Source organism: Camellia sinensis, chromosome 7 (assembly GCF_055761805.1).
Source record: "Camellia sinensis isolate YWXY chromosome 7, ASM5576180v1, whole genome shotgun sequence".
In the NCBI taxonomy this organism is placed as follows: domain Eukaryota; kingdom Viridiplantae; phylum Streptophyta; class Magnoliopsida; order Ericales; family Theaceae; genus Camellia; species Camellia sinensis.
Genome location: NC_138967.1, coordinates 167,038,522 through 167,110,610, shown reverse-complemented (window position 1 = coordinate 167,110,610; position 72,089 = coordinate 167,038,522). Strand labels below are relative to the sequence as shown.

Genomic DNA, 72,089 nt, shown 5'->3' with positions numbered 1-72,089 from the left:
TGTTTTAGTTTTCCACTATAACAATTTTAATCAATATGAGAGTTAGATTAACATACTTGTTCGATTTTCTTATTCAAAATCATGCAAGTCAAATCGTGAGCACTGAAAATTTTCCTTTTTTGGGTCCAATAAATGGTCCAGTTTTGGAAAAATGGAATAATTTTCGAGAAAATTAGACGACTTCATTAAAAATTCTCAAAAACTATTTTTGCAAACGGCCACTGCTCAACGAGCACGAAACCTACTCTTGAGATGCACAATCTCAGATCCAAAACAATGGAAAATTGCCCCTTGTGTAAATGGCACTGCACGGCAACGGAAAGTTGCCCCTAGTTTGAATAGCACCGCAGCACACCGTAATCAGTCCTCAAAGTGACGGTCACAACCGAGCTCCCGGATTCAGAGAAGACAAAGATGATCAAGACCATAACATGGACACAATCAATTTGGAAGTGTTTATGGCTGGACTTCGGAATGAAGTTGCCTATGTATCCCAAACATGGGAATCAAGCCTTACGTAGTTCGGGTAAGGTACACTCGGGTATTAACCTCTCCTTTTACGCTCTAACTTTTACCAAGGCCACCCTTCGGGGTTTTCAACCTTGCAAGCTTTGTTTTTCTTTTCTTTTCAATTCTTTTCATTCTTTTTCTTTTTTTATCTTTTCTTTTGTTTCCTTTGCATTTTTTTCTTTTTCTTTTTTTCTTTTTCTCTTGCTCTAACTTTTGCCTAGGTCGCCCTTCCGAGTTTTCGGCCCAGCGAGCCTCTCAAAGGTAAAAGTGTAGCTTTGTCCATGTCAAATGGTTTTGATATCTCGAAGCCATCTGAATCCAGGAGAGTGGCTGTTGTTCGCTGATGATGTAGAAGTCCATCCAATGGGGCCTAAATTTGCCCCTAGTGTTATGGATAGGAACTCAGTTGTCCTTCAGCGATAAACTTTCTTATTTCCTCCTTTCTTGGATTTGGCATTCTTGCCGATCTTCATTAGCTTGAGAAATGTTCCATCTTTGGCTCTTTGAGCACATTTGGCATTTTTGCCCCTAGTTTGAGGGGGGCTTCTGATCTAACTTCGCAAGCTTCCTTTTGACGACGTCTGACCTTCTTGATCTGACTTTTATTGCCCTTAGTTTGTGGGCTGCTTCGAATCTGGCCATACAAGCCTCACATTGTGGTTGACTGTTGAACAATCTGAATCCAAGTTCAAGGTTTGAAAGCAAAGGGGTTGAGTCTTGAGGCTGAGAGCGATCCTAAGCTGCACAATCTCAAGAGTGATTCCACACAGGTCTTCGCAGGACCGCGCAAAATATTTTTTGAAATCTTTTAAGAAAGCGACAAATCGCCCGCGCTGAAGACAGTGTAGAACCAATCTGGATCAAGCCAGGATCCTTCTCAATACTCACGTTAACAAACATGATTTCATTCATTAAGGGCTTAACACGCCTCTCTTTCTCTCAATTGATCAAATTTTTACAAATCCCAAGGAATTCCTTCCTCTTTGTTTTCATCACAATGTTCAAAAAGGTTTTGAAAAACTTAGGTCAATGCAATGATTTCAAGGCACAAAAGAGTAGGTGAAAAGAACTGTCGTTTCATTCAAACTTTTGGCACAACTGGCGCAAGGCAGAAGCAAACACAAGAGTGAAAATTTACTGTTGTTTTATTCAGATCTTCTGGTGTAACTGGCTCCAAGGCAGAAACAGACTCAAAAGAAAGTGAAAAGAAAAACACAAAACAAGCAAGTGATGTCCGAGGTAACACCCCCGAAATCACCCGACTATAACAAAACAGGACTGACTCGATACAACAAGACAGACACGACTGACTCCGTATGAAAAGACTGACTCAATACAAAAAAACAAGACTGACCCAATACAAAAAAACAAGACTGACCCAATACTCAAGTCAGAAAGCACAAAAGCTAGTATTCACAAAATGCTCAAAACAGTACGTGCCATACACCACATCTGGAGTAAACTAAGCATCGCCCGCAGGTGGTTCATCCCCCAATCACGTCACATTATCCCCCAAGTTCACTGATTTAGTGGCGATAGACTTTGCTGAGCTGGTACGGCGATGACCTTGTTGTCAAACAGATCTTGTACATCATGGCGAAGACGAAAGCAACTGTCAGTGTCATGACCGGTTTGTTGATGGTAGGCACAGTATTTAGTCTGGTCATGCTTTGAAGGGATAGGATCGGGTAGAGGCCGTTGTTCCAACGGTTTCAGATGTCCTTTCCGAAGTAAGACCTCTAGAGCCTTTGACAAAGGCATAAAAAGTGGGGTAAAAACCCTCTTGACTTGAGGTGGATATTTGGTTTTTTTTGTGACCCACTTTCGGACGCACCGGTGAATGGGGTAGTTATTTTTGATGTGGTGGTGGTGACCATGCCCACTTCAGAAGATCTTGCAGCTGTATCACCACTGGTGGTCGCATTCGAACTGCGGGAAAACGACCTCCTGGGCTGTTCTCTCTCATAATTAATGAGCCCCTGTTTCATGTCGTCCTCGATCTGCACCCCTATCTCATGTAGATCTGCAAAGGTGGGGAGGGGGAGAACGATCATCTTCTGCATTAGCTTGGGCTGGAGGTTGCATACAACCATCCAAATCCGATCTTTGTCAACAGGTCTGATGGTCATCATTGAGGCCTTGGCCCTCCATCGGGTCACAAAATCGGAGAAGCTCTCCTTTGGGTCTTGCCTTGTTGTCTCAAGATCACGAGTTGTGACCTCGATCTGTGTATTGTAGGAGTATTGAGCTATGAAGGCCTCAACTATCTCTTTCCAGTTCTGTTTCACAGAGTTCTCCAATTTTACATACCAGATTGCGGCTATCCTAGACATGGTTCTGCCGAATAGTGATAGCTTTTGGGCTGTGGTCAAGCCCATTGGCCTCAGGATATCAAAAAATAGGTGGAGGTGCACCATTGGGTCTCCAGAACCATCGAAGCGGTTGATATGTGGCATCTTGAACCAGTCCGGCAGAGGCACGGCCGAATCGGTGTATCCATCCTCTATGTCCAGAATGGATTTTACACCTTGAGCCTTCTTGAAAAGCTTTTCTAGCTTGCTCACTTTTAGTGCTGTTGGATCCACCTCGAACTCAAACGGTGAATCCACTAGATTGGTGGGTGCTTTGGATAGCTGGGGTAAGATTGGGGGCAAAGCTGGCGCCGTTGGAATGTCTGTATTTTCCTGGACATTTGCAGTCTCCCCGAGTATTGGAACTCTAGATGGGAGAGGAGGTGGTTGCGAAGCAGATGCTCTGGCTTGCTGTGGTTGTTGCTGTTGCTGAAGCCTAGCAATCATTTCTGCCTGTTCAGCCATAACCTCGGCCTGGCGTGCGGCAAACTCTGCTTGACGGGCAGCATCCTACTGCATGGCTAGCATACTCTCCTAGAGCTAATGCATCATATCCTCCATAGATGCCATATTGTGCTGATCTAGCTGAATAACAGATGTATCTCCCTGAGGTAAAAGTAGATATATCAACCCAACTGCGCACAGGTGAGATAGATAGTGACCGCTGATCTGAAGACTGTTGAACCGATGATCTGTGCCTAACTGGACTTTTTACCCTGCCTCTGGCGAAGGAACACTGATTTGCATTTGAACAAAATCTCTGACCTGACAAAGTCTATCAACACAAGTCTGATGTACCCGGGGGATGTTGGAGCCTTCTAAAACTGTAGTTCCCAAGACTACCTAGCAAAAAAAAAAACACGCAGCATCTCAGCCCAATTTCACCAAGATAGATGTAAGCATAGCTAAATAACTGTATTTGACCACCGATCACTATTCCCCAAATTACTACCCCAAAACTGAATCTGATACCCGCAGATATAACTGATTCTCAAAATACTGATGCCCGTAGGCCTGATACTCAGACTTGCAAACTGATACGTGCATTCCCTATAGAGGCCAACTTAAAAAGCACATAGCAAGCAAATGAGAGCCAAAACACCCCTATGTTAGGGTAAGGTTTTCCTGTCCTATTTTGTCAGGAGCTAGGGTTTCACTATGTACACAGCAGTTCCAAACAACCTATAATCGGGTAAGCAACCTGTCCTAGTTTGGAATAGTCACTATGGATTTCGATATGCACTAGGTCGAATGGTCAAAAAGGGTGCCCCGGCAAAATCAGGATTTATGTTCCCGTCGTGGCAGAGCCCGCAACCGGTCAGCCTTATGGCACGCTTCCCAAAGCAAGCCTCCGACAAACCGTTCAGGAATAGCATACGGCAAACACGGTGTCCTAGGCGCACCAATGCAAATGCAATACAAAGAGACACATAAGTGTAATCAAAACAAAATATCATGAGTTCGAGTCAAGTTCTCTAAATCCCCAACAAAGTCGCTAGAAACTGTAGACGCACTCCCGTGGGGGCCTCATGCCTACAGTTCAGACTCAAATTGTCACGGTTCTTAATCTGATCTCACAATGTGCAATGTGAGATTGATAAATCACGAAAGAGTCCAAATCCGGCAAATCGTTTTAGAAAACTAATTTTTGTAAAGAAGTGCCAAACATAGACTGCTTTGCCAGATACAGAGTCGCCACCTAAATATTTTATTTTGAGGGAATTTAGGAAACCCTGACTCATGCCTAAGGCCACGAGTCCCTCATCACCAAAGTTGCCTCGGCTCGGGAACATGGGTACGATTGGGGAAGGTCAGTTATGAGCACCTCCGCTCGCCCGATCAAAGATCTACCACTACTAAACATGATATCTAGTTTTTGAAAACACATGTGTTCTTATTCCGGTTAATTAGCTAATCTTACTATGTGATGTGCACAACACACAAGTATAGACTAGATGGCCTAATTTGAAACAAAGCATCGCATACCCGTTTGTTTGGAAATGGTTTGAAGTTTGCTACTCGTAAGTAGGCTAAAATGCGGATTTCAATGAATCGTTCCAATTCAAGTAATCCATCCTTCACCCACAGGAATTCAGGCAGTTAAACACATAAGCAGTTAGCCTCATGGCAAGCATGCTATCATGGCAATCAATGACACACACGTAGTATGCTAAAGCATAAACACTTACAGTGTACTCCGAGCCAAAACAAAAACTAGTTAGTAATCAATGCATGATCGTAGTTCATGTTTGAAATGCCTAATGCAACACATACAAGATGCAACTAGAAATAGGCTCAGCTATTCTAAGATGATATATGAGATGCGATAATTTGATACATGTATTCAACTTGGAATTGAAATACGATGCAGTTAGTATGATGCGCCGAGCCCGGTGCATGCAAGATAGATGAATGTATGCGAACATGCGAAGCATAAGTATGCTAGACAGATGAATGGATGCAAACACGCAAAGCATAAGTATGCTAACTGAAACATGTCCTAAAACTAACCAACAAAAGCAGGTAAGTAAAAGGGAGAAAGAAATGGAGGTTGGAAGACATGCACACACGCACGCACGCACGCTAATTACACAATTGGCCCTCTCGACGGAGGGTCCGAATGAATAATACATGCCAACCAATTAACTAACTAACAAGCTAATTAATTATTACACAACCAAATGAATAACTAGCTATAACTAATTATTACAAAACTTGATTAATTAACACATTAACTAATTAAATTGCAAATTAAAGCTAACTAACAAGTAAGCATTAAAATAAGATTGCTAGGCCGCCTCAGCTTTGCCTTGAAGAAGTTGAAGATGCATGCTTGGTTCCTATCCCGGTAAGCTCTCCGGTTGCTCCCTAGAGGCTCTGTCTGTTGGGTGTCCTTGTGAACTTGCTGCTGAACCTTACCAAAATCAGTTTGAGGGAATGCATCAGTGGCCTACCGGCCATTGGAAACTGCTGCCAACCACCTGCCGGCCAAAGATGGTACACTGCCGGCCAAGGATGAGGAGGTGCCGGTCATCTATAGGGCACTGTTGGCCACTGATGTATTGGGGCACCAAGTTGCAGCAGAGCACAAAATAGAGAAAATGGAGGGTCTCTCAAGGGTATGTATGTACTATGCCACTCCATATCACCTCAAAACATCAAGGGGGAGGCATAATCGGATCCACGACCATCAATCACGCATCCCAATGCATGATGGCCAAAGAACCAACTTGTGCAAATCAATATGAAATGAATGCACAAATAAACACATAAGTGCCTAGAACTATATCATGGATAATCAAGAGCGTCGGCGACCGAGAATTGAGACACGTTCCATCACTTGAAGTATGAAACGCCCCTCGTTCCTCGTGTTCGGATTAACACTTAACCCAAACAACAATGCGATGCAAGCATGCCAAATACAATACAATGTATGGAATCAAGGTAATACAACCTAAACACGTAAACGTCGTGGCATGCAACAAGTATGCAATCATGTATCAATACATGCGACAACATGTGATATAACAAGCATGCGACAACACACAAAATGGCTAAGCATGTAACAACATGCAAACATGAAAGTATGCAACAACATGCAAGGGGGATGGACTTAAACTAAAATGGAGAGCTCTCAAATAGGTCCAAATCAGTGTCCAAAAGTGTTGGAATGGTGGTATGAAAAACATGAAATGGCGAGACAAATATCCATGCCAATTGGCTCAAGGATTAAGACACCATGATGCAACTCTTAAGGACACTTAAAGAGTGATAAGCATGGATATGTGATAGCACCCTAAGTTCTGAAATCTCATGTAAATTAATGCCAAATCAACTCAACAATGCAAGTATGGCATGTTAGGATGCTCGAAGCTCAAAATAAGTAAAGGGACTTAAACCATGGCCATACAAAGCAAGCCCAAAAGGGCCAAGAGGACCTAAAATAGTCCCAAGGCAGGTCCAAACAAGGCCAAAAAGAAGCTCGAAGCTAGCCAACACAAGCTAGAACACAAGGCCAAAGACAAGGAGCATGCAAGGCTACAAAAGAGGCAATGCACTACACCTATTAAAACCAAACATGGCATGACTTGGACAGCATAAAACAGAGTTACATCATGGTATGACAAGACCAAAAATGCACTGATATGATGAGCCAAAGGCTTTGTGACATCCCTGTTCTGTATTATGCTAATTGGTCCTTAAGTTGTTATGGTCATGTGTTTAGCATGGTTTTGTATGCCATTATGTGAAAATATGTGGTTTTGAATTTCTATCTGTTCATCGTAGGAATATCTGTTTGATTTTACCACTTCGGAAATTAAATTGGAGGCCTTATCGGCTACAGAACCCGAAATTGATTACGCCATTGTGATTGGCATAATTTTTAGAGCCTATGGTGAAATTTAATTGAAAATTGATTCTGGTCAATTTAAACTGATTAAATTGATAAATTAAGTACCCCATTATTTTATATTAAAATAATTGTTAGTGGGGCTTGTTGTATATTTGCATTGCACTCTTCTTTAGCTCTCTTAAAAACTCAAAATCTGAGTTAGACAATTGAGAGTGAGAGAGAGGCCGGCTATAGAGAGAGAAAGGAAGAGACTTGAGCAATTTTTGGCTCTAGCTTGGGAATTTGAAGATTTAACTCAAGAATTGACTAGAATTTGGAAGATTAAAGCTCCTAGGTGAGTAACCAACCCCTAACTCATGAATTTGAGTTGTGATTTCGTGAATTGAAGATTAATTTGTGATCTAGAACATGAAAGGAGTTGGTTTTGAGGAATTTGAAGACTATATATGCATGCATGTATGTATTGTTTTGAATTTGCATATTTGAGCTTGAATTACATGACTCATGTTGCAATTTTGGTTGAAATCCATGTATTTGACCATCTTTTCATCATATGAGATGAGAATGAAGGTTATATGTCACATGCATGTACAATCCATGGAAGTAGAAGCTTTGAATGCATGAAATGGTTACATTGGTAATGAGTTGGTGGAAAATGAGCCATGCATGTAGATAAATTATGAAATTGAGCTTCAATATGTTGTAATTCTATGTTTGTACCATGTTAGTACATGATTATGTGAAGTTTGGACCGAAATCATGCATTTAGAACCTTTGAATGTCGAGATGAAGCTCAAGAACTCAATCTGGAAAACCCAGATTTTCGATGTCCGCTCGAGCGGGTGAAGTGCCGCTCGAGCGGAGAAAACGAGCTCCCAGCATTTTTTTGCAGACATGGTTCCCGCTCGAGCGGGGAATTTGACGCTCGAGCAGGGAGCTATGTAGACAGGCAGTACGCTCGAGCGGCCGAGTTCACGCTCGAGCTGGAATTGAAGGCAACCAGTACTTTTGCAGACCTAAGGGTCCGCTCGAGCCGGGAAGTCCACGCTCGAGCGGGGACCCTATTTTCTGAAATCCTGTTTTTGCATTTTGTGTTCTGTTTTCCATTCTCTTTCACTTGCAAGCACTCTTAGGCATATGTTAAGCATTGTAAATGAGTTAATGAGATAATAATAAAGCCTAAAGAGGAATATGTGAATTAAAGAACGGATTGAACTGTTAATGACCCTTTTGTGTTCATGAAACGTGTAGGGTCAAGCTCCAGGGCAAATCCACAAGCCGATCACTGTGAGTAATATCAATATTTGAATGCTTGCGAATGTCCAATTGTTTACTCCCTTTTAAGCTTTATGAATTGCTAATTGGGATTGTGGACGTAAGTCTGATATGAATGCATGAATGCATCAAAGGTCGTTTTGATGTGAATGAATGGACCAAAGGTCGTTTTGAAATGCATGAATGGACCAAAGGTCGTTTTGATGTGAATAAATGGACCAAAGGTCGTTTTGAAATGAATGAATGGACCAAAGATCGTTTTGATGTGAATGAATGGACCAAAGGTCGTTTTGATGTAAATGAATGGACCAAAGGTCGTCCTGATATAAATGAATGGACCAAAGGTCGTCCTGATATAAATGAATGGACCAAAGGTCGTTTTGACACATGTGAGTGGGCCGAAGGCCATTTTGACATGAACGAGTGGGCCAAAGGCCGTTTTGACATAAATGAATGGGCCAAAGGCCGTTTCGACATAAGTGAATGGGCCGAAGGCCGTTTTGCCATGAATGGAAACCCAAATGGGCCAAAGGCCAGAATGTTGGAACTACAGTTACTTGATTTGCATTTCGTATAGTCATATATATTTGCTAATTAGAAGTATGAATTGAGCCCAAGGCCGTTTGGAGCATGTTGTTCTACATATTGTGATGTAACTGTCAAATATGATATTATTCACTGGGCTATCGCTCACGCTCATTCATGTGTTTGTAGGTGAGCCAAGGGAAGTCCAAACCCAGCCCCAGTGCAGTCTGCTAGGAAAAATCCGAATTTTGAGGAAGTCTGCCTTGCGTCTCACTCTTGAGACCTACCCTTGCCTTTTGTGTTATGCAATTATATTTTGTCTTGCCGGCAAGGACTTTATGTATATCTGTAAATAGTCCGTCATAGGTTGACTCGCTTTGGATGATCCTGTCTGTAATGAATTTTGTGAAACTGTACTTTTGATGTGGGTTATTAACGTAACTGAATATGGTCTGTTGATGTGCATGTAAGCACGGCTCTATGGACAAAGTTTTAAATTTTTGCTTCCCTTTTGGCCCCCTTTACTCTGATGTGTTAAGTCTATTTTGGTTTGAGGCCGTAGGTAATCTTAGGATTACTGGCCGGTTACGTCCTTAACCCATGGGGGCGGGTTCGGGTCGTGACAGGCTTAGTCTTAATGGCATGCACAAAAGTTCATTTTTGAGGCATAAAGAGCCAAGGCTCCAAGGCATTAAAAGCATGTCAAATGCAAGTGTATGGCAAAATTTTATGGACTGAAATAACACTTAGAATGATGGCAAAGCATGCAAACATCACACGTATGGCATGGTAGGGGCTTCAAAACCCAAGACTAGCTTAAGCATTTGCACTATAGCTATACAAAGCATGAGTGATATGGCCATGGCAGCCTAAAACAGTCCAAGAACAACCCAAAACAAGGACAAAATCATGCTAGAGCAAAGCCAAAACATCCTAGGATGATGAGTCAAAACATCATGCACATGAAGCTAGTAAGCAAGATTTGTTCTACAAGTACATGGAGCATGCAAAGGATGACTAAACCCACTTTAGACAGAGTCATGACATGGAAAAAAAAAATCACCAAAAACATGTTGAAATGTCCTCAACATAAGCTAGAATGGCATGCTAAAGCAAGAAGCATACAAGGTTAGTTTATAGGATTTACACTACAAGTGTAAGATGCATGCGTGGAGTGACAAAACCAACCCAAAAAAGATCTAAGGCATGGTAAAACATCACCAAAAACCTACTGAAATGGAGCCAACACATGCAAGAAGAACATGCTACTTTGTAAGGCTATGAATGTGATTACACTACACATGTAAGATGCATGCAAAATATGACTAAACCAGCCATGGACAGACTTAAGGCAGGTCCTAAAAGTCACAGAAAAGGGCCTGAACCAAGCCTCAAAAATACATAGAGGCATGCTCCTTTGTAAGGCCAAAAATGCAAGCAAACAAGAACCAAAAGAGAGGGGGCCAGCCCCTCTGATTTGAGGCCTCAAAACCACAAGCTTACCACTGAAAATCCACTAGATTTCAGTGGTTAGAAGGCCAAACCAAGGCTAGCTCGAAGGCCTTAAGGCATGGCTCAAAACAAGGCCAACAAGAGGGTTGAAAACCCCCAACAGCCAAAAGACCTTAAGAAAACTTCAAAATCACTTAAATACAAGACTTTTTTTAGTTGAAAGCAAGGCCTAAAATAGCATGCAAGTATGGCCAAAAGGAGGTACAAGAAAGTGCTAAAAATGGGAAGAAAGTTACCCTTGAAGAACCATTTCGAGACCAGCAACTTCAGGGGCCAAAAACTTACTTTCAGAGCTCAAGAAGTCCTCCCAAGAACCTCAATCCAATGGTGGTGGTGTATCTCTATGTGTTGTAGTGTAGAAGTGCAAGGAAAATGGACTAAAACACAACAATATAGAGAGAGAGCAAGAAGTATAGAGAGAGAGAGAGAGAGAGAGCTATATCTCTTGTAAAAGTGTTGAACCTCCGCTAAGGAGAGAGACTCTCTCCTTATATAGAAAAAGAGCAATGCAAAGCTTCTTCAAGAAGCTTAGCAAGAGCTTCATCCCTCCATACATGTGTATGGAGGGCAGATAACAAGAATCCAGCAGGCTCAAATGATCTGGAGTGAAATCAGCTGAGACAGAGATGGTGGCTCATTGATGGCCGGCAGACATCATCAATGGCTGGCAAAAACAAATCCATGGCCGGCAGTGCCAGACCATGGCTGGCAGTGCACCAGGTGAAAGATGCTGAAAGGACCAAGTCATGGTCCAAGAATGGGGCAGAAAGGATACAGGGTCTGGAAAGCTCGAACCTGTGACATTCCGCCGCGAAAGTTGAATGCTCGACGAGGAATCGAACTTGTGTCCGGATGTACCTGCAAGCACAACCGAGTCTTGAGGACGGCCAAAAATGGGGTGTCTGCAGTTGTGTATATATATTGTTGCCTCGTTCTCAGGAGTAGACGAGTGCTTTGTTTTACGCACGTATGTATATGCTAACCATCTGGGAAATGTGGGTCAAACTCGGGACAATATCCCCATGCAAGTTTGGCTTCGGAGCGGTGTTAAGTATACGTGAGGCACATGAGATATATGTGTAGGCCGGAAGTGAAGGTCCGAAGTGATGGAGTTAAGGTACAAAGGATTAAATATGAACTTATTTGTATAGTTTGAATTCTATTGACTTGTACATCTTGAAAAATAGTAAACAACCTTAATAAATTACGAAATTTGGGCAGAGGCATGCATACGTAATTCTAGACAACTTTTGTATATTAACCTTTTACTAAAAAGATCGATTACAACTTGTAATCGAATAATCTTGGTTACAATAATTTGTATTCATTTTAGCAATGTAGATTTTAGATGTTGTTTTAACCGACGAAACGAGCTCATTTTTATTGATTTTGTGAAAATTGAAGTAAAACATTATTCTAAACAGTTTTCGTGTTTTGAACCTTTCCGAAAAAAATCATCTTAGAGAAGTTTCTTTTCTCTTTCAGCTTCAGATTTCTCGGTCGAATTCCGTCTAGATTCTTCTATCAAGTTTTTCTCTCAACCTGTTCAGTTTCTACTTAATTCATTAACATTTTTTCTTAGGAAATTTAATTTTGTACAACTTTTATTCTTTGAGTTTTGGTCAATTCGAATGATTTAAGCATGAAGCGGTGCATTTTTGTACTTCTACAGTAATTTACTTATGATTAAATTATACTAACTTTATTTTTTTGTAGAATAGTGGGATCTTGTACCTTTGTCTCCTGGGGAAAGCACAGTTGGTTGCAAATGGGTGATCACTATAAAGTACCTCGCTAATGGCTCAATTGACCGTTACAAAGCCCGCTTGGTGGCCAAAGGTTTCACACAGATTCCTGGAGGAAACATTTCTCCTTTTGGTGCCACTTTTGCCCTCTGTCGCCAAACTTACTTCTATACGTCTCCTTATCTCGTTTGCAGCATCTTATTCATGGCCTCTACATCAGCATGATGTCAAAAATGCATTTCTCCATAGAGATCTTTTTGAGACGATTTATATGGCTTCTTCACCTGGTTTTCGGGTTGAAGGGGAGTATTAGGGGAAAGTGTATCAGTTATGCAAGTCCTTGTATGGTCTGAAACAGTTTCCACGAGTATGGTTTGGTCGCTTCAGTTCTGTTATTGTATCAATGAGCTTTGTTTAGTGCCACTCCGATCACACTTGTTTCATTCGCCAGAATTCTGCAGGTCAGTGTATAGTCTTGTTAGTTTATATAGATGATATTATTCTCACAGGTAATGACTTTGTCGGCATTGGTCAAGTAAAGAAAGACTTGGGCCAAACTTTTGATATTAAGGATCTGGGATGTCTCAAATATTTTCTGGGAATTGAGGTGGCTCGCTCAAGGGAGGGGATCTCCTTATCTCAAAGAAAGTACACCCTTGACTTGCTTCAAGATACTAGTATGTTAGGGTGTAAACTTGCTTCTACTCCTATGGATCCTAATGTCAAACTCACATTAGAGTCTGGTGAGTTACTGGATGACTCAGGCATGTATCAGCGTCTTATTGGATGCCTCATTTATTTGACCAACACTAGACCTGATTTGACATTTGCAATTAGTATTGTGAGTCAATTCATGCATGCACCTTGTAAAGAGCACCTTAACGTGGTTCATCATATTTTGAGGTATTTAAAAACTTTTCCTCGCTTGGGATTGTTCTTTACTGTTGGTCTCCAATATAGGCTCTCCTATTTCACCGATGCGGACTATGTAGGATTTAGGACTGATCAGCGTTCCACTTCTGGTTTCTGTACTTTCTATGGTGATCATCTTATCTCATGGAAAAGTAAGAAGCAAACAGTGGTTTCTTGTTATTCTGCAAAGGTTGAGTATCAGGCTATGGCATATGGGGACATGTGAGATTCTTTAGATTCGCTCTATTCTGGCAGAGTTGGGTTTTGAGGAAACTGTCTATTCCTCTTTATTTTGTGATAACAAATCTGCCATTATGTTATCATCTGAGTCTATACTTCATGAGTGTACCAAGCATATCGAGATTGACATACATTTCATTTGAGAAAAGGTTCGGACTAGCATTGTGCGTCCATCCTTTGTCTATTCTTCTCTGCAGTTGGCAAATATGTTCACAACATCTGTGGGACCAACTTTGTTTCAATCTTCCATTGACAAGCTATGTTTGTTGAATATATTCACACCAACTTGAGGGAGAGTGTTGAATATAGAAATCAAAATATTATGTTTGAATATGGGAATTAGAATAGGAATTATTTTGATTATAGGAATCTTACCTTATGTATTGTTTCCTATATATAGGAATCTTACCTTATGTATTTTTTTCTAAATTGTATCATGAATATATTATATATACATGGCATCTACCTCATTAATTGGTAAGTCAAATCATTCTTCTCATCCTTTTGTGCATTGAGAAAAATGAAAGTGTTTCCAAGCCTCTTCCTCACCAACACAAGGTCTATGACTTTGTTCTGGATTTGAGCAAGAAGCTAAAAGGAAACACACGAATATCGGCTTAATAAGTGCTTGAACATATGTGTTTGAATATGAAAATTTTTTCCAAAGAGAGAAAATTCTTATTTTTGGCCAACTTTCGGAGTTCCAACGGCATGCAAAAAGAGATGGAACAAGACGTTTAAAAGGTGGAATGAAAACTAGGCTGAAACAAAGTTACGACGAGGGAGATACTAGTGCTTGAACATGTGTGTTTGAATCTAAGAATTTTGCCCAGATTCTGTTAGTTCAATCAAATGGATATGAACGGAGAGTTTACATTGAAGCATGGAAGAAACTCCAGGGTTTAATTTGTGAAAATTGAAACCCTGTGATTTAAATTGAAAACACGCGAAACCCTGGGTTTCATTTGTAATTTTCCCTAGGAAGTAATATAAAATGATAACCAAAAAAATCGTTGACATATAAAAAAAATTTATTAGATATTTTTTGTAGTATTTGTGATATTATTTATGGGAATTTCTATTTCTACACACCATTTTCTCTTTGTGCACACACTTAATAAATAAAAAATTTATTACAATTTTTATCACTAAACAAAATTACAAATATAGACATGTATTTTTATCACCCACATTAAAACTTGTGCTTTTTCAATACATAACCTACTTTTATCTTTTGCTATTGTTCATAAGTTTATTGAGAAAGTATCTCCCACAAAAAATTAACTACTTTTTTTTTTACTTTTCTGATTAATATTTTCATCAAGTTTTGTATATATGCATGTATTTGTATGTTATGTGTATGCCTTCGCATGGGTTTGGGGGTTATTGAGCTAATGATAATTGCTCTGGCAAAAGGATTTGTTCAACCAAAAATTGAAAGAATTACAAATTCACGTGTTTGATAGTTAGATGTGTGTACATTGAAGTCTTAAACGCCTTTGTAGACTCAACTTTCTTCGCGCGCCCCCCTTTCGGAGAGGCCATGAATTGGTCTCATACAATTCGGACTCCTGTCACGGTTCTGAATCTAATCTCACAAAGTGCAATGTGAGACTGATAAATACCAAAGAGTCCAATCCGGCAAATCATTTTGGAAAACCAGATTTTGAATCAAATAATGCTGAAACTGGACTGCTTTGCCAGATTATAGAGTCACCACCTAAATATTTTATTTTGGAAAATTTAGGAAACCCTGACTCGTGCCAAAGGCCACGTGTTCGTCATCACCAATGTTGTCTCGGCTCGGGAACTTGGGTATGAGAGGGAAAGGTCCTGAAATGAGCACCCCCGCTCCCTTGATCAAAGGATCGGCCTCTACTAAGCATGATATGTTGTTTTATAAACACATGTGTTCTTATTCTGGTTATTAGCTAACTTTACTATGTGGCGCACACACAATTAAGTATAGACTAAATCGCAAGAATTGGAACAAAACAATTCATATTTGTTTTTGAAAATGGTTTGAAGGTGCCACTCTCAAGTGGGCTAAAACGCGAATTTTCCACCCTTGGGTGGGCTTAAAACATGATGATTTTGCCACTTTGCTAAGTGGGCTTAAAACTCACATTTATTGAATTGTTCCAATTCAAGCAACAAAGCCTTCATCCACAGGCATTCATACAGTTTAGCATTTAAGCAAATAGCCTCATGGTAAACACGCTATCATGGCAACACTCACACTCATGCAAGTATGCTAAAGCGTAAAAACTTACAGTGTACTCCAAGCCAAAACAAAAACTAGTTAGAAATATACATGATCCTAACTATACAAAATGCCTAATGCAACACATGCAATATGCAACTAATAGGCTCGACTATCTAAGATAGCATATGAATGCAATGATAACATGCTTTGAAACACGTATTCAAATAAGTGTTGAAATACGATGCAGTTTGAATGATGTGCCAAGCCCGGTGCATGCATGACAAATGAATGATGCAAACATGCAAGCATAAGGTATGCTAATTGAAAATGACCCTAAACTAATCATTGAAAGCGATTAAGTAAAAGGGAGAAAGAAGTGGGGTTGGAAGACATGCACACACACATGCACACTTATTATAACATTGTGCCCTCGCGAAGGAGGGTCCGAATGAATAAGCTAACTAGCTACGCTAATTAAGATAATTATTACAAAATAACTAATTAACTAACTTAGCTAATTAATTATTACAAACTGAATTGAAACTAGCTATGCTAAGCTAATTAAAATATTACAACACAGATTAAACTAATTAAGTACAACACTTATATTAATTAGCTACAACTAACTATCAAAGCGATAAAGTGGCCTTGCGGGCGAGGGAGACATGCATGCTCGATTGGCTTCCTCCCGAAAATCCATCGCCTTGCCATCGACTGTCTCTGTTTGCATTTGTTATGATCTCTGAACATTGAACCAACTTCCAGATTGCCTCTGCTCCAACGCATGAACACATTGGACAATCTTTGCACTGGTGGTCGGTTGGTTACTACAAGTGGCCGGTCGGCTACCTCACCTGGCTGGTCGGCTAGTGCAAGTGGCCAGTTGGCTAATGCAAATGGCCGGTCGGCCAGCCATTTTTTCAAGCTTCTGTTTTTGCTGCAACAGAGAACAACAGAGGCAAAGCAATGTATTTGCAAGGAAATGCGTGTATTACCGCCCTCCTCATCATTTCTCAAGCTCAAAGGAGTGTGGCATTTGGCTCTCAAGCCACCAATCAAGCATTTTCATGCATGATGGCCAAAGGACCAAGCTTGCACAAGCTTAATGAATGCGCACATAAGATTCAAAGGGTTGCCATCCTATCATGCATGATCAAGGGTGACAACGACCAAGAAATGCGACACATTTCATCACTTTGAGTATGAAACGTCCCACATTTCTTGTGTTTGGTTTAACGTCCAATCCAAACATATGCAATGCAACACACATGTTTATCTTGTTCATGTTTTACTTTGCTCATTCTTGTTTACACATTTTAGCTTACCAATTAAGCCTTTAACCGATTAAGTCCAATGTGAAAGTCCTCTAATGAAAAAGGGGTCAACCAAAGGATGGCTTTAAGACATGAGAGAGATCATGCCTTTACTTAGGAGGAACCCTCATAAGAAGATTAAAGCCATTGAGCAGAAGCTCTATCTCAAGCTTAAACACAATCATGAGGTTAACCAACCCTCAAAACAAATGGAAAAATGAAGAAATGAGGGAGGTTGCAGAATTTCAATGCTGAAATGGCATGAAACACAAGACTATAACATGTAAACAACTCATGCACAACATGTTGAAAGCCAAAAACATCAAAGCTAGTGAAGAGCATTACACGAGAGGCATGCAATACTAAGCTTAAATGACCAAACCAACTCTGGATAGAGCTTAAACATGTCAAATCAGTAGCCAAAACATGCTGAAATTTAGACACGAAAGGCAAGAAAAACATGCTCACATGTTGGCTCACAAACAAGGCACAAAACACATCTCTCAAAAGCAACGCAATAGTGGAATATGTGAGAGTGTGACAAAGTTACATGCACTGAAATTACGTGTTAAATGATGCTACAACATGCAATCATCTCAAGCAAAGCATGTTAGAGGCCTTGACACACAAAGCTAGTAAAGGCCTTTGCACTACAACCATACAAGATGAATCTCATATGACCAAGATAGCTCAAAACAGAGCTAAAGCATGCTAAAATAGTGGCAAGAATATGCTGGAATCAAACTAACACAAGCTAGAATGATAGGCTATATCATCAAGTATGCTAGGCTAGTAAGCATGATTGTACTACAAGTACAAAAAGCAAGCAAGAAGTGTTCCAACCAACCAAAAATACAGTTGAAGCATGTCAAAACAAAGTCAAAAACATGTTTGAACTAAGCTACAAAAGGGTAGAAAAGCATACTCAAATATTAGGCCATCTACATATGAAAACAAGATACAAGGAGGGGAGGACACCCCCTCCTATTTTGGACCTCAAACAAAACTTTTTGTCACTGAAATTCCTCTGGAATTCAGTGGTTACAAGGCCAAGAAAAAGGGATTTCAAAAGCTTTGAAAGATGGCTCAAAAGGATTTTCAAGCCAAAGAGCAAAGGGAGGAAACCACCCCCTAACCAAACAAGGCTTAAACCTCCATTTTAAAACCTCAAAAATAGAGTTTTTTAGAGGTTAAAACCAGCTTCAAAGTAGCATATAAAGGTGGCCAAACAATGAATTGAAACAAGGCTTAAAAGAGTTAAGTTCTTACCCTTGAAGCACTGCAACAAAACAACAAAAATTTTGAGCTAAAACCTCTCTAAGAAGCTCAAACAAGGCCTCCAAGAACTTCAACTCCAAGGTGAAGGTGTTTGGTCAAGGGATTGTATGCAAAAATGTAGAGAATTCCCACTTTCAAGCCTAAAATAGGGAGAGAGAGAGAGGGGGGGGGAAATTTTGCTCTTAAATTTCTGAACCCTCAAAATAGGGGAGGGACCTCTCCTTATATAGAAAAACAAGCAAAAAGCTTGCTTTCATCCCTCCATACACGTGTATGGAGGATGTATTCAGTGATCAACAGCTGGCACAGTTGGCACATAAAATATCTGAAAAAAGAGAAAATTGGCCGTCGGCCACCTGCCCTAGCCGACCGACCACTTCAAATGGCTGACAAGAGGGAAAAGTGGCCGACAATAGCCAAAAGTGGCTGGCAAGGCCCTTTCCCCCTCTAGGCAAGAGGCACCAACGTTTGGCCCAAAAACAAGGCCAAAACAAAGAGAGTTTAGAGGCCCAGAGACAAGGCGCTCAGCCGAGAATTTCGGGCACTCGAAACGAGCCCAAACATGCACCATCATCGAGTGTGCAAACGATGATGTCTGAGTCTTAAGGTCGGTAAAAAATGGGGTGTCTACAGCCTTCAATAAAGAATAAGGTTGAAGCATTTAACACCTTGAATAAAACTCCTCTTAGTGTTTATAGTGTGTGCAATTTGGTGTGTATACTATACTATCTTGGATAAGGTATAATTGGAACAATTGTGTGTGAATTAAGAGAAGTAAAATATTTTAAATTTATAAAGTGTGTATTTTAAGAGATGAAGTACACAAGGAACAAATAGTATGGAAATAGAATTCCCATTATTTATGTGTATTCTAGGCTAATAAAAAACAACAATACAGACTAAGTGAGTCAATCTATATTTTCTAACTAAATTACAACGGTGAATCATTATATCTCACTTGTAATTTAGAACAATAGGCTAACAATAGGGAGTGTTTGGTGCAGCAGTTAAAACAAATTATAAATATTGCTAAACGAATTATAGATTATAGCTTTAATCAGAAGTTATTAATCTGTTTATGCAGCTGCTGTATTAGAGATTTAAGTTGCTGAGTGGTGTTTGGTAAATAAGCCGTGAAATACCTTTTTGATGTGTAAATGTCATTTTTATCCCTGTTAATTGTAAATTGAATTAACCTTTATTAATTGTAAATTGAATTAACTTTTATTTTTTGTTGTTTACTACTAGTCCACATTTCCCATTTAAAAAAAAAAAAAAATCCATAGTCCATTTGGGTCTTTTTTATTTTCAAAAAATAAAAAATCTAAGGTATAATCGTAAATTAATATGTCCATAGTAGAAGCTAATAATCAAAGCAGGGGTGGACAACTTCTCAAAATTAGCTTTTTTTAATTAAAATAAGTTTAACCAAAAGAAAAATTATTGAAAAATTCCATTTGGGAAAGTTTTAGTCTAAGGAGTCTTGCTTGTTTTCTAAAACACTTGTAAGTCTTATTTTTTGGTAATATGATCCACAAGATCCCATTTGCTAAGTGTCGAATGGATTTGGTAACTTTTTTACTTTTTCTTCGTGGTGTGTAATGTTTTAGACAGGAATATTTAAATTCCACTAATTACGTTTTGAGAAAGATCAATTATGGGCAGAATCTGATGAGTTTCTAGGGTTTCTAGATATTTGAATACTTGGGTGGTGGGTTAAGGTGATCACGGCTGGTGGGTGTTGTTTGTAGTCGTCGATTTGGGAAGGTGTGGAGCTAGGAGAGGAGTGCTTGGATCTATCGATAGTAATGTGCTTTGTATGTGTGTGTTATTTTTATTTTTTTTTATTTCGTTTGGTTGTGTGGGTTGGGTGTGAGCGTTGCTATGTGGGTCATGCAATTAGTCATTGTGTGTTGTTTTGTGGCACTATTATGCCGGTGAGTCACGTTTGAAATCTGTGGAACCAATTACATATTTCACATTGCAATATTAACACCTACGAACAACCACTGTGTTAATGCAGTTCAGCGGCAATCCTTGTGTTATTCTGTTGGATTTGTATTTATACCATGAATGATATGTTCGTACACTCACAACAAATGGCTGCCACATCGCACATACATATCGTTTAATAATGTACATGCAAGGTGGCCTCGGTGAACATATATGTCACATTTTCTTACATTTTGTTCTGTTTTAGTGTAGGAATGGGGACAACATCATATTATTGTGTTCATACGAGATTAACAACGTTGCCGTCATGGTTGATGTTGAGTTCACCTTCAGTAGGGTGGTAATGAGTTTTGGCGACGTTTATTTAACAGTGTTTTATTAAACGTCACATTTTATAATATTTAACAACGTTTCTTAAACGTCGCTGTTTTAAAAATCAAAACGGCACCGTTTCAAGCGTTTAAAAGCGCCTTCGAATGTCCTCTCTCTCTCCCTTAAATGGAAACCCTCTGAAGCCCTAATCTCTTTCAGTCTCTCGTTCGCTCTCTCTCTTTCTCTAAACCCTCTTAATGGATCGATTCATCTCTCGCTGATTCATCTCAGAATGATACAATCTCGGTGATTCATCTTGGCGATTTCGATTTTGATTTTGATTTCGAAGTTCTCTCTCGATTTCGATTTTGAAATTTAATGTTTCGGTGATTCTCTCTCTCAATTTCAAAGTCTATTTTGAATCTGAGAATAATTGTTAAAGCCCTTTGTAAACCCTTACCGAGTCTATGAGCTTTGTTTTCTGATTTTGATTGTTATTTTGATTGTTGTCTTTGCAGCTGGGATTTCAACCCCAACCCTGGCCTCTACAAAAGTGAGCATTAATTTTACAAGGAAGCTGCTTTTAGATTCGCAGTTCAAGATTTACAGGAATTCTCTTAAAATGCCAGCATTGATCTTGGACAAGAAGGAGAGTATATGTTCTAGGTTTATTTCAAGTAATGGATTAATTGAAGTTCTCTGTGCAATTGAGAAAGAAAGAGCTATGATCAACCCCTGGACAACAGAAGAGAAGGAAACTTTCTTGGATAAGCTTGCCACTTTAGGGAAGGACTTCAGAACAATTGTTTCTTTTCTTGATCACAAGACAACCGTAGATTGTGTTGAGTTCTACTACAAAAACCATAGGTCAGATTGCTTTGCAAACACAAAGAAGAAGCCAGAGTTTGCTAAGCTAGGAAAGTCCTGTTCCACTAGTAACTACCTGGTAACGTCAGGAAAGCGATGGAATCGCATGGAAAATGCGGCATCCCTTGATATGTCGAGTGTGGCTTCAGCAATTGCTGCTAATGCTGCTAATGGTATGCAAAATCAACAAAAAGCTACAGCAAGGTTCTTAATGGGGGTGACTGGTAATTTTGGAAACAGTTGAAGCTTGGTCCATCAAATCCAGATGATTTGGGGTATATTGATTCTGTGTCTGTGGAGGAAATTGGCGGTGTTAGGGTATGATCAAGCTGCTTTTGGTTTTATATTTTTGGGCTTTTTCCTTACGTTTCTTCATCTTCTTCTTCCCCAACATGATCTTTGTAACGCCCTCAAAATAATAACATTAAACCCATCAAATAAGACATTCATTGACATAAGAAATAACCACATTCTTCTATTCAACAGAGTTTCATTACAAAAGTATTACATGTTAACAACAAAAGCAAATGCCCTACGGGCTTACAACTTTCCAAGTTAACACTTGGTTACAACAAAAGAGTGCTAACTCATTTACACATTAAGCCCTTGGCTTGAATTTACATGTAATACATCAAAATAAACAAAACGACAAAAGTATGTCCGCCTCTAGCCTCCCAAGCTATGTCCTTGGAGGTGGCATGCTACCTGTACCTGAAAAGATATTCCCATATAGGGTGAGCCACAGCCCAGTAGAAATATACTAAACCAACCATGAACAATGACTAAAAGATTAGCAAATGATAGATGGCCAACACTGATACATTCACATAAATCACATATTTATGTCTTACGACTTATGAGTCTAAGTTACCTTTCATTTTCCCTTTTTCAACAGATAAGCATGTTAGCCCTATCATCATTTCAACAGATATGTATAACAACAATATCCCACATTCACAGATAAGCATATAAGCTATATCCACACTTCACAAAGATAAGCATATGAGCTCTATCTTTACTTCTCTAGACAAGCATAAGAGCTGTATCTACGGAGTTCATCTCCTATCTTATCCCAACACTATCCGGTTTAGAGGTACATCCCCTATCTTTCCCTAAACCGCGGAGTACATCCCCCATCTCCTCCTCTACACAAAACGTATACAAACACATTGGTTCTATATACAATCACTCAATACATTCAGCTAATGTATTCTATCAACAGTCAAATTCCATGACACATTCCATTGATTAGTTTCCGTTTGCCTAATCATCATGCATTGTCTACAACAATCACAACTATCCTCCACCGATAGCCCAAAGCAATTATTTCTAAACAGAAAATAAATGCACAAATGGATATTCAATCAACATTTCATTCCGGTGAGTGATAAATAATTCAACTACACCCTTTAACTCTTTGCATTTCCAATCTCAACAATCTCATTTCATTTCCTCATTTCTCACAATTAATTATCTCAATTACTCAAACAATGTAATTAGGTCATTTTCCATAATTAACATTTCAACCCTTCGGTCCCATTTTCATCAATGATTCAACATTTATTCCATTTCTCTATGCCAAACATGCATCTAGGTTTATTATGAATAAAACCCCAACTTTTGTAAAATAACATAAAAGCCCCAAACTTTCACCAAATTACCAAACCAACCCCAACATCTCAAAATACCAAAGTTTAAAGACAAAATCCATAGAGAGGAGTAGGATATCCCTACCTCAAATTCGGAGCTCCAAGGGAGAAGAAGACAAAACCCAACGTGCTCCAAATCTCAAAATTTTCAGATTAAAATGTAGCTCTCGACGATCAACAACTTTTTTGTAAAGGCCAAAGATGAGCAAATCACTCCTACTGGATCAAAACCTAGAGAGAAGGTAGAGTTCTAGAGTGAGAGGCTCAACAATGGTGTTTTTGGAAAAGTAGGAAAGAGAAGAGAAAGTGAAAAAGTGATTTGAAAAGTCAAAACACGGAACTTAAACCCAGTCGCCCCGCTCGAGCATCAAAAACCCCGCTCGAGCGTCACTCACAGACTCCCGCTCGAGCGTCAACAATCCCGCTCGAGCGGCGGATACACACTCCCAGAACTTTTACAGAACCAGGTCGTCGCTCGAGCTTCCAACTCCCCGCTCGAGCGGCACTCACACAACCACGCTCGAGCGGCCAATACCATGCTCGAGCGTCCAACACTGCACAGAAAATACTGGATGGGTGCAATTCCCGCTCGAGCGCCAAAACCCTCGCTCGAGCGGACAGGTCAAAATCTGGGCAACTAGTTTTGGTTTCTAAACTCAACCAACCTGTAACAAACCTGCCCAACACATCCTATAACTCAAATACGAAGTAAAAGGATGTAAACAAGATAATAATCAACTACCAGCATCCACAAACACATGTCCGGATCACTGTACAACAAGGGTAAACCCGGGATCGCTATAACTTTATATCTAATAAATAATAGGTCACCCATTGTGAGAAATGAAGAAAGTGGAAACTCTGTATGCACTGTGGTCCTATGAGGAAGTACCGATAGTATATTAGATGACCTTGAAAGAGCAGTTGATGATGGTGTGAATACATACAAGGTAATTCTGTCCAACACATCTACGATACTTATTTTAGGTAGGTCATTTTTTACCTGTCATTTTTATTTTTTATCTATTCTTCACTTCATAAAGAGTGTTGCATCAGTTTCTATTGGACCTTAAGAAGCTAATCTGAATGTGGCTTTATGCATCTTTGTGCCAGGCAATGTGCAGGGACAGTTGAATAGTACCTGGAGCTGCAGCTACTGAAATTGAGTTGGCTAGAAGACTGAAGGAGTTTTCTTTTAAGGAAACAGGATACGTAGTTTCCTCTCTCTCCATAAATAGATAGATATGATGCATGGGTATATTATGAGATATGCCATGTTGAGATATGTTATGCTATATATATTGTGATGTGATGCATGGGCAAGAATGCTTGTGATGCTTATGCCTAGCTAAGTTTGCGGTTATGTGTGGATCTACCTTAGGCATTGAGGGGCTGATGAGATGTGGGAGTGCCTAATTTAATGTTCTCTTGCACTTTGGGGTTGGGTGAAGTGTCTATATCCTTTTAGCATGTCCAACATGCTACATCACTTTTTTGAGATCTGTGTAACATTATGGCAGATGATTACAGTATCTTGGAGAGGTTCCAGAGAAGAAGCTTGAATTCTGTTTTGATCATGTTTGTCAAAAATGTGCTTCTTCTTAGTTGATACTCATCTTACAGGCTTATTCAACACATACTAGTGTCATGTCCACCTCCATTTATCATGTGAGACAACTATTTTACACATTCTAAGATCATAGTTGTTAAAATTAGGATCCTACGTAAGATTGGTTAGAGGGTCTCATGCATAAGATTCTGCTTTCTATTAAAATAAGATAAAGATGCAAACAATGGTGATGTGTATTAAAAGGTGAAAACTCAAAAACCCAACATCTTACTTACGATCCTACCTATGATCCTACACGATCCCACACTATCCTACTTGCGATCCTGCTATAAAACTGATTCTACAACGATTTGGATTGTTTTGGCAATTTAGGATCTTATGATCCTACGATCTGGATCACAATTTTGATAACCATGTCAAAGATGTCTGTGCAAAATAGATGTTATCTTTCTGATTTGTTGATTAGTGCTTATCTCTGCTAATGGCTATATTTCAAAACCGTACGTTTCATTATTACCTGTGCATTGGATATTTCTTCTACTAAACTAATGATTGTGAACATAGGGTTTTCCTTCTTTTGCATAAAGATTCATAGTGCGTACTGTTTCCACTTGCTTGGTGATAGGATTTGAGTATGCTATTGCAAAATTTGCTAAGAGCTTTGAGATGGTTCCTAAAACCTTGGCTGAAAATGCTGGCCTGAACGCGATGGAAATAATATCTTCTTTGTATGGTGAACACGCATCTGGAAACACCAAGGTAGGCATTGACTTGGAGAAAGGTGCATGCAATGATGTCTTTGCCATGAATATTTAGGACCTGCATGTCATGAAGTAAGCTACTTCTCACTGTCTTAAAGCCATTTATTCTTTCCCTATAAGGGCTTCTTCAATGGTATGGTCAAAAGGTTGCTGTTGTCGAAATATAGCATGGTATATATGGTATAAAAATCATTGTTTGCTTGTATATAGTGTGGGTGTTTGGAAAGTTACTATTTTAGTAGGCTATTTTAGTTTTTAGCTATTTTAGTATGCTAAAATTTTTGTGTTTGGAAAGATAGTTAGATATTTTTGTGGTTGGATGTGATGCTTGTGAGAGAAAAAAGTGAAATGATTATGGGTTTGATGTGACATTTTGTCTTATTAGCTATTTTAGCCTATTTTATCTTTTTGTAAATTTTAGTCCAAAAGCCAAAAAATAGCCTTTGCCAATGTATCAACTTTTTGGTGTATGGTCTATTGGCTATGAACTTGGTGGGGACTTTTAACTAGTATCTGTCAGCTTTTTGTGTTTAAATTTTCATACTAAAGTAATTTACATATATTAACTTGGTTATTGTGATCCAACCTTATCTTTTTTGATCATATTCTCTGTATGCCTGAAGTATTTGTCCAAAGTATTTTGAACTGAGGCAAGGTCTGACTTGTGCTAGACTTTAACACTAACATACCTCGCTCGAGTTGTTCTGAAAATACATGGCAGGAAATGCGGGTTCACTGTTACTTAGATGAGGGATCAGTATGCATGCCATGCTAAAACTTTGACTCATTTTATGTGATTCAAACTATTTTGCTCTTTATAGGTTTTTTGCTCTCAAATATGTTGCAAATGTTGCTTGCATTGTGCTACGGGTAGATCAGGTAAGCCAGTAACTACTGGTTTCATGGTTTACTTTTCCCTTCATTAATATTTCTCACTTTTGTGTTTCTTTTTCGAAGTTTTATCTTCTTCTTTTTTTCTTCCCTGTATTATAATCCAATTCATGTATTTGTAATATGTTCCAATTTCAATTTTTTACTGACTTATCATTTAATTTTCCATTTTCAAGTGATGTTTGTTTCACTTTTAATAGACTTACTGACATAATATTTAGCATCAGGTAAGTTCATCAAAATCAAAAAATTAATTGTAATTTGGTCATGCAAAGTATTATTTGAAAAAAAAATTAAAAAAGGAAACTTTTGTTGTCATACTAAAATTATATATATATGTATGTGTGTGTGTGTGTGTGTGTGTGTGTGTGTGTGTGTAAAAATAAAATACTATACCTGCATGAGCAAGTGTATATATTTGAAGACTGAGTTTAATTTTGCCTTGGTCCACTCTTTGTATTTTGTACACTGTTTACATATTGTGAACATGCTTATACTGGACATTTTTTTTCTTAGTAACTGTGATTTGTTTTGCTAGTATGCAATGCACACTTTCTGTGATAGGAGGTAACCTATTAAGTACTGTTATACTATCTCTTTGCCATTGGATACACCCTCTCTATATATAGTGTTGGTAAGAATAATTAGTTTATTGTCCTTTAACCTTGCGGTGATATATGACTAGCCAGTCATGATATATGTTCATGCTAGCCTTTTTTTTTACTATATTTTTTCCCTCTATTTCTCCTTCTACAATGACCACCATATTTTTTTACTATATTTTTTCCTTATATTGAATCATCAACAAATTTTAACTAGTAGATTGCTTGAATTCGTAACTCAGTTGCCTGATACAAGAATTCTGTCTAAATGCTTTGCAGAAACACTTCCTCAGTATCATCCGGACGTGATCTACTGTCTGCTAGAGGTTCAAATTGGGATGATGAATGGCATTCAGATTTGCTCGGCTGTTGTTCTGAACCTATTTTGTGTATGTTATATGATTATATCACAGCAAATTCAACTGCATGATGCCAGAACAACAACCTATTTTGAGTATATTCTAAATGAACACGTGTTGATTGGCTTATCAGATATAAATTTAAAGTCAGTTTCGTTTTCTATGTTCTACCTTTCTAGGGCAAAGGTAGTCTTGTGGAGTAACTTCTATTTGCGTTCCTCTTTCCTCTACATAGACTGATAATTAGGACATAGGATGGAAAGAGGAATTCTACTTATTTGTGTTTTCTTTTCCTTTTTGAGTTAATTCTTTATTGGTCTGGTACCCTTTGCAAATTACAAATTATAAGATGCAAAGATTCTTTATTGGTCGGATTCAATATGTGTGTAGAGGTAGTTAATTGTGTTAGATGTGTCTTTTCAGCTGAACTTCTTTAATTAGCTCATTGCTGAGGTCTTGAAAGTATATAACTCAATGAATTTTTCCTTGTGCTAATTACAGGACAACTTGCTCGGGAAGTTTATGAGAACATTAGGAGAGAAGCTTCTTGTCTAAGAATTCAGAGAGATTTTCGTATGCATCTTGCTAGGAAAGCTTATAAAGAATTGTGCTCCTCTGCTGTTTTTATTCAGGCTAGCATACGTGGAATGGTTGCACGTGATGAGCATCGCTTCAGAAGGAAGATTGCTTTTTATGGAAAGCTTTCATTGCTGTATTCTCTTAGACTACTTGACTACATGAATTGTGCATTTGGATGTATTAGTAGGAACTCCAACAATTTCTCTTTACATTAGCTTCTGTTCAACTGAGTTCTTTAAAATTACCATGCTATAAGCATTTATAATAATGTTTTTCTTTTGCAGAGCAGTTTGAAAACTGTCTCAGAATCTCTGAATACTTCTTGATGGGTTTAAAATTAGCACAATTTCAAAAAAAAAAATTGAAAAAGGATATCACGGTGTTTTTCAAAACGCCACTTAAACCCTAAATCTAGCGGTCATATGTTTTTAAAAAGGTATGATGGCATTTTAAAAACGTCGCTAAATATCACAGTGACGGCATGGTACCGTTATTTAGGACATTTGGCGGCGTTTTTAAAAACGCCGCCTATACTAATATCATGACGTTTTTAAAACACCACAAAGCTATAGCGACGGCCGCGTCCTCGATGTTTGGTGCTAAGCGTCGCAAAAGGAATTTGCGGCGTTTTTAACACTTATAGCGGCGTTTTTTAAACGCCACTAAAAGTCTGTTTTCCAGCAGTGTGCCCACATTTCTGATGGAGTTTTGAACGTGGAATCCCTAACCAAAATTGGTGAATTGATGATCCAAACAAGTATGGAACACCCAACTGAGAATGATGGAACGTTGCTACGATGAAACCCTAAACAATTGATGCACCAAATCTGGGATGTTGGTCTATTTCCTTATTTTGTGGTGGACACGTTTGGCTCAGACACCCAATGTGGGTTGCCTTTTTCTTTTTTCTTTTTTTGATGGAAGATACATTGGTCTCTGATCTAAATATGTGGCGATGTTTGGATCAAAACAGTAATTACAGAATTCAAATCATCTAGCATAAATAACATCCACAATGGGCAAAAGTGTCACTCCTCACATGATGGAACTTCCAAGTGTATTACTTAAAATATGGGATTGACTAGTTCACAATTCCTCCATTTGGAATTTGAGTCAATCCTTAACCAAATAGTCCAAAATAAATTTTCCAAAACAAAAATCTATAAATTGACAAAAATAAACCACACTAAACACTCCAAGACAACATAATATTAAAGGACTACCTAATATTACCCCCGATAAAGATCAAATTGGTTCAATTTTTAAACTTTCTTAATTCATGTTCATCCCTCATAACAGCCCACTTGAGACAATTTGTTGCACAACTACCTCACGACTTTTCTCTCAAATCTAGAACATATATAATTACTAGTTGCAAGGTGCTTCGCACGATAGCGTATGCCTATGGTTCAAGCAACCTCAAATTGTTTGATTTGAAATTTACATTCATTTAAAAGGATCCTTAATCTTTGATCACTAATTCTTGATGTTACTCTGTTGTACATTACTTGTAACTTGTTTTGTACGTTCAGCAATAACTGTGAGCACTATGGATGAAACTTTAGGATGCCTACACAACAAATAGAACAAAAATACATAAGCAAAAGAATAAAAATAACTCAACTACAAAGACAAGTTAAAAGAGAGAGAGAACAAGGTGTCGAAGTATTTTTGGGGTCTTAAATTAATATAAAATAATTGATTAGATGAACTATAGAACTGGTTCTGGAAAGTTCATCTCCAAATATTCAGCCATACTTGAACTTTAGTTTTTGCAAATTTCATCCAAAGCTGTAAGTAAAAACATAATTGTTAAAACTATTTTGTCATTCATCCCAAAATCTAAATGTTTTGAACCATCTAAATCATTTTATCTCATGGAACTATTATTAGAAATTTATCCACAATACCAAAGAAACAACAATGTTAATGTCCAACAAATAGAAGAACAATCAAATATATAATCAAAGTTTTGAAGGCTATTAATAGTGGTATGTATCTATCATGTGTTACCTACCATTCTACAAGCATTGAAAATGCAACCAACAGGTAATTCTTTTTTATTAAAAAAAAAAGAGGTAAATTTGTGTGATAGTTATCTTTTTATTAATTTCTTTGAAACACAACTAAGATGCTACCATATGATTGTAATTATTATTTCCTAGAATTCAGAAATACTACTTATATGGTTTGGTATTCAAATAGAAAACTACCAATCACTCAATAGAAAAAGGTTAGCCAATCCCAATATCGCACTCTAATCCAAACTAATCTCTTGATGCAATACCCAAAAAACTTGGGGACTCTTGGAGGCGCAATATTGCACCAAACTAATCTCAGTGGAGTTTGAGAGAAACCACTCGACATTTCGAACTCCCTGCACAAAGAATTAACAGACAATAAAAATAAGAGTTATCATACATTCAAACCATTTTATCTTCAATACAACTTATGAAAGAAATGGCTTTAAAGTTGTTTCACTGCCTTATTTTTCCAATGTTCCTCCCACACTAATAGATCTTTACAATAGTAAGTACTAGTTATATCATTTAGATTTTAAATTTCAAAGGTTTAACATCAACCAGGAATCCAGTAAGGAAATTGAGCTAATATTGAAATTTGAGATGTATAAGCTTTAAAAGACATTCAAAAAATAGTGTATAATTAAAGCAAAAACAAGCTTATTTTTGGTATCATCTTAATATTGAAAAATCTAGAAATCTCCTAGATGTTGATTTGTGATTATGTATCAATTTTAAGCAGTATATAACAATCTCAATCAAACAATCAAAACAAATCGACACAACGAGTTTACGTGAAAAAATCACAATTGGACATCTCCAATTGTGATAAAAAAAACCACGGGCAAAAGCCACAAAACAATCCACTAAAAAGACAAATGAATTACACAGGTATACTCTCAATTACCTAGCGAATCCACGCCTAAATTGAACCAACCCCTATGTGCCTCTTCCAACACCGTCTTCACCTCGGAATTGTCTTGACGATGAGCCACTCCAGAATCCACCAAAGCTTCAGGCTCGAATTCTTCAAAATCCACCGAAGAACAACTCTTTTTTGCGTAGAACAAACAAATAATCCTTTGATGTATACTCTTTAAACCATTAGTTGAATACTCAATCGAAACATCAAAGAAAACTAGCAAAATATCCCCAGATATAAACCCTAGAACCCAAGAAGAAGATCTAGAGAGGTAATCCTAGATTTGGACTGAAACACATATTTATAGAAATCTGTCCCGCGATCTCCGCTCAAGCGGGAAAAAACAACATCCAGTATTTTTGCAGGCGAACACACTTCTGAGAAGAGGCAATTAGCGAAATGGCAATCTTAAAAGAATTAAACACCACAAACTTCTCTACAAGGCATGATTCAGGTTGGATTCGCATCTAACAACTCATAGCCTTACTGAAATAAAAATGCGAATAAAATTACAACTCAAAGGAGTTTTGTCAAACGGGATTGTCAAGAAATAAAACCTAACAAATATAATTAATTTGTATAATTTTCCACACTTATAAATCAAGTCTTAGGTCCTAGCTAACAAGTGAAGAATAAAGGAATAAACAAAGATTCATGCGCTACTGTAGAAGCAAACAATCAATAGTTGTATTACTCTGCACAGAACAATGTGCATGAATATATACTGGAAAATAGATAACACAACAAGTAGATATACTTTTAGCCCTTAATTAGGTAAGGCACATAGTAGGCCAAATAAGTAAGAAGGAAGACAAATATGAAAGTGTCAAATTATCAACTGCAAACAAAATCAATGAAGAATGGCACCATTGCCTATGAAATTTGTTGAAGACAAACTAATTGTTATGAAATGCCAATAATTTTATTCACAGATAGATGCATACATATGTACAGATAGATAGGCAGAAATCTATAAAATCAATGAAAGAACTATAAATTTATTTATTTGTCGTATAATTATAATTAATCTCAGTAACTTCCATATCTATAAATTGTAAATATAATGAACTAAGGTTTGTATAAATCACTAAATTTTTATGCATATTTACAAAGATAACTTTTTATTTACTTTATAAACAAGGTAGAGGCTACAATGTGCACTCCGAATAGGGTACGTATGGTATGCACTTCATAATTCTTTCACCAAATTTTGTATCATAGACCACAAAATGTCATAAAATTTCTCACCACAAAATAGCATAACTTCACCATTCATAACTTTATAGGGTCCATACCATAAATTCAATAATCATAATTTTAACATGTATCATAACACACCATGAATATTTATAATTTTCATAACAAAAAATTGTAATTTTCTTACCATGTGCACCGTTTTAGGGGTGCACGTTACATATTTCCCCTATAAAAAACCATATGATTGAACCTCAAAGCATTTATAAAAGATGAACAATTCTCCATAGTTACAAACACCCTTCACGGGATAGTAAGGATGTAATAGAAGACACTTTTATTACATAGAATATATAAGGTAAAAGTCCAGTAAAGAAAAAACAAAGCATTATTGAACATAACAAACAAAAAGGGAGCTCTTTCTTAAACTTAAATAAATAAATAAACGACTTGAGTTAATAAACAAAAGAAAAAGGAAATCTAATTAAAAAAAAAAAAAAAACTGAACAATAAGACTAAAAGCTTTTTACAAAAATTAACAATTAATTTTGCAGCAACTCTTTGCCTTATACAATCAATTGAGGCCACACATTATTCACACGCAAACTATTGAGAACTGTAGATCGAAACAAGGGGCTTATAAGAAGCTTAGGAGGAAAAAAAAGTTATTTTTTCTCTGAATATGTTTTTCATTCACAAAATTTTATCACTGAGGTTATAGAAAAACCTCACTATTACAATAATAATAATAATAATAATAATATTAATAATACATACATACATACATACATACATACATACATACATACATACATACATACATACCATAAAAAATTTAACGAGGAGGAAATATTAAAAGAGACAAGACCATGTATAACAACAATAAATATTAAAACCTAAAGCAAGAAAGCCAAATAAGATAGAAACAAGGAGATGAAGAAGACAAGATATAGAGAGCAAGAAGTTTCATACCTTATAAAGTGGCAATCAACTTCCTATAACTAAGATCTCTCTTTGTTCCTCTCATGTAAATCTGCTCATGCTCTGTAATTTTCATTTTCCAAGTGAGACAAATTAATCAAAGCAATGATAAAAAGAAAGCACGAAAATGGACATAAAAACGTTAGTAAGTACCCTAAAAATTAGCAATTACAAAAAGAGTTTTTTCTATCAATACAAGAATTAATAAGATCAACATTTACAAAAATAAGCATGTCAACAGGCAATAAAGATATGCACTATGCACGTGCACACACACATATATATAGTTGAGAATGAAACATAAACTAACTTCTTGGCAGATTTGCACATGGCTTTGGTGGCGATGGAGTTTTGGACTTTCTGGTCCTCTTCCTCTTCGATGGAATCAGTCGGGAGTTAATCTGACATGTCAAAATCTGGAAGAAACAAAAGGAAAACAAATTTTAATATGTATGATAACAAAATGTACCTTATAGAATTTCTACATGAATGGTCTACAACTATAAGGGATTAATTTCAACATTTTTAACAATGTGCACTTTTGCATAGTTATTGCATTGTTATAGAGTGAATAAAGCACATAAATACATTGCCTTGGGAATAGATTTTTTGAAATGGATAAGCCAAGCTCTATTAGGCTTTTGTTCTTGGCAATCCCGTTTGACAAAACTCCTTTCAATTGTAATTTTATTCGATTTTTTATTTAAGTGAGGCTATGAGTATTTAAATGCGAATCCAACCTGAATTGGGCCTATGCAGAGAAGTTTTTGATCTTAATCTTATCATATTTGCCACTTTACTAACTATGTCAGGGATCGAGCGAAATTGTTTGAAGTTGTTTAACCGCTCAAGCGGTCGATTGTGCGCTTGAGCGAAGATGCAATCCTTTTACAAGTTTCACTCGCCTGCAAAAGTACTGGGAGTTGTATTTTTACACTCGAGCGGCCTTTCCTACGCTCGAGCATAAATCCTTTTTCTGAAACACGCGTTTTAGTCAAACCGCTCGAGCGTCCATTCCTGCGCTCAAGCGGCGATTGCGATTATGTTTTCTATAAATCTGTGATTAATTCAGTTTCTAGGGAGAGAGTTGTTCTCTGGTGGATTTTGTAGAATTTGGGCCTAAACCTTTGGTAGATTCTGGAGTGGCTTGTCATCGTGGATTCGACATCGACGCTATGAATTCAACATTGGACAAGACAATTCTGAGGTGAAGACGATGATAGAAGAGGTACATTAGGGTCGGTTCAATTTAGGCGTGAATTTGCTAGGTAATTAAGAGTACACTTGTGTAATTCCTTTTTGTCTTCTTAGTGGATTGTTTTGTGCTTTTGTCCCGTAGTTTTTTTTATCCCAATTAGAGGTGCTCCAATTATGGTTTTTCCACGTTAAATCATTGTGTCGATGCGTCTTTGTTTGTTTGACTAGGATTGTTATTTACTAGTTAAAATTGATACATAATCATAAATAAATATCTCGGGGTTTTAGATTTTTCAAGCTTGATAAACTCAATTTAAATTTTGGCAAAATAATTTCAAATGTTAGCATGTATATAGCCTTACAGATTAAAAATTCAGTGAAAACTTTAAATTCATATGAATATTTGTCAATGAATAGGACAAAATAAAGATGATATCTTAATACTTCCACAAACTTAAATAAACTACTGTAAATGGCCTTAGTCAAAAAAATAAAATAAGAAACATAGTCATATATCTCAAATCCTAGTATAGAACTACTTGAAAGAAAAAACACAAGTGTAAAGGCAAAAGCATAAATTATCCTGCACTTGCTTCCATCTAACTGAGGTTCAGCAAAATAAAGTAACGAGAACACCAACACAAACAACTACCTTGAGGCTTTTTTAAAGTACCAAAAAAAGCAGCCAGATGATAAGTTATAATACAACCATAGCCATAGGCTCCAAACTCCACCTACTTCTACCATATAACCAAATAATCATAATAAGTTATTCATTCAACTTTCTTAAATAGTCTAAGAGATTGTAAAAAAAGACCAAGAAATTTCACTTATTGAATTCACATATAAGGACATCTGACTACCAGTTTCGCAATCACACATGGCTATAATTTTCTGATGCATCTCATAATTGGAACAAATTTTCAAATACACGGTGTGCAACTTTGAAGGGTGGTGAAATTAAACACAGAAAATTACCATAACATTAATAAACTAACTGTTGTGGACCAAATTTAAGCCTTTCAGACCTACAGAAGGAAAAGATTATTGAAAATTATTAGTTACATGTGCTGAATTCCAGCAATAGAAATGAAAATAATAATCAATAAAAAAAAAAAAACACAGTCGAAAAATAAGACAAAGTATATGTTAAATCCACAAACTAAACTCTTAAAATGTAAAAAATAAAAAATAAAAAATTACCTCAATACAACGAAAATTGGCTTTGGTGGCGACGGATTCAGGGACTTTCTCTTCCTCTTCTTCATAGTCGAGAAACTCTTCATTTTTGTTTCACCTAATAGACGGATCAAAAAAAGTAAATTTAAGTGTTTCATTAGGGTTTGAAATTCAAACAAAACATGAAGTCTAAAGTTTTGACAAAAAGGTTATTCACCTTTGAATTTGTAAGAAAATTGGATGGAATTAGGGTTAAGCTTTGAAGCGCCTGGTTATCACATTCCTTCTCACTTCCATGCTTTCTTTGACGATACATCTACCTGTGAGATAAGAAGAGATAGATGAAATAGCTGAGAGATTTGGGATGAGCTCGCCCAACGAGATTTGGGATTCGATGGATTAGCATGAGAAATAGAAGAGATTATGAGAGGAATATGAGAACAAAGAATGGGTTTAAAAGAGAAGCATGGGAACATAGTCAACTAGGTTTCCTTTGCAGATTGTATGGCCTGGTTTGTTTTTGAGAAATAAATTTTGGAGAAATTTTTTTAAAATTTTGATTGGTTTAGTAATTTTGAAAAAAAAAAATTTAAAATTACTTTTTATTTTTTACACATTATTCAATCAATTTTTCTCTCTCTCATCTCTCTTTCTCAATTACTTTTTCTCTCACACACATCTACTTAACTATAACAAAATATCAAATCATCCCAAACTCCAAAATTATTTCTGAAATATACAACCAAATAAATCAAAAAATTTCTAAACTATTTCCTTAATTTTTTTTTTTAAAAATTTATCTCTAAAAACCAAACCAAACACACCCTATGTATCTCATAAACAATTGTGATATCTAACTTTTGAATTCTTCTACAATTTACGTGGACAACTCCTCTCCACACAATCATCAAATAACTTACGATGGATATGAATTTACCAAACAATCCAACACCTCATAAAACAAATAACTTACGATGGATACGAATTTACCAAACAATCCAACACCTCATAAAACAAAGTAGAGTTTGATAGACAAAACTATGGGGTCAAAATCGGGAAAAAATATGAGAGCCATGGTTTTCACGTGTCAATCTGATTTCTTCACATATCAATTTGACATAAAGGCTTAGCATGAAATTACAAAAAGCAATGATACATCTCTCTAATTTTAGAGTTTTAATTGAGCTCATAAAACCAAGACTAAAACATCACATCACGGTGGGGTCTTGTTGCTTATTTTTCCTACGAAGGAAAATATCATAAATGCGAGCATGCCAGCAAGGATTGAAAAATCCTTACAGATTAAATTCAAGCCAATTATCAAGTGATTGCATTGACAGTTCTTTTGCCTCAACAAAAAGGACTTCAAAATTGTCAAGTATAGAGAAAAGAAAAATTAAAAGAAGAAGGAGGGAGATGGAGAAAGATGATTGAGTAGACAATCAAAGTAATAATTATTTACCTCTACTCTTATGCTTTGAAAAGGAAATGCTGAAAATAAATGCTTCGAAAAGGAAGTGCGTAAAATAAAATGCAGGAAATATAAATGACAAGAAAAATAGAAATCAATTGTCTCTGATTTGAGTTCTGGATCCTTTACAATGTAGCCATTGATGGCTATTTATAGAGGAAAAAATACAGCAATAACTACTTAGTAACTATCCATTTCTCCCATTTTCATCCTTGTTTTACCATGTGTCCTTCCACTCATCCACTTTGTCCTTCATGTTCTCCACCATCTCCATAACTTCTTTTAACTCTCAAATGAATAAAAGGATGCCACGTGTCCTAAAAATAATAACAATAACAATAATAATACTAATACTAATAAGAATAAGAATATTTTATAGTGCCAACATTATCCCCCATAGCCCTTAAAAATGATGTTTACTTGAGTTTTTGAAGGGCCGAACCAAGTACACATACAGTCATTTTTTTGCCTTAAAAAAAAAAAACAATTGGCCATCAATTTGAAAAGATAAGCCATTTTCAACCACTGATTTAAATGCATAGGCTTTTCCTGGCCAAGTTTAACATTTCAAATGACTAAGTTGTTCTTTAGTGCATCAAATTCATCAAAACAATGCTTAAAGATAATTGTTTTATTAGCCATTTCATCAAAATTATATTTTGATGTGAATCACAAATATAAAAAGGATTTTGAACACCAAGAACCATAGTACAAGATGGCCTTAAAAATTCAAACAACTTGACATTTTGAATAATTTTTAAAAATTCAGATTCATGAACATTAAATTGTTCATCATTCTTAGCCATGTTTGGCTTGAGAATATGTTTTTTGGCCAAATAGCTTTCATCATTTATTGACAAATGGGGTGTTTTTCTATTTTATCCATGAATGGATTATGAAAATCCTCCATTTGAGTTTCATCATTTCTCGGTCTAATGGATTGTTCCATTTTAGCCATTAATGGCTTATGAAAATATTTCATAGGAATCTTATGTCCATGATTTGACTCTCTTAGAATGGATTTTTCAACCCCCTGAGTCTTATATGGAACATTATTTTTAACCATGCTTGGCTCAATAGCATGCTTTTTATCCATGATTTTCATAAAATTGGCTCTTTAAAAATGAATTTTTTGACCCCCCGAGTCATTGATGAAATCAACTCTTTGCTTTTGCAATTTTCATCCATGGAAAAATTCACCAATTCCGGCCATTAAAGCCTCAGTTAAAGACTTGGTAGTGAGAGTTGACAACTCATCATTCCATTGGCGAATTTTCATATCAAGTTGATAAATTTCTCCAATTAAATGGTGTCTTTTTTCTTCCACCAAATAATGTTGTAAGGGATGAAAATTTATTTCATCAAGAAAATGGATCTCTTCTTGAAGACCTCGAAATTTTTGTTTACGCCAATAGAATTCATCTAGACTATTTGAAATAGACAAATCCAATTCATTTTTTATTTTTTACACTTGACATCCTACTGGGCGTGCCAAAAATTGTTGGCTTATTTTTCCTACGAAGGAAAATATCATAAATGCGAGCGTGCTAGCAAGGATTGAAAAATCTTTACAGATTAAATTCAAGCCAATTATCAAGTGATTGCGTTGACGGTTCTTTTGCCTCAACCAAAAGGACTTCAAAATTGCCAAGTGTAGAGAAAAGAAAAATTAAAGGAAAAAGAAAGGAGACAGAGAAAGATGATTGAGTGAACAATCAAAGTAATAATTATTTACCTCTACTCCTATGCTTTGAAAAGGAAGTGCATAAAAATGCTTTGAAAAGGAAACTCTAAAAATAAATACTTCGAAAAGAAAGTGCGTAAAATAAAATGCAGGAAATATAAATGACAAGAAAAATAGAAATCAATTGTCTTTGATTTGAGTTCTGGATCCTTTACAATGTAGCCATTGATGGCTATTTATAGAGAAAAAAAATACAGCAATAACTACTTAGTAACTACCCATTTCCCTCATCTTCATCCATGTCTTGTCATGTATCATTCCATTCATCCACTTTATCCTTCATGTTCTCCACCATCTCCATAACTTCTTTTAACTTCCAAATGAATAAGAGGATGTCACGTGTCCAAAAAATAATAATAATAATAATACTAATAATAATATGAATAAGAATATTTTATAGTGCCAACAAGTCCACTCCCATTAAAGCTCATTAGAGCTCATTTATTAGAACTCCCACTCATTTTTCAATTACAAAATGGTCCAAAAGTGATACAGTAAGTAAACAACAAAATATGAGAGCAAAATGGGCCAAAAAAAAGAAGAAAAAAAGAGAGCCGTCAATTGTAACAACTATAACTTCCTCTTTAGGAGTGTAAAAATGGCCCGTGGCCCGTGGGCGGCCTGAAACCCGCTTGCGGCCCGGGATGGGCCTTGCCCGTTTAGGCCCAGGTCCAAGCCCAACCTGATGCCTTGGGCTTGGACCATCGTTTTGAAGCCCAGCCCACTTGGGCCGGCTCGTGGCCCGGCCCATCGGCCCACTCAAAAGCCCGGCCCGCCCGAGACCCAGTGTTATTTTTAATAAAAAATAATAAATTTTTGGTGGAAAAAATTTAAAAAAAAAATTTAAATTGTCTAGGCTCGCCCAAAGCCCAAGTCCACTGGCCCGCCCAAAGCCCGAATACCCCTGGGTCTGGGCTTGGGCCTGGGCCTAGTTTTCTGGCCCATAGACTGGCCCGACCCAACCCAATTTTTTGCAGGAGCCTGCAAAGCCCGACATGGGCCCGGCCAGCCCGAGCCAAAAATACACCCCTATCCCTCTTATATATAAGGGTATGTAGATATACTAAAATAGTTATACAAGGAAAAATGGATATATTAAAATAGTTAATAAGATAAAATTTTGTATTTAAATTATAATTATTTTATTTTTTCTCTTACAACTATCAAATCAATTAAAAAAAAAGTTAATTATCATTCTAAACATATTTTTTTTTAATCAAACTAAAGTAATTAAAAAAATAACTAAAATAGTTACATTTTCAAAAACAATTCAAAATCAGAACGAATAAAGTATTTGATATAACAAGTATACTATGGGACTGTTTGGAAAGTGAAATTTTAGCTTAATTTAAGTTAAAATTTTTAAAAAGATAAAATATGTTAAAATAGGTAATAAGATAAAATATCACATCAAATTTATAATTATTCAACTTTTTCTCTCACAAATATCACATCCAACTACAAAAAAATATAATAATCTTTCCAAATATAGAAATTTAAACCTATTAAAATAGTTAAAAACTAAAATAATTTACTAAAATAATCAATGTGTTTAGTTTGAATTTTTTGAATTAAGGGTGTTTTGGAGAGATGGTTCAAAGCTATATTTTGATTTTTTTTGGGCTTTTTGTGAGAGAGGGAAGCAGTTTTTAACCCACTTCCCAAAATAACCAAGTTTGTTGAAAATTAAATTTTTTGGTTTTCGTGTGTTTTTTTTTAGTGAATATTTTTAAAACTTTAAACATTTTTTTATTTTTTTATATGCACCTTACTTGGATATATTTAAAAAATAAAAAATTTGTGAAAAATATTTAAAAAAATTAATAAATAGGAAAAAATAGAAAAAAAATTATTGAATTCTTATATTTTTTGTATTTTTGCTATTTAGTGAATTTTTTACTTTTTAGATACATCAAAATTAGGTATGTCTAAAAATTAAAAAAAATTACTTAAAATATTAAAAAAAATTCAATAAAAATAAAAAAAATACAAAAAATAAGAAAATAAATGTTTTAAAAAAATATTTTCAAAAAAGTGAAACCAAGTAAAATGAATAACTTTCCAGACAGGGACTATGTCATTTTGGTGAGTTGGAATCCCGTTCCATTGGAAATGTGACACGTCTACTCAATCATTAATTTCTCCCTACCTTCATTATCACTGTAATTTTTTGTCAAAAAATGATTTGGATCCCACGGGAGGGCATCCTCACGACTTCTTCTGGCCGTGGTTGATTAATTTTTTCCTTCTCCTCCAATTTTCAGCCCCTAGCCTTAAGTAAGGGTGATAATTGAAGGTCTCAATCACTTCTCTTTTCTATCTAGAGTAATACCCCACTCCATCCGTCCCATCTCTCTCTATTTAAAATTAGGATAAATTATGTTGCTTGGTTTGACATAGCAAAAAAAAAAATTAAAAAATTATTATTTTATTTAAATCACATTACTTCTTTATCACATCACTTCAAATCTAACACATACCTAATCGATATTTTATAAAAAGTCAAAAAATACACTTATTTAGTACCAGACCATACAAAACTCCATCACTACTGCCAATCAAAAAACACATCATTAAAATATGCCCTCTCACATCTTTAAGAAAAGGGGAATGATTTTTAAATCGTATATCATGTGTATCATGTTTTCAGAAGTTGACTATCAAAAATTGTAGGGAGAATTAGATGCAGGTGAAAGAAGAAAAAAAATATACTAACACATAAAACAATGCAAGTGATATTTATGTTTTTACAATCTTTTATTTACATCTCAACCCAAACACTTACACCCCATGTCTTTGTAATTTTTTTTCTCTTTTTCCTACAATTTCCCAAAATCATAACACCGACTATTAAAAAAAGTTGCTTGATGTTGCATTTATAACAAAGTCAGAACCTTTAGCTCTTCCAACCATGTAGTTCCATGTATAATTGATGACCATCAATTAATTACCTTAAATATTACAGCAAAATGGCAATTGATTGGAAGTTGTTTTCTTTTCAGAATTTAAAAATATTTTTTTTTTTTAAAAAATAGTATAAATGGAAATAAAGTTTCCACATATGGAACGCCAAACTCCTAAAACCCCTCCACCTGCAACACCACATACCAAATACCAAGACTTACTTGAAAATTTCAACAATCTATGATGCAAAGAATTAAATTAAGTTTGACCCAAGTACATCAGGTGTTATTGATGGGGTTGAGAGGTTGCGCATATGGGCCATGGTGTAGCTGGGGTGGGACAGAGATGGGTAGTGATAGGGGGATGGTGGGGTGGGCAGAGGTGGACGATGACGAGAGTAGAGCAGATATGAGCGAGGTTGAGGATGCAGTGATGCTGGAGTAAAGTGATAAAGTGATGAATGAAGGAATGAGTGGTGATAAGTGGTATAGTAATGGTTGGATGGAGGAGAAAGAAGAGGAGAGTTGGACCCATCTGCAGAAAGTTGGGGTTGGACTCATTTTACAGAGAGTTTGGAAAGACACAGAGATGGGAAAGATGGAAAAATTGGTTTGATAATCTTAAGGGCATAATTGGCATTACATAAAATATTGTTGTTGACGTCATTTTAGTCTGTTAAGTTAACTAACGGTAGATTAAAGGAGTAATATGTAATGCAATTGTTTATATCAGGGAGGGAAATGTAATTTTCAAGACCTAAGGAAGAAATATGCATGAAGTTCAAACCTGAAGGGGTGTCATTGTAATTTTACCTTAAAATTATAGCCACATTAGGGGGTGAGCAGCGGATATACCGATCCGTCCAAACAGACCAAACCAAACCGATCCGCCGCATTTTGGGTGGATGCGTGACGACGAGTGGGTGGTTGCAGATTGATTTTTTCCAATCCGCCTAGTTTTGGACGGATGGCAGATTTGAGGTTCATTTGGCCGCAATCAAACCGCCAAACCACCGAGCACCACTAGTAATTTGTAAGACTTTGTGTTTTCAATTTGTTTATATATTCTATTTGTGTTTTCAATTGAAAAAGAGTTTAAATATTCTGTTAAATATATTATGTTGAAAAAGAGTTTTCAACTTAAATATATTTTTTGAATTGAAAAAATAAATGTATTATTTATCTATATATTTTAGTTTTCAAATCTAACTCTAAAAATGATAAATAAAAAAGATTATATATGTTGGTTGGTTTTTGTTTTCAAAAACAGATATGAATGTAACAATACAAAAGCATACAATCCCTACTACTGCTCTGTTCATAGTTTTGGTGGTTTGAATTATTTTTATATTTTAAAAACCACATATTATAATACTTTATGTGGATAAGGCATGTTGTGATTATAATATGTGGATAAAGTTTCAAACTTTCTTTCTTTGGATAAGGCATGCAGTGATTGTAATATTCTATTAAGTCATTGCCTGTAATTTTTTTTTTTTTTTTTGTGGAGAAAGTGCACAAGTTAAATTATGTTGAAAATTTATAAAATTTTAAACCGCCAAACTAATTCACATCCATCCACCAATCCGCTCAATCCACATCCGTCGGATTGGCGGACGGATGCGGATTGATTTTTTCTAATCCGCCAATCTAGTGGACGGATGGTGGATTGGAAGTTCCGTGGCCGCAACCGACCCGCGCCCAGTCCTAAGCCACATATCGTTTATTCTATTCATTTTCATTGTCCGTATGTGACATGATATACTCGCCTTATTTGAAAAGTTAATTATTTTAATTACTTATTTAATTTTTTAGTTATTTTATTCTTGTTAAAAAATTATATTTAAAAAATTGATTACTTTTTATAATTGATTTGATAGTTATCAAAGAAAAAATTAAATGAATTTAAATTGAATGTGACATTTTATTTTATTAATTATTTTAGCTTATTTTATTTTTTAGTGGCGTATTTTAACCCATATCTTTCCCCAAATAAAGCCACTGTAAAGAAGAAAGAAAAAAAAAAAAAACATGTGGTTGTAGATTTGGAGGTAGTTTGAGAACAAGTTTTTTTTAAGTAATTCTTTAATTTTTTAATTAAAATATGAGATGGAAAAAATTAATATATTTATTATAGTTTATTAATTTTTTATGAAAAAATATGTAAATAGGAGAATGAATGAAAATAAATTTGATTTTTTGATATTTGTTGACTTTATAAAATTTTAATAATTTTTTAACTTTTAAACTAAAATTATAACTTCTCCAACTAGGTTTATAGTATCTTTATGATATATACATATATATATATACATATATGCTTTGTTTCGGAAGAGGGTTAAGTTAAAATATAATATATTAAAAGATAAAATAAATTAAAATAATTAATAAGATAAAATGGAGAGGGTTGTTGGGGATGAACTATATAACTGTACTTTTTGACTTGTTGAATAAAAAAGTAGAGGAAAAAATATAATTATTTGGGATAACTTTTTAACCTTTTACGAAAAATTATGTATTAAAATATTGTATAAAATAGCAAAATTACCGTATTACCCCTATGCCCTATGCATACTAACAGTGATGATTGAAGGAATCAGTACAGATTGCTTTGAAATGAGATGGTGGGTAGGCTTGCTTCAGAAAGAATATATATATATATATATATATGTATATATATAGGATGAGGCTTCCCTCTAGTTCTTCATCGGACTGGAAAGTATTATTGGGCCTGTGGGGGCCCATCACGGGTTCCATTTTGATAATCCGAACTGTTAAATGTGTAAAACTCGTCAAGTATTATATGCTTGTAAAAAATCACATTGATCGGATATGGATAGCTATGTGATCAAATAAGTTTTGTATAAAAAAAAAAAAAGATGATGGAAAATAAATGGCTGACAAAATTTGATTTGATCACATAGCTATCGATATCCGATCAACGTGATTTTTTATAAGCCTATAGTACTCAATGAGTTTTACACATTGACGATTTGGATTATCGAAATGAAATCCATGGTGAGCCCCTGCGGGTCCAATAGTACCCTACAGTCCGATGAAGGACTGGAGGGAAGCCTCATCTAATTTTTTTTTTTTTAATATGTTCCTGTTCACACGTGAGCTTGTACCATTACTTCAACACAAATTTGGCTTGTACTTTCTTTTTTTTTGTTCTTTTTTTGTGAATAATGATAATTTTTTGACTTTTTGACTTTTCTAAACTATCCCAAACAGGCACAATAATGATTTTATTTTCTCTCTAACAATCATCAAATCAACTATACAAAAATGCTAATCAACTTCCCAAATATAATTTTTTTAGCTAAGCTAAATTAGCCAAAAGCCAATTAAAATATCAAACTTTCCAAAGAAGGCCATAATGCGAGAAAGACTATCGTATACATCTCTCAAATGGCATATATCAATGTACTTTATAACTACAGAAAATAATAATGATAAAATAACGTAACTCCATATTTTTTTAGTCATAACTAAAAAAAAAAAAAATCATAACCAAATATAAAAAGTTCTAACTAAATATTTCAAAATAATATCATAACCAAATAAGAAAATTAGTTATACCTTTTTTAAAAAAATAATAAGGTAACTAAGGGATGGTTTGGCATCATCTATAAAATCCCAAAAGCTAAGAAATCACTAAAAAGTAAAAAAGTTCATACTATTTACCTTTATTTTTGAGGGAAATCTGTCAGATTAAAAAAAGAAAAGAAAAAACAAACAAACAAAACAAAAACAATGCTACTACAAAACTGTGCAGCCACAACTTCCCATAAAAAAAGGAAAACGTGGCACACTTGAAGCCACACATTCCCATAATATATATATATATATATATATATTGAAAAGAGATAGAAAGTCAACGCAGTATTGCTGACTGTGTCCGGAAGGGTAATTTTGTAATTTTATTATTTTATACAATATTTTAATACACATTTTTTCGTAAAAAATTAAAAAATTATCCCAAACCACCATCATTTTTTCTTCTACTTTTTTTATCTAAAGAGTCAAAAAGTACATTTATATAATTCTTCCCAAACAACCCCTAACTGTGCGTAGCATATGATTGTCCGTATAATAGAATTCTCCACATAATGCACTTGTTCATCACCACTCTACCTAGCCTATATAATAACGTGTTGTACACATTGTGAAAAATACACAAAGTTTCTCTCCTATTTTTCTCTCTTTCTGTCTTCCTCTTTGTCATATATTTATTAATAATCACAAGTAATAATGGCTGATAATAAGGTGGTTCTTTTGGATTCATGGGCTAGCATGTTTGGGATGAGGGTGAGAATAGCTCTGGCTGAGAAGGGCATTGAATATGAACACAAGGAAGAGGACTTGTGGAATAAGAGCTCACTGCTTCTTGAGATGAACCCGGTTCATAAGAAAATCCCGGTTTTGATTCACAACGGAAAATCGGTTTGTGAGTCCCTCATCGCTGTCGAGTACATCGATGAGGTCTGGAATGAGAAAGCTCCATTGTTGCCCTCTGATCCTTACCAGAAAGCTCAAGCTAGGTTCTGGGCTGACTATGTTGACAAGAAGGTGACTTTTTTTTTTTTACTTGTTAAAATTTGGTGCTATTTCATAAAAATAGAAATAAAAATAAAATATTTTAGTACAGTTGTTGCAAAAAATTGTTTTGAAATTAAGTAAAAAGAGGTGGTGGCTGAAATTAGTTTCTTGATAAGGAGGTGGTTGGTGGTGGTTAGATGTGATTGTCAGTTTGGAGATGGTGACCGGAGGAGGTTGGCAGAAGTGGTGGTAGGAGGAGGTTTTCGATAACGATGGCTGAAGATGGTGGGTGGCTGGTGGTGAGTGATGGGGGGAGGGAGTGAAAAAAAAAAAGAAGAAGGGATTTAGACCTGAATCTCTGGTTTGAGTTTGTTTGTTTGTTTTTTTTTTTTTTTTTTTTTATATTTTTATTTATTTTTTTCTCGTGAATAGTTTGGTTCCTTGTAAATAAAACCAGAGCTCAGAATCTTATACTTATACACTAACTGCCGTCCTCACATAATTACAATATTTCAAGGCATGGAATCAAACTCACTGTCTCAATAAATTTTGATTTTTAGTTTATTTTTTATAATATTTTAACTTTTTTACATATACAAACTAAATAAATAAATTGTAATATTCTATTTAAAAGTATTATATTTTAATTTTTTAAGCATTATAAACTAAGAGCATGTTTGATTAGTAAGATTATAACATAGGGTTGAAATTGTTAATTTATAAACTTATAATAACACGTTGGATTGTAACCAGATTACATGTGCGGCAGTAGATATTCAATATGACAAAATTGGCAAAATTTTCATATTGTGAGGGACTGGGATCATAATTTCAAATATGAAGGGAAAAAAAAAAAGAAAGCAAAATGAATTCATACTAAATGGTTATCTCACTAATTTAATTAGATAATTAATCATACACTAGTTTATAGAATTATTAATCTTTCACTGTTAATCCTGTTAATCAAGGCCTAAGTGATTAATAATACAAGTTTTGTAATAAATATTAGACAGAGAGATATTTGATGTGGATTCCCACGAGTCTCATTTTGATGATCTGAATCATTCATTATGTCTGACACTTCGTGTATTTCATCCATACAAAAAAAAAAAAGAAAAAAAAAGTTGATATGATAATCGTAACCTATTCAATTTATCGCATTTATTACCAAAAAAAAGACGACAATTGTATTTTTAAAAATAAATTATTTTTTTATGACAAACGCGATAAATTAAATATATTACGATTATCTAATCAATCTAATTTTGCGTTGTTGAAATACACGAAGTTTCCGACTAATAAAAGGTTTGAATCATCAAAACAAAAGCAATGGATAATAGCAACATTTACCATTTTTCTTGTTTTATTCCCAATCAAACACAATCTATTCGTAATTGAATGGTATCACATTAATACACTAAAAAGAGGGGTCCAACATAATTAAACCTATTACAAAATATCTAAGATGTTACAATTATTAACATATGAAATGCAGGTGTATGATAATGGGATGAAGATACTACATTCAAGTGTAGAAGAAGAGAAAGAGGAAGGCAAAAAGGGATTCATAGAATGTCTCAAGGTATTAGAGGGAGAGCTTGGTGATAAGCCATACTTTGGAGGTGAAGCCTTTGGCTTTGTAGACATTGCTCTTGTCACCTTTTACAGCTGGTTTTACACCTATGAGACCCTTGGCAACTTCAGTCTAGAGCAAGAGTGCCCCAAGCTAATTTCATGGGCCAAGAGGTGCATTGAGAAAAATGAAAGTGTTTCCAAGTCTCTTCCTCACCAGCACAAGATCTATGACTTTGTTTTGGATGTGAAAAAGAAGCTAAAAGCAAGAACATGAGCTTGTTAATACTATTATATCGGTTAAATAAAATAAGTTGGATCTAGGACCCCCAGTTTGTTTCAAAGCACCTTTCTATTATATTTGATCTCTTTGGTCTAACCTCATATGGTAGAGAGGAGTTTCAAAATAGGGTACTGTGAGATCCAAATAAAGAATTCCCTACTTATTTATGGTTATACTTTTTGTGTAATTTTTGTTTTTCTTTTTTGTTCTCTAGTCTGTGGTTGTTTGTGTTTGTTGTCTCTTTAATTGTAATAAAGAAACACTTCGTTGTGTTTGTGGCTTGTTAAGGATAAAATAAAATAAAATAAAAAAGACTGGAGGGGGGGAGGGGGGGCTTGTATGTTGGAAATGCTATTGTCTTGTTTTTGTCCTAATGAATTTTCCAATTGCATAATGTGGTGTGAATTTCAAGACACGAATGTGTGATTGAGAGCATATTGAGAAGGTTTGAGAGAGAGATTTAAGTATAGAAATCTTTGACTTTTTAATTAGTGCTCAATTTAAAATGACAGATCATATAAAGAGTTTGGCTCTTCAATATAATTTAAGATTTAGAATTTAAAATTTAGAAATTTAGGATTTAGGATTGTAGATTATAGAGAGTTTGGCACAATCAACATTTTAAGCCTCGCATTTCAAAAGGCTTCTATTTAAAAGAGGTTTTGAGTTAGAATTCAAAACAGTTTAGTGTCTTGGCAACTTTAACATAATTAATAATATGTATAAGTACTGAACAACTAAGAATCTGGTAAATAGATTAATTTTTTTAGCATTAAATTTTTATAGACTTATTTTTAGTTAATAAATTAATTTTTTTAGCACCCTCAAAAAAAGCCTTAGGTTAATAAGCAAGCGTGCCTAGCGTGTGCCCATCTCACTTTATTAGACTCTTCATTCATTGGCATCGTGAGTACTTTAAAAATATACTCATCGTCTAATTTTTTAAAAATAAATATAATAAATTGAAAAGATTATGATTATCAGATTAAATTAATTTTTTTATGAATTATATATGTGATGAGTCCTATAAAATAAACTGTTAAGATTATTAAAATAGGATCTGTGATGGGCTCCTTCTTCATTCATTGGCATCGTGAGTACTTTAAAAATATATTCATCGTCTAATTTTTTAAAAATAAATATAATAAATTAAAAAGATTATGATTATCAGATTAAATTAATTTTTTTATGAATTATATATATGATGAGTCTTATAAAATAAACTGTTAAGATTATTAAAATATGATCTGTGATGGGCTCCTCAAATCCCTCAAATAATTCTAAGTTGAGACTTGAACTTCAAAAATAGCCCAATCCATAATAATATTATGTGAACACATGAGATAGTACATTAAATAAGTATAATAAGATTATAAGGGTAAATTACACTTACCTCCCTTGAGATTTAAAAAAAAGAAAGAAAAGAAGATACAATTAGTCCTATACTTTTAATATTATTACACTAACCTTCCTTCTCATATGGTAAAAAGAAATGATAACATTATTTTTTTATTCATATAACTAACAAAATACTGATAAAAAAATATAGACTTTTATTGATAAATCCTATTTAGGAGTGTTCTAACCCAAGAAGTCCATGAATGAAATTTATAACCCATTTGGTCCCATATATTTATGAAAAATAACTCGTAGCTCGAATTTGGTCTGCCTCGAATGGCCCGAACTGCCCAAAATGACGTCGTTTTGGGCAGTTTTTTTTTTTCTTTTTTTCTTTTTCTTCTTTCTTTCGTTTTCATTTTTTCCTCTTCATTCCTTCGAACACAGAGACAGAGAGGGAAGGGAAGAGAAGAGGAGGGAGAGAGAGAGAGAGAGAAAAGAGAGAAGGGAAATTTGATGTATGGATCTGCATCTGCAAAAAAATCTGCATCTGCATCTGGATCAAAAATATGAACAAAAAAAATCTGGATCTGCAAAAAAAAAAAAAAAAAATCTACATCAGCATCTGGATAATGTCTGGATCTGCATCTGCATCTACAAAAAAATCTGTTCATTTTTTTCTAAGTCTGGATCTACAAAAAAAAAAAAAAAAAAAAAATTGATGATGATAATGTTGATCCGGATCTGCAGAGGAATTTTTTTTTTTGTTGTTGATGAAGATAATGAATATGATGTTGAAGATGATGAAGATGATGAAGATGATGATGTTGAAGATGATGAAGATGATCCGGATCTGCAGAGGATTTTTTATTTTTTTTTTGTTGATGAAGATGATGATGTTGAAGATGGGAGTTTGATCCAAATGTTGAATTAAAAATGGGAGTTTAATTGCAATTCTGAAGATGATGAAGATGATGATGTTCAAAATCTGAAGCTGTTGAAAAAAAATTTGATCTGGATCTGGATCTTGATCTGCATCAGATTTTGAACAAAAAAAATTTGTACAACAGCTTCAGATTTTGATCAAAAAAAATCTGATCTGAGTCTGCAGATTTTGAACAAAAAAAATTTGTACGAAAAAAAAAAATTGATGTTGATGAAAATGGATCTGGATCTGCATCAGATTTTGAACAAAAAATTCATGTTCAAATTCGGAGGTTGATCTCTCTCTCTCTCTCCTCTCTCCTCTCCCCTCTTCTTCTTTCTTCTTCTTTCTTCTTTCTTCTTCGTCTCAGTTTCAGACCAGAGAGAAGGGAAAAAAAGAAAAAAAAAAAAAATAGCAAAACGACGTCGTTTTGGTGTCGAGCCAAATTCTAGCCTCCGAATTTCGAGCTACGAATCGGAACTGTATATTTATACCTTTATTCCATAAGGTCATTTTTCTTGATTTATACTATTTTTTTGGACACTTATACCCATATATTTAATGTTGATATGCATTAACTACACATCACTATTTAATGTTGATATACATTACATACAAAAAATTAAACATAGCTCTTTATTGATTGTCACTGTGTTTTGGTAGTTCTCATGTATCCAAATATTGACTATACGTGATGACATGAATGTCCACATCAGATGACATGAATGTTCATACTAAAACATATGAATATGAATACAAATGTTAATGTTTATAATGTTAATATCTAAATGCTCATAATGTTAATATTTATATTCCAGAATTCATGTAAACATTCACATTCATATGTTTTAGTGTGAACATTCACATCATGCTTATATTCAAATGAAAGTTGAGACTTGTGGTTGTGTAATTTGATGCAATACCGATATGAACCTTAACATCACCTTTATCACAACGTCATCTGATATGAACATTCACATTCACGTCATCTGATGTGAACATTCATATTCACGTCATCTAATGTAAACATTTACGTCATCATGTGCAATCAACATTTGGATGTATGGGAACTACCAAAATATAATGACAATCAATAAAGAACCATATTTAATTTTTTGTGTGTAATATTTTGTGTGTAATGACAATCAATAAATAATTTAATGACAATCAATAAACATTTTGTGTGTAATTTTTTGTGTATAGTTAATGCATTTTTTTTAGAGTGAAGATATGGGGAATATGAATGGTTTTGCTTTTAGAATTGATGGAGACAATCAATATTAATGGGGAGGGTGGTTTGGTCTTCTTACCTCAAATAAGACTTAATGAAATAATCAAAAAGAATATGGGTTGAATGAAATAAAACTCTTACAAAGAGAATTTATCAAAATTTTTTTTTTTAAAATAACTTAAATATTATATGAATTAAAATATTTAAAAAATTAATGTAATTATATTAAAAATGTGAATGTAACTCTATTTTCTTCCAACAGTCAAGGCGAGTGTAATTTACTGAAACTATAAGGGTAAGTATTATTGACAGGAAAGCATCAATGTCTTGATTAGCAGGCCAAGAAAGAGTCAACAACACATGCATTGGAAAAGAGGTTGTGTTTGGTTGTGATTTCAAAATGTGATTCAATGTGGTAGTTTGAGTATGGTGTTTGGATGGAGCTGTGGAATTAATTTTCCACAGCTCTGCAGAACGCTCTGTCTGTTCTGTCAAAACTGAGCGCGTGTTTCAATTTTTTTTTTCAAAACGGGAGGTCCGGCCAGTCGTCCGACCGATTGACCGGAATAGTGATTTTTTTTTTTGCAATTGATATATAATTGAAAAAAATATTTTCTAAAATTTTTAAAATTTTTTATGTGCTTTAAAATAATTTTGAGTTGTATAAGTTGTAAATTTTTGTATCAAATTTCAAATGTCACATCAACAATTCTCCACTCAAATCAAAACTCTTTTCAAAACTATTTACCAAACAAATTTTCTACACTCAAATCATAATTCCACAACACACAAACTCAAAATACAACTCATACTCTCAAATCACATTTACAAAACTCTACCAAACGCTACCGTAAAGTTTCATGATCCATAACCTTGTAATATGAAAATTGCTATCACCTAGTTGGCTTAGAAAGTGGGTTGATTTTTTGGCTTTTTAATTTTTTTAGTTATTTTAACTTGGGCTAAAAAGCTTGGTTTGGGAAGGCTTTTTTGACTTTTTAGCTTTTTTGACTTTTTTTGTGAGAGAAGAATGTAATGATTATGGATTGGATGTGATGTTTTGTTTGTTGTGGCTATTTTAGACTTATTTACAAATTGCCAAGAATGTGTTTGGTTTGGTTTAAAATATGGGTTGATTTTTTAGTTTTCTTGCAATTTTAAATTGGAATTAAAAAGTTCATTTGTGTTAGATTTTTTTAACTTTTTTGATTTTTGTGAAAAAAATAAAATGATTTTAATTTAGATGTAATATTTTGTCTTATTAACTTTTTAATTTATTTTGTCTTTTTTTGACCAAATTAATCTCCAATCCCAAAAAAAACCTCACGCCAAACGAGGGCTTTGTGTAGTAGAGAATAAATTTATAAAGTGTGAATTCTATGAGTAAAATAAATTTTAACCATTAATTTATTTTTCTAGATAAATTTTAAATTTATAAGTATGAATTTATATTCTCATTGTTGTAATATTTTATTTCACAATTGACAGGTGAATTTAAATTAAAAAAAGACCTTGTTCCATCAGGGCTCGAAGTGGTTCAAATGTCCATAGTTTTCACTTTTGGGACATAGTTTTGATGAATTTTCCATTTGAAAAAGACTCTAGATAAATTAATGACACCCCTTAAAACAACAATGATTCATCCCACTAATTTGGGAGCATTAATTGACCACTAATGATGTAAAAATTTAAAAAAAAAAAAAAAACTTAAGACCAAACATCACATCAAAAAATGGGATCCACCAATTAGTGCTCTCCTTGTGCTCTTAAATTAGTGGTCTTAAACATTTTTCCCCCTTAAAAATGATAGATCGCTACTTTCATGGGAAAAAACATAAAAGAATATATGTATATATAAAAGTTAGAGTAAATTATAAATGCATTTTTTAAGATTTGTTTAAAATGTAAATTATTTTTTCTAGTTTAGAAAATTAAAAATACCTCTTTATCAAATTTTTTATTTAAAAAAATTAACTAAAAAAATAAATTTTTTAATTGCTCTCCTATACAATAATATAATTATTAGAATTATTAATTTAAATAAATTTATGACATTATTAAAAAATATTAATTGACTTGATGATTTATTAATAAAATAGATCATTTGTTATGAAATTAAAAACTTTATAGGAGAAGGTATAATTTTCAAAATTATAAAAAATAAATCATATTATAAATAAATTTCAAAAAGTGTATTTGTAATTTATCCTAAATTTTACAAGTAAATTTATCAATGTGATCTAAAAGCTCGTATCCGTCACCCACCCACTTGACAACCACCATGCCCGCAACCAGTTGGGAATTTCATCAAACAGCTGGAGCTCAACAATCAGCCTGTTTGGTGTAATTGTTAAAACACATTATAAATTATAACTTAACAGATTATAGATTATAATTTTAATCAAAAGTTGTTAATCTGTTTAGTGTAACTGTTAGATTATACATTTAAATTGCTGAGTAGTCTTTGTTACATAAGCTGTAAAGAAGTTTTTTTAACTAACTTTTATTTTTTATTATTCACTACTTGTTTACATTTCTCATTAAAAAAAAAATAATAATAATTTATAGTCCATTTGGGTCTTTTTCCATTTTTTAAAAAATAAAAAATAAAAAAAATCTAAGAGTATAATTGTAAATTAACATATCCACAGCAGAAGCTGATAATCAGAAGCAAATGGTGAGCAGCTTCTCATAATCAACTTTTTTAAAAATAAATTGTTAGAATCAGAAATTGTTTGAAATAAATTTAACCAAATAATTTAAAATAACTTTTCAAAAACTAAAAGGTATAAGTGATGAATGAAGGAATGAATGGTGAAAAGTGGTGTAGTAATGGCTTGATGGAGGATAAAGAAGAGGAGAGTTGGACCCATTTGCAGAAGGGAGATGCTAGAGAGCTCTAAATCTAGAGCTCTAATTTGAGCTCTAGTGATGTGTCCAAGCAATAAAAAAATAAAAAAAAAACAAGGCAAGGCACAAACATCACATCAGTGTGGGTCCTACATTCCCATTAGAGCTATTAGAGCTCCTATATTAGAGCTCTAAAACATTTTTGTTTGCAGAAAGTTGGGGTTGGACCCATTTTCAGAGAGTTGGGAAAGACAGAGAGATGGGAAAGATGGAAAAATTGGTTTGATAATCTTAAGGGCATAATTGGCATTACATAAAATATTCTTGTTGACATCATTTTAGTCTGTTAAGGTAACTAAAGGTAGATTAAAAAGAGTATGTAATGCAATTGTTCATCTAAGAGGAAGGAATGTAATTTTTAAAATATATATTAAGTTCAAATCTGAAGAGGTGTCATTGTAATTTACCTTTAAAATCATAGCTACATATTTTCTTATAGTATTTTTTTATCGTTTATTCTGTTCATTTTCATTGTTGGTATGTGACATGATATATCCGCATTATTTGGAAAGTTAGCCATTTTAATTGATTATTTAATTTTTTTAATTATTTTAGTTTGGTTAAAAAAAAAGTTATGTTTGTAAAGTTATTTATTTATTTTTTATAGTTAATTTGATAGTTATGAGAGAAAAAATGAAATGATTATAAATTGAATTTGATATTTTATTTTATTAATTATTTTAATTTATTTTATCTCTTAATGGGTTATTTTAACCCAAATCTCTTCCCAGATAAAGCCACTAAAAAAAAAAAAAAAACAAAACAAACAAACAAACAAACAAACAAAGGTGTGGTTGTAGATTTAGAGGTAAGTTGGGAACAAGTTTTTTTAAGTAATTCTTTGATTTTTTAATTAAAATATGAGATCAAAAAATTAATATATTTATTATGACTTATTGATTTTTCATGAAGAAATATATAAAGAGTAGAATGAATGAAAATGAATTTGATTTTTTGATATTTGTTGACTTTATAAAATTTTTGTAACTTTTTAACTTTTAAGATAAAATCACACCTTATCAAACCAGGCTTATAGTATCTTTATGATATATATATAGGCTTTCTTTGGAAAGAGAGTTAGGTTAAAATAACATACTAAAAGACAAAATAAATTAAAATAGCCAATTAGACAAAATGACACATCCAACCAATAATCGTTTTATTTTTTTCTCTCACAATCATCAAATCAACTATACAAAAAAAGCTAATCAACTTTCCAAATACAATTTTTTTAGCTAAGCTAAAATAGCCAAAAAACCAATTAAAATAACAAACTTTCCAAACAAGGCCATAATGTGAGAAAGACTATGGTACTGTCACGACCCCAAACCGCCCCTAGTAGTTTGGTGCCGTGATGGCCAGTAATCCGTGATTACCGAAGGCCAACTTCCAAAATTCACACACAATCAGAGTATATATATAGGGGGCTCACAAATGCGGAAGCAATAATTCAAAATACAAGTGGTCCATAAGAACAATGCATAAGTCAAATGAAATGGCATACATCTTTTCATAGCTTTACAACTTGAATACAAAATAAATGAAGTACAAAAATACATATTACATCTTGGCAAAAGGCTTCACAAGCCGACATGTTCGAAATACAAAAGCATCAAAATTGCCGACATAAACATAATACATGAAATACAAATCAAGAATACATAATCTTCAGGATTGCCGACATCCTCAAGCCGACACAACATGCATACAAAACACATCTTGGCGTAGCCGACTTCTTGGTTGTTACCTACATATATACATAGAGAGGGTGATCTTGGATACTCAGTGAATGGTATAAGTAATAAATGGGTTAAATGAATGATTCCCGAGGTCTTTCAAAACAATACATGATATAACTTTGTCAAAACCATACTTATCATAGCTTGTACAAAACATGAGATAAATCTTGTTCATCAAACTTGATCTTACAAAACTTACATACTTAACATACGTCAAATCTTATAACATAACCTCGGCATAACCTTGGTCCTTCAAAACTTACTTACTTACTTACTAGACCCACGCGGTAAACCGCCAGTGGCAAAACAAGACCAAGTAAGAAGGCCCGTAGCCCTTTAACACTTGGGTGCTGCTCAAGTTTAGAGTCCTCCAGCACAAGGGACCTATGTTACAAGAGCCCGTAGCCCTTTAACACTTGGGTGCTGCTCAAGTTTAGAGTCCTCCAGCACAAGGGACCTATGTTACAAGAGCCTGTAGCCCTTTAACACTTGGGTATACATCAAGGGTACTGCGAAAGTTTAGAGTCCTCCAGCACGAGGGACTTTCCGAGAAGGTCAAAACAAAGCTTACTTGATACATTGCCATTCAAAACAAAGCTTATACTTGATTCATAAAATAGGGATATCATTCATGCTTAACAAATACTTTTATCAAAACAAGGCAAAGCTTTATCAAAACCTTAAGAACATAACTTTATTAAAAATACCACTCACATTAGTTCTTGGGACGTCGGGGTCAAGGTAAAGATCCAAGTCCTACAACACATGGAAAAGCATACTGAACATACTTCTCAAAATAAGTCTCACATGCATGCAAATAATCTCGGGAAAATATGTTGGAAGTCAAAACACTGTTTTACATGTCAGGAAGACATGCTGGGTACCAACCAGGTCTTTGCCGAGGTCCCACACCTCCTGGCCGAGGTGTGGCTACCTAGGCTTCGACATGCGGCTGCACGCCGAGGTGCGCACAAGACAAACTGAAAGTGTAAGTGATCATGCAAAGGTAGGCCAAGGTGAGTTACGATGCTTGGCCTAAGTGTGAGGTCTAGGTAAAAGTGATCTCGGCGACTACACTTCAGGAAGTGAAGTCTGGAGATCTGGGTTTCCACCCGTGAAGAACAGGAAGAACATGAACATGAAGATCATGAAGAACATGGATGCTAAAATCATAACTTCTTTATAACAAAAATCTGCGATTTCATGCTATGAGTTCGAAAACATGGACCTGGGTACCCATACTTGAAAATCATGCGAAAACAAACACAAAAACATGGATCTAGGCATGAGCCTTCGGATCAAAACATGACTTTTCTTGAAGAAGACATGAATGCCATTTTCTCTTTCTAAAACCGAACTTCAAAGCAATGCATGGCTTACAAATCATATTCAATCATGCAATGCAATAACATAAACATAAATAACAACATGAGCAGATCAAGAATCTAACCTTAGAACACGGATCTAACGGTTCGATCTCTAGGAAATCAAGCTTAGAAATCCACTCTCTCTCAAGAACTCTTCTTCCTCTCCTAGAGCTTCTCTCTCTTCTCTTCAAACAAGTTTAGGAACAAACGATGGGTTCCTCTCTCTGCCGGCTGACTTAACTCTCAGCTCGGACACGTGGCAACGGCTGGTTGGTTCTCTTCAAAAAGGTGATAGATTGACAAGACAAGGCAATGACAAAGCGTATCTAACAAGCTACTCGGTAAGGCACTCCGGCAAGTGATGACATCGGCTAACAACAAGACTTCGGCAACTAAGGTGACAATGACTTCGGCAACTAAGGTGACAATGACCTCGGCTAGGAAGGACAACACTTGACTAAGCTGTGCCACACCTTGGCCTAGATGTGCCACACCTCGGCCTAGGTCATACCACTCCAGGACAAGGTCGCTTAGGGGCAAAGGTAACATCTCGACCTAGATGATACACATCTCGGCCTTGGTGATTCACACCTCGGCCTAGATAATGACATCTCGGCCAATATGCCGGGGTGAAGCTGGAGGTCAAACAAAGAGGTTCCAAGATACTTCTAGACTGAGGATGACCTCGGCTTGGAATGATCTAGGCGTAACGTAACCTAGGCTTGGCATAACTTTGGCTTAACATAACCTAGGCTTGGCATCAAGGAAGGGACAAAGCATGAACACCACACACAGGCAAATCTCGTAAACACAAAACAAGGCATAGACCTTACTTAGGCAAAACAAGTCAAGATTCATGAATGCAAACTTAGCAAGACAAGGTTATGTAAATAAACGTGAGCATGACTACAACATGAATATGGATCGCTACAACAATCTTAACATGGCAAAACATGTAAATGCATGCAACCATGACTAAGCCAAAAATGTGGGTTGTTACAAGTACACACCCCTCAAAGGGTATAACTACAAAAGAAAATGACATAACACCATATTTTTTAAGTCATAACTTTAAAAAAAAAAAAAGTCATAACCAAATATCTCAAAATAATATCACAACTAAATATGAAAATTAGTTATAACTAACAAAAATAGCGTAACTAATGGTGCATAAGATATGATTGCGTTTATAATAGAATTATCCATATGATGCAGCAGAAAATGCTACAGGCCCCAAATTTTCTACCAAATGTCTCACATAGGTGTGGAGTCTCCTAAAATGTGGACCCCATACCAATGTGAGACATTTAATTATTTATTAGTAAAATACTTAGTATCCCTAACATTACTCATAATGCAGCTGGTTCATCACCACTCCACCTAGCCTATATAATTGTTGGAAAATGGCTTTAGAAATTCTTTATTTTTTGCTAACTTTGAGCATTAATTAAGGTGGGACCCAAGCGTTATTTTTAACGTTTCTAATTGGGTTCATGTTTAATGTCGCGTAGTGAATAAATTCATGTATTTGGTTGCTCAAAACCATTTCCAGATGAATGAGAATTCAACGTGCGTTTTCGGGTTCGTGGAACTAGTTTTTTGGTAGGTTTATTACACATTTGCGAAATGTGCTTGTCGCACATTGGAAAGGCTTGAGGAATTGTTTGGGTTTATAAACCTTAACATTGGATACTTGGGATGGGCCCCAAGGGGTACCCAAGTTTGTAGAAGGGTGAGGTTATGGGTGAAGTGGGCTAGACCCATTGGACCCAAAATTAAAACCACACACGCGTACCGCCGCCGTCCGGGTGGGCTGGGCTTGGATGCATGGTGTGAGGTTGGGTTGGGCTTGTCGGGCCAAAAACTTTGTATTTTATTTATTTTTGTTTTCAAAATTCAAAAGAAATTTGGTCCAGATTTTTTCCACCCAAACAGTTCCTAACCCGAACAGGTTCATACTTGTTCATTCCAAAACCGGATAGATCTATATCTGTTCAAAACAGTTCGAACAGATCTATATGAGTTCAAACAATCCAAACAGATTCAAATCTGTTGGTGTCTTACCAATCTATCCAAACAGGTTTTGATACATGTTCGGAAAAGGCACCAAACTACCTATAAAAAGCCACCAAACTGTCTATAAAAAGCCAGCCTTCCAGCAATTCAGAACATACATTTTTTCCCTCAGATTTTTGTCTCTCTTCTCCCTTTTCCGTCTTCCTATTTTCTACATTATTCAACATTTAATTTTAGGAAAAGAAAGAAAGAGTTTAAGCAAAGTTTTGGTTCGCAAGACTTGAATTTGTAGTGCTGCAAATTGAAGTGTTAGTCACTGCATCCTGGGAAGTAGACGACGGTAAAACTCAAAGCACCGGAGCGAGGGCGAAATCTACTTTAAGGAGATTGTGTCTAACACAAGCCTCGACATTAATTTCTGTAAGCATTTAATTTGGGAAATAATTTATATAGTTATTTTTTGAATTATTTTATTTAATTATTTATTTAATTTATACATTTAATTTACACACATACACTTTTGTGGATTCTGACAATCTTAAAGTAAATTGATTATTTTTATATATTTCTGTGATAGATAGACAACTATTTTGTTTCGGGAAATTAAATAGTAGTAATATACTGTTTAATTTCTTAAATAGTTGTAATATACTGTTTATCGTTGGAATTTTGTTACAGAATATTATTATGTTTATTTTGTGTGTAAATTCATTTTTGTATAAATTTGTGATTGGTGTATTATTTTTATTTTGTCAGAATTATGACAACTGAAATTAACAGTACTAAGACTGTTATTACTCAAACCCCCACACCTGTTGTGCCAGTGATGACTCCGAAAGTACCGGTAAATCATGGGGAGAAGCTAGAAAAATTCAATGGTAATGATTTTAAAAGATGACAACAAAAGATGATGTTTTATCTTACCACATTGAATTTGGCTCGCTTCACTCATGAAAAGGCACCGACACTGAACGAAGGAGAAACTGACCGGCAAGTGGTTGCCGTAGTCGATGCATGGAAACATGGTGATTTTCTGTGTTGAAACTATATCCTCAATGGGTTGGACAATACACTGTAATGTGTATAGTGTTAAAAGCATTGCTAAAGAACTGTGGGAATCTCTAGATCATAAGTATAAAACAGAGGACGTCAGTACAAAGAAATTTGTTGTCGGCCGTTTTCTTGATTTTAAAATGATGAATTCCAAGACGGTTATTAGGCAGGTTCAAGATCTCCAATTAATTCTCCATGACATACGTGCGGAATGGATGGTTCTCAGTGAATCTTTTCAGGTTGCGACAATCATTGAAAAATTGCCATAATCCTGGAAAGAATTCAAGAATTATCTAAAGCATAAGCGCAACGAGACGAAATTGGAGGAACTGAGAGTGCGGCTCCGAATTGAGAAGGAGAACCATGGTTCCGACAAAAAGTCAAGAAACCATGTCATGCAGGCTAAAGCAAATGTTGTGGAACATGAACATGGCTCAAAGTTCAACAACAAGAAGTGGAAGCATGATGGCAATGGTCCCAAACAAGGATCCACTAGTAACATCAATAAAAGGATCAACAACGGGTTCAACAAAAGATTCAAAGGCAAGTGTTTTGTGTGCGGCAAAGATGGACATCGCACTAAGGATTGTCACACTCGCAAGGACGGAGGGAGTTCAAGAAAAAAGCCAGCACAAGCCAACATAGCCGAGGATTTTTTTCTTTCCGATGGAGTGGCAGACATCAATCTTGCTGCAGTAGTCTCTGAGGCAAATTTGGTGGGCAATCCCAAGGAATGGTGGGTGGATACTGGAGCAACCAGCCATATTTGTGTAGATAAGAAGATGTTCACAACCTACAAAGTGGTGGAAAGTGGGGAACAACTTTTTATGGGAAACTCCTCCACTTCAACTGTAGAAGGACAAGGAAACATTGTGCTGAAAATGACATCGGGGAAAGAACTCTGTGACACCCCTGTTCCGTAGTATGTTAATTGGTCCTTAACATGATGTGATTATGTGTTTTGATATGATTTTGTGTACCACTACGTGAAAATATGTGGTTTGAAATTTTATCTGTTCATCGTAGGAATATCTGTTTGAGTAGTCTGCTTTGGAGATTTAATTGAGGGCCTTATCGGCCACGGAACCCGAAATTGATTACGCCATTGTGGTTGGCATAATTTTTAGGGCCTACGGTGAAATTTAATTGAAATTTGATTCTGGTCAATTTAAACTGATTAAATTGATAAATTAAGTACCCCATTATTTTATATTAAAATATTTGTCAGTGGGGCTTGTTGTATATTTGTATTGCACTCTCCTTTAGCTCTCTTAAAACTCAAAATCTGAGTTAGACAATTGAGAGTGAGAGAGAGGCCGGCCATGGAGAGAAAAAGGGAGAGATTTGTGTAATTTGGGCTCAAGACTTGGGAATTTGAAGATCTAGCTCAAGATTTGGCTAGAGCTTGAGTGTTGAAGCTCTTAGGTAAGTGAATTCATGGACTCTTACTTGTAATTTGTAAGTTCAAGGGTTGTTTGTAATCAAGAACATGTAATGAGTTGATTTTTGTTGAGTTTGAAGTCTTAGAACTCATGCATGTAAGAAATTACTTTGAATTTGCATGTTTGAGCTTGAAACACATGATTCATGTAGAGTTTTGGTTAAAGCTCATGTTGTAATCACCATTTGTACCATCTAAGTTGAGAATGATGAGCATCTCCCACATGCATGTACAAATCATGGGAGTATAAGTCTTGAATGTTTGAATTTGAGCATGTTGATGATGGGTTTGAGATAATTTGGGACATGCATGTAGATAATTCATGTAATTGAGCTTCCTAATGTTGTAATCTTGCATTAGTAGCATGTTAGCATGTGTAAATGTGTAATTTGAACCATTGCATGCAAGAAATGTAGATGGAAAACTGATTTGGAGCTCAAGAACACGATCTGGGAAACCCAGATTTTTGAGGTCCGCTCGAGCGGGGTAATGGCCGCTCGAGCGGGAAAATCGTGCTCCCAGCATTTTTGCAGAGTTGGATGTCCGCTCGAGCGGGACACTTCACGCTCGAGCGTGGATTTTTGTAGACAGACCTTCAGCTCGAGCGCTCTATTCCACGCTCGAGCGCATCTTTCGTGCAACCAGTACTTTTGCAGGCCTTAAGGGTCCGCTCGAGCGGAGAAGTTTACGCTCGAGCGGGGACCCTGTTTCCTGGAATTTTGTTCATGCATTCTGTGATTCGTTTTCCGTTCTCTTTCACTTGTAAGCACTCTTAGGCATGTGTTAAGCATTGTAAATGAGTTAATGAGATAAGAACAAAGCCTAAAGAGGAATATGTGAATTAAAGAACGGATTGAACTGTTAGTGACCCTTTTGTATTCATGAAATGTGTAGGGTCAAGCTCCAGGGCGCATCCACAAGCCGATCACTGTGAGTAATATCAATATTGAAAGCTTGTCAATGTCCAATTGTTATTCCCTTATAAACTTTATGAGTTGTTAATTGGGATTGTGGACAAAAGTCTGACAGGAATAAACGAATGGACCAAAGGTCGTTTTGATAAGAACGAATGGACCGAAGGTCGTTTTGATAAGAACGAATGGACCGAAGGTCATTTTGATAAGAATGAATGGACCGAAGGTCGTTTTGATGTAAATGAATGGGCCAAAGGCCGTTTTGACATGAATGAGTGGGCCAAAGGCCGTTTTGACATGAATGAGTGGGCCAAAGGCCGTTTTGACATGAATGAGTGGGCCAAAGGCCGTTTTGACATGAATGAGTGGGCCAGAGGCCGTTTTGACATGAAAGAGTGGGCCAGAGGCCGTTTTGCCATGAAAAGAGTGGGCCGAAGGCCGTTTTGATATGAATGAATGGGCCGAAGGCCGTTTTGACATGAATGAATGGGCCGAAGGCCGTTTTGCCATGAATGGAAGCCCGAATGGGCCAAAGGCCAGAATGTTTGGAACTACAGTTACTTGACTTGCATTTCGTATAGTTATATATATATTTGGTTGTTAAACAGAAGTATGAATTGGGCCCAAGGCCGTTTGGAGCATGTTGTTCTACAGATTGTTATGTAACTGTTATATTTGATATTATTCACTGGGCTATCGCTCACGCTCATTCATGTATTTGTAGGTGAGCCAAGGGAAGTCCAAACCCAGCCCCAGTGAAGTCTGCTAGGAACAACAGGAGTTTTGGGAGAGTCAGCCTTGTGCCTCGCGCATGAGACCATCCTTGCCCTTTTACTATATACCTATGTTTTGTCTTGTTGGCAAGGACCTAGTGCATGACTGTACATAGTCTGTTATAGGTTGACTCGTTTTGGACGATCCTGTCTGTAATGAATTTTGTGAAACTGTACTTTTGATGTGAGTTATTAACGTATCTGAGTATGGTTTGTTTGATGTGCATATAAGCACGGCTCTATGGACAAAGTTTTTAATTCTGCTTCCGTTTGGCCCCCATTAACTCTGTTAAAATACGTTTAGAACAGTCTGAGGCCGTAGGTAATCTCATGATTACTGGCCGGTTACGTCCTTAACCCACGGGGGCGGGTTCGGGTCGTGACGAACTCACTCTTAATAATGTACTCCATGTGCTAGAGATTTGCAAGAATTTGATTTCTGGGTCATTGTTGACCAAGAATGGGTTTAAATTAGTCTTTGAATCTGATAAAGTTGTACTCTCCAAGAGTGGAATGTATGTGGGGCAAGGTTACATGAGTGATGGGCTTTTTAAGCTCAATATAATGACTGTTGTACCTAATTTGGCTTTTAATAATAAAAGCACATCTTCTGTTTATATTGCTAAGTATTCTTTTTTATGGCATCGTAGATTAGGACATGTTAATTTTAATTCTTTGCATAGACTTGTTGCTTTAGAATGTTTACCAAACTAAATTTTTGATCCTAATCATAAATGTGAGATTTGTGTTGAGGCAAAACTCACTAAGGCATCATTTAATAAAGTTGAAAGAAGTACTAAACCTCTAAGTTTAATTCACACAGATATCTGTGATTTAAAATTTGTTCAAACTAGAGGAGGTAAGAAGTACTTTATTAATTTTATTGATGATTGCACTCAATATTGCTATGTTTACTTATTGAGAAGTAAAGATGAAGCCGTAGAAGCTTTTAGGCAATATAAACTTGAGGTTGAAAATCAACTTAGTAGAACTATTAAGATAGTGAGGAGTAACAGAGGTGGTGAGTATGATGCACAATTTGAAGAATTTTGTTCTAAACATGGTATCATTTACCAAACCACTGCACCCTATTCTCCTCAGTCAAATGGTCTTGCTGAGAGAAAGAATCGAACTATTAAAGAGATGATGAATGCCATGTTAATTAGTTCAGGGTTACCTCAGAACTTGTGAGGGGAGGCGATTTTGTCTGCGAACTTTATCCTTAATAGGGTACCCCACAAGAAACTCAATCAAACACCTTATGAATTATGGAAAGGTCGATGACCTACTTATAATTACCTCAAAAGTGTGGGGGTGTTTGGCCAATGTTGCAGTTTCTAGTCTCAAAACGACTAAGATTGGACCAAAGACTGTTGATTGTGTGTTCATTGGATATGCCAATAATAGTAGTGCATATAGGTTTTTAGTTCACAGATCTGAAAATCCGGATATGCATGTAAACACTATTATTGAGTCAAGAAATGCATCATTTTTTGAATACATTTTTCCTAGCAAGGAAATTAAAGAGAAAAGTTCAAATAAAAGAACTTTTGATATTGTTATGGATAGCAGTGAAGACTAAAATGATAATGAAGTAGATGAACCTAGACGTAGCAAGAGGGCTAGCATCTCTAAATCATTTGGTCCAGATTTTATGACATACTTGTTAGAAAATGAGCCTCAAAACTTCAAGGAAGCTATGTCAAGTCTTGAAGCTCCATTGTGGAGAGAGGCTGTGAATAGTGAAATTGAATCAATATAGCAAAATCATAATTGGGAACTGGTGGATATTCCACCAGGATGTAAATCTTTTGGATATAAGTGGATATTCAAGAGAAAAATGAAAACAGATGGTTCAATAGATAAATACAAGGCTAGGCTTGTTATTAAGGGATACAGGCAGAATGAAGCCTTTGATTATTTTGACACCTATTCACCAGTGACAAGAATAACATCCATTCGCATGTTGATTGTGATTGCAGCTTTGTATAATCTGGAAATACATCAAATGGATGTTAAAACAACTTTTTTGAATGGCGAGTTAGATAAGGAAATCTATATGTAGACATTTCCTTTTTGACCGTCCTCAAGACTTGGATATGCTTGCAGGTACATCCGATTACAAGTTTGATTGCTCGCTGAGCGCTCAACTTTCGCGACGGATGCCAGGTTTGCTTTTTCCAAACCCTATTTCCATTCTGTCTCATTTTTGGACCATGCCTTGGTCCCTCCATATTGATCTTTGTGATGGCCTGCTGGCCATGGGGAAGGGGCTGCCGACCATGGATTTGGCCCTGCTGGCCATTGATAAGGCCTGCCGGCCATCAATGAGGCACTGCTGGCCACCACTGATGGCCGGCAGGACACCTTGTTTCAGCAGATATTATGTTAGATCTTTTGAGCTAGCTGTTTTTCACTGAGCCATCCTCCATACATGTATGGAGGGATGGAGGCCATTTCAAGCTTGTCAAGCAAGCTTTGCATGGCATTGCTCTATATAAGGGGAGGCTCCTCCCCCTTTCCAGAGGTTCAACATTTTTAGAGACAAGATATATATATATATATATATATATCTCTCTCTCTCTCTCTGGAATTCTCACTCTCTCTCTATATTGTGCTTAATAATGTCTCAAAGTGTATTTTCTCTTCACTTTTGCACTACAACACCTAGTAAAGCACCATCACTTTGTTGCTGAGGTATTTGAGGGTCTTGTTTGGACTCAAAAGGCTGGTTTTGGCTCAGAGGAAGGCCTGCTTTGCTACTGTCCTACAAGGGTGAGTGTATTCTCCTTTTAAGCTTATTTTTGTATGCCATCTTAGCCACCTTTGCATGCTGTTTTAGGCCTAGCTTTCAACTACAAAAAGCTTTTTTTAAAGTGTTTAAAATGGTTGCTTGAGGCCTTGTTTGAGTTAGGGTGGTCTACCCCCTTTGGTGGCTTGTTTTGCTTTGCTTTGTACCATCTCTTAAGGCCTTTGAGATCATCTTTGTTTGGCCTTTTAGCCACGGAAATCCAGTAGATTTTTAGTGGTAGAAATGTGGTTTTGAGGTCCAAAATGAGAGGGGGTGGTCCTCTTTCCTCTTGTCTTGTTTGCTTGCCTTGTTGGCCTAATTATTGAGCATGTGTTTCTAGCATGTGTTGGCTTGTTCTCAGCCTATTGTTGGCCTTATTTTAGCATGGTATAACTCTGTTTTGGCTTGGTTCAGTCACCTCATGCATGCTTTTTACACTTGTACTGTAATCTTGCCATTTAGCCTTGTGTGCTCAATGCTTTGATCCATCATGCTAGCCTATTTTGGTTCTATCTCAGCATGTTTTTGGTGTTATTTTAGCATGTCTTAGCTCTGTTTTGGTTGGTCTTGGCCATGTGAGGCTTGCCTTGTATGGTTACAGTGTAAGTGGCTTTGACTAGCTTTGAGTGTCAAGTCTCTAGCATGCATTACTTGAGTTGTTTGCACGCTTTGGCCTCATTTCTAACATGATTTCGGTATATATGGTGTAGCCATACTCTCACATGTTTCACTCTTTCAACGCTTTTGGAGAGTTGTGTCTTGCGCCTTAATCTTGGGCTAATATGTATGCATGCTTGTCTAAGCTTTTGGGCTACCATCTCAGCATGTTTTGGGTCTTATTTTGCCATGTTACAACTCTGATTTCAGTTGGTGGAGTCACCTCTTGCTTGGTTTTGATACTTGTAGTGTAATCCCACTCATTGGCCTTGTATGCTTAGTGTTTTGGCTTATCATTCTAGCTTGTTTTCGCTACACTTCATCATGTTTCTAGCATTGTTTTGGCCTACCTTAGGACTGTTTTGAGTGATCTTGGTCCTTTGGGGCTTGCTTGATATGTCTATGGTGCAAGTGCCTTAGCTAATCTTGAGTTTTGAGCCTTCTAGCATGCCTTATTTGTGGTGTTTATGTGATATGACATCATTTGACATGTTATTTCAGAGCATATAGCCTTGTTATACTCTCATGTTTATCACTCTTTAATTGTGTTTGAGAGTTGAGTATTGTGCCTTGTTTGTGGCCCAACATGTATGCATGTTTGTCTAGTCCTTTAAGCTTCAATTCCAACATGTTTAGGCCTTTGTTTTGGCATGCATGAGGTTTGTTTGGGGCTGGTTTAGTCCATTGAGCATTGTATTGCATACCTCCTACCTATTGCACTTCACTAGTTTTGATGCCTTAGCCTTTAAACAATGCCATGCATGCATTGCTTGCATGATAGAGTCTCATGCATGCCATCTTAACATGTCAAGATTAGCATGATTGTTTGCATAACATGCTGTTTGTGTGCATTGCATTGTGTTCAACCGGGCGTTACGTTGAGCATAAGGCGGATTAGTCCACTTCATACTCAAAGTGATGAAAATGAGCCAATCCCCTTTGTCTCCGTTGCCTTTGATTACTCATGATAAGGCCGTGGTCTTAGTGTCTTGTTTGCATTGCATTTATTGAAATTTGTACAAGTTAGATCTTTGGCCATCATGCATTGCAATGCTTGATTGATGGTTTTGGATCCAATTATGCCTCCCCCTTGATGTTTTAAGATGATATGGAGGGGGATAGTACGTACATACCCTTGGGAGACCCTCCATTTCCTCTGTTTTGTGCTTTGTTGCAGCTTGGTGTCACAGCACACCAGTGGCTGGCAATTCTTCATTGTTGGCCGGCACCTTTTCATCTGTGGCCGGTATTGTGCATCCTTGGCCGGCAGGAGGGTCGGCAGCAACCATTCATGGCCTACAGGCCACTGGTGCACTCCTCAGCACTATTTTGGTGAGATCCAGCAGCAAGTTCTTGAAGACACCCTGCAAACAGAGCCTCAAGATAGCAACTGGAGAGCTTTTTGGGGCGACAACCGAGCATGCATCCTCTTCTTCTTCGAACAGAGCTGGAGCAGCTTAGTTTAATGCTTACTTGTTAGTTAGTATCAATTTGTAATTTAATTAGTTAATTTGTTAATTAGTTAAGTATTGTAATAATTAGTAATTGGTTTACTAGTTATTCGATTTGGTTGTGTAATAATTAGTCTAATTAGATTATTAGATTAGTTAAGTAGCTTATCTTAGAATAGCTTAGCTTTCATTCGGACCCTCCGTCGAGAGGGCAAATTTTGTAATAAGTGTGCCTATGTGTGATGCATGTCTTCCAACCCCACGTCTTTTTCCCTTTTACTTATTAGCTTTCGGTGATTAGATTAGGGCATATTTCAATTAGCATACCTTATGCTATGCATGCGTGCATCATTCATCTGTCTTGCATGCACTGGGCTCGGCGCATCATACAAACTGCATTGTATTTCAATACTGACTTGAATACGTGTTTCAAAGCATGTTATCGAGTGTTGCGTTCATATGCCATCTTAGAATAGCCGAGCCTTTTAGCTGCATTTTTGCATGTGTTGCATTAGGCATCTTAATATAGCTAGGATCATGCATTGATTTCTAATTAGCTTCTTTTTTGGCTCGGAGTACACTGTGAGTGTTTATGCTTTAGCATCCTTGCATGAGTGTGAGTGTTGCCATGACAGCATGCTTGCCATGAGGCTATTTGCTTAACTGATATAACTGCATGAATGCCTGTGGATGAAGGCTTCATTGCTTGAATTGGAACAATTCATCAAAATGTGGGTTTTAAGCCCACTTGAAGTGGTAAATCATCATGTTTTAAGCCCACCTTGTTTGGTGGCAAATCCGCGCTTTAGCCTACTTGTGAGTAGCACTTTCAAACCATTTCCCAAAAACAAACATGAGATGTTTTGTTCCAAATCGAGTGATTTAGTCCATACTTGTATGCTGTGCGCATCACATAGTAAGGTTAGCTAATAAACCGAAATAAGAACACATGTGTTTCCAAAAACAACATATCATGTTAGTAGAGGCCGATCTTTGATCGGGTGAGCGGGGGTGCTCATTTCAGGACCTTCCCCTCTCGTACCCAAGTTCCTGAGCCGAGACAGCTTTGGTGATGATGGACACGTGGCCTTAGGCACGAGTCAGGGTTTCCTAAATTTTCCAAAATAAAATATTTAGGTGGCGACTCTGAAATCTGGCAAAGCAGTCCATGTTAGGCGCTTTTGATTAAAATCGATTTTCCAAAACGATTTGTCGGATTTGGACTCTTTGGTGATTTATCAGTCTTACATTGCACTTTGTAAGATTAGATTCAGAACCGTGATAGGAGTCCGAACTGTAGTAGCTAGAACACAATTCGCGCCCTCTCCGAAAGGGGGGCGCGCGGAGCGAGTTCGGGGTGGTCTACATTATATGGAACAACCAGAAGGGTTTCAAGTTCTCGGCTAAGAAAAAAAGGTTTGTAAACTTGTCAAATCCCTTTATGGATTAAAACAAGCTCCGAAACAATGGCATGAAAAATTTGATTACGCTATGTTTTCAGGTGGTTTTAAGATAAACGAATGCGACAAATGCGTCTATGTTAAAAGCACAGACAAAGGCTATGTCATAGTTTGTGTTTATGTGGATGACATGCTCATTATTAGAAGCAATAATGACATGATTAAATCTACAAATAAAATGTTGAACATAAAGTTTGACATGAAAGATCTGAGAGTAGTAGATGTAATTGTAAGAATAAAAATTACTAGAACATTTGAAGGATATGCGTTATCTCACTCTCACTATGTTGAGAAGATTCTGGAGAAATTTGGAAAGCATGACGACCGTCTTGGTAAAACACCTGTTGACATTAGTCTTCATTTGTCAAAAAATACAGGTGCAAGCATATCACAATTAGAATACTCTCAAATAATCGAAAGCTTGATGTACTTAATGAATTGCACTAGGCCAGATTTAGCCTATGCTATAAGCAAATTGAGTAGGTACACAAGTAATCCAGGGTCCAATCATTGGAAAGCGATAATTACGGTACTTTGGTATCTAAGACATACCCATAATTATGGCCTTCATTATACCAAATATCTAGCAGTACTCGAGGGGTATAGCGATGCAAATTGGATATCGGATACTAAAGACTCAAAATTCACTAGTGGATACGTCTTTACCCTGGGTGGTGCTGCAGTCTCTTGGAAATCCTCCAAGTAGACATGCATAGCAAGGTCGACAATGAAATCTGAGTTTATCGCATTAGATAAAACAGGAGAAGAACCAGAATGACTTCGTAATTTCTTAGAAGACATTCCAATGTGGCCTAAACCTGTTGTGGACTCACATTTTTCTGCGCCTCTCCTTTCGAAAAGGGTTTGAAAAGAAAGGCCTCATAATTGGGACTCCCACAGTTCTAAATCTAGTCTCACAAGTGCAATGTGAAACTGATAATCACCAAAGAGTCCAATTCGGCAAATCTTTTGGAAAATTGGTTATAAATCTAATAATGCCAAAATTGAACTGCTTTGCCAGATACAGAGTCGCCACCTAAATATTTTGTTTTTGGGAAAATTTAGGAATCCCTGATTCATGCCAAAGGCCATGTGTCCGTCACCACTAAAGTTGCCTTGGCTTGGGAACTTGGGTACAAGAGAGGAAGGTCATGAATTGAGCATCCCCGCTCGCCCGATCAAAGATTGGCCTCTACTAACTATGATATGTCATTTTATAAACCTTATACGTCCTTATTCCGGTTATTAATCTAACCTTACTATGTGATGCGCACAAGCAAATATAGATTAAATCGCAAGAATTGGAACATTTCAAGTCATGTTTGTTTGCGAAAATGGTTTGAATTTGCCACCCTCAAGTGGGCTTAAAGATGCGAATTTGCCACCAAACATAGCGGGCTTAAAACAGGATTTTACCATGACAAAGTGGGCTTAAAACGCGCATTCGTTGAATTGTTCCAATTCAAACAACAAGCCTTCATCCACAGGCATTTATGCAGTTTAGCATTTAAGCACATAGCCTCATGGCAAGCATGCGAAACATGGCAATATGGCAATCACACTTATGCAAGTATGCTAAAGCATAAAGACTTACCGAGTATTCCAAGCCAAAATAAAAACTAGTTAGAAAGATGCATGATCCTAACTATATTAAGATGCCTAATACAACTCATGCAATAATGAAATCAGTAGACTCGGCTACTAATATGGCATATGAATCGATTTGATAACATGTTGTTGAAGCACGTATTCAAAGAAGTATTGAAAGTGCAATGCAGTTTGAATGATGCGCCGAGTCTCGGTGCATGCAATACAAACGAATGGACGCAAACATGTGAGCATAAGGCATGCTAATTGAAAATGTCCCTAATCTAACCATCAAAAGCGATTAAGTAAAAGGGAGAAAGACGTGGAGTTGGAAGACATACACACACGCACACACACTTATTAAAACATTACGCCCTCACGAAGGAGGGCCCGAATGAATAAGCTAAGCAACTAGCTACGTCAACTATTACAACACTTGAAATGAATTAACTAACTATTCTAAGCTAATTAATTATTACAAACCGGAATCGAATAACTAGTTACACTAACTAATTAATTACAACACTTGAATTAACTAGCTATTCTAAGCTAACTAAAGCGATTAAATAATTAACTATCTACCCCTAATCAGCTAAGATAAGCAACTAAATGACCTTGAGGGGCGAGGGTCATATGTATGTTCGGTTGGTTTCCACCCGAAAA

General features: G+C 35.8%; 1 protein-coding gene and 1 long non-coding RNA gene across 2 annotated transcripts; one reads left to right on the top strand and one right to left on the bottom strand.

The window, feature by feature from the left end:
• Window positions 1–28,840: 28,840 nt before the first annotated feature.
• LOC145795427 (uncharacterized) lies at window positions 28,841–35,791 on the bottom strand. Its single transcript, XR_014336376.1, has 6 exons — window positions 35,476–35,791; window positions 35,283–35,376; window positions 35,058–35,107; window positions 33,193–33,298; window positions 32,874–32,945; window positions 28,841–29,334 (listed from the first exon to the last, which is right to left on the bottom strand). It is a non-coding gene; the product is annotated as an uncharacterized LOC145795427 (long non-coding RNA).
• A 9,742-nt stretch (window positions 35,792–45,533) lies between these two features.
• Window positions 45,534–48,047, top strand: LOC114316599 (putative glutathione S-transferase). Its single transcript, XM_082879730.1, has 2 exons — window positions 45,534–45,948; window positions 47,414–48,047. Exons 1-2 carry the CDS (start codon window positions 45,631–45,633, stop codon window positions 47,765–47,767), a joined length of 672 nt encoding a protein of 223 aa, XP_082735856.1. The 5' UTR covers window positions 45,534–45,630; the 3' UTR covers window positions 47,768–48,047.
• Window positions 48,048–72,089: the final 24,042 nt, after the last annotated feature.

What these genes read in the sequence shown, in the direction of transcription:
- LOC114316599 (XM_082879730.1), top strand. Translation starts at nt 45,631, where the DNA reads ATGGCTGATAATAAGGTGGTTCTTTTGGATTCATGGGCTAGCATGTTT. An exon ending in CTGACTATGTTGACAAGAAG is followed by an intron (nt 45,949 to 47,413) that starts GTGACTTTTTTT and finishes TATGAAATGCAG; the next exon opens with GTGTATGATAATGGGATGAA.